The sequence below is a fragment of the Nuphar pumila genome, chromosome 10, assembly GCF_984573655.1.
Source record: "Nuphar pumila chromosome 10, dmNupPumi1.hap1.1, whole genome shotgun sequence".
Lineage (NCBI taxonomy): Eukaryota > Viridiplantae > Streptophyta > Magnoliopsida > Nymphaeales > Nymphaeaceae > Nuphar > Nuphar pumila.
Window position 1 is genome coordinate 101,307,661 of NC_143258.1, and position 60,948 is coordinate 101,368,608.

Here is a 60,948-nt window from a genome sequence, read left to right on the forward strand (position 1 = left end):
GTCGGGTAGCGGTTGTTCATTCGAAATGCAGGCTCCCACGTTGGTTCCGCTGTTTCCTCCCACTGCACCAAGTATTTCTTTGCCTCCCCCAAGTAGTTGACTTTGTGACGAAGGATCTGACAAAGGTGCTTTTCGTCCCGTTGTGCTGCCAGGACCCTCTGCATGATGGGAGCGCGTTGTGGCACACTGTGTTCTGAGCCTCTATCATCCGGATGGAACTGCTTGAGGTTACACACGTGAAACACCGGGTGCACCTTGAAGTATAAGGGCAACTCCAACTTGTATGCCAGTTTGCCCACCTTCTTTGTGATGGTGAAGGGTCCTTCATACTTTCTGAGCAGTTCGTGGTGTCGCCCGTGAAAGATGCCTGTACGATCAGGATATAGCTTCACCAACACTTGGTCCACAACTTGGAACCCCATGGGCCGACGATGTTTGTCCGCCCACTTCTTTATTCTCTTTGCCGCCTTGTGTAAAAATGCCTTCGTCAACTCATTCTGCTCGTGCCAGTCACGAACAAACTGATAGGCGAAGGTTGGCCTTCCCTTTTCTTGTGCGGCAAGAGTGTGTGGGGTCAGTGGCTGTTGCCCCGTGGCTATCTCAAACGGGTTGTGGCCTGAAGACTCGCTCTTCTGCAGATTGTAACAAAATTGTGCCACATCAAGGAGCTTCACCAAATTTTTCTGATTGGCACTAACAAAGTGCCTAAGGTATTGCTCAAGTATTCCGTTGATACGCTCTGTTTGCTCATCAGTCTGCAGATGAAAGATTGTTGAAAACAACAAATCAGAGCCAAGTAGCCAAAATGCTTTACGCCAGAACTTGCCCGTGAAGCGAGCATCGCGATCACTCATAATACTTTTTGGTATGCCCCAGTGCTTCACTGCATGCTTTACGAACAACTCTGCAGTCTTCTTTACAGGGCACTCCTTGGAAGTTGGGATGAAGGTGACATACTTTGAGAAATGATCCACCACAACCAAAATAGAACTGAGGCCCTTTACCTTTGACAGACTAACAATAAAGTCCATAGAGATGCTATCCCAAGGACGTTCTAAAATTGGTAGAGGCTCAAGGAGATCGGCAACCTTCTGGTTTGTCCCTTTATCTTGCTGGCAGATCAGGCATGTCCGCACATACCCCTCAACATTGTCTCTCATCTGCGACCAATAGTAGCCGCGCTCAAGGAGTGCTAAGGTCCACTCCTGACTAGGATGGCCGATCCATAGTGTATCATGACACTCCTTAAGTAGTTCTCGGCGAAGGCTTCCCCACCGCGATATAAAGATGCGTCCCCTTTTTGTTACGAGGAGGCCATCCTGTAGCCAAAATCGCCGAGTCTTCCTTGTCTGCGCCAGAGAAACAAGGTGTTGTGCGGTCGGATCCTGCTGCATACATTCGCGGATGTGGCTCAACAATGCACCCTCCAAGTACACTTCAGAAGGTTCCACACGCGCAGCTGCCAGTTCAGCCCTACGGCTCAGAGCATCCGCCACAACATTGGTCTTTTCAACCTTGTACTGCAAGGCAAAGTCGAACTCAGCCAAAAACATCTGCCATCGAGCTTGTTTTGGTGTCAACTTCTTCTACGTCTGAAAATAGCTTGTGGCCACATTATCCGTCTTGACGACGAACTCAACACCCAAAAGGTAGTGCCGTCAGGTCCTGAGGCAATACACAATGGCAGTCATCTCACATTCATGCACTATGTAATGCCTCTCTGCATCTTTCAGCTTGCGACTCTCATATGCGATCAGATGACCATCTTGCATAATAACTTCGCCAATGACAAAGTCTGAGGCATCCGTGTGGACTTCAAAGGGTCTCGAGTGGTCAAGCAATCGCAGCACCAACTCCCTCATTAAGGCTTTCTTCAAGCCATCGCAAGCATCTTAGCACGTTCCTGTCCAGAGCCATACCTGATTCTTCTTTAACAAATCTGTGAGGGGCACAACAATGAGAGAATAACCTTCGATGAAACGCTGATATTAGTTTGCCAAATCGAGGAATGACCGCAATTCTGGCACTTTACTTGGAAAAACCCATTCTTGGATGACCCTTATCTTTTGCCCATCCATACACAACACACCACGCCCCACAACGTGGCCAAGGAAGCTGATCTCCTCCTGCTTGAAGAGACACTTCTCTCATTTAACACAGAGGTCGTTCTCCTTCAGCACCTGAAACACTGTTCGCAAGCGCCCGACATGTTCCTCCATGTTGTTGCTGTAGATCACGATATCATCTAGGTAGACTACTACAAACTTGTCTAAGTAAGGGTAGAAGATCTGGCTCATTAAAATCGTGAACGTGGCTGGAGCATTTGTCAACCCAAATGACATTACTAGGAATTCGTCCATAGCGGGTGATGCAAGTTGTCTTCGTCTCATCACCTTGAGCAATCTTCACCTGCTAGTAACCCGATCACATATCTAGCTTGGAAAAAATACGGGCACTGCCTAGCTGGTCGAACAAGTTTGCTATCAGTGGCAATGGGTATTTGTTCTTTACCGTGACCTTATTCAAAGCACGATAATCCACACATAACCGTTTGGTGTCATCATGTTTCATCTGAAAAAGGACTGGGGCACCAAATAAGGCTTTTGATGGATGAACAATGCATGCATCCAACATCTCATATAGCTGTCTGCGCAGCTCCTTCTGCTCAGCTGACCCCATACGGTATGGAACCATTGCGGGAGGCTTCGCTCCTGGGGTCAACTCAATCTTGTGGTCGACCTCACGTCTTGGTGGAAGACGCCTCGGCAATTCTGAAGGCATCACCCCCCGAAACTCCTCCAATAGTGGGGCTAGGGTCTGCGATACTGCTGCTTCAACCTTCCCTTCTTCTACACGCATTGCAACTAAGAATGTCTGTTCCCCATGCTTGATACCCTTCTTCAGCTGCATTGCCGATAACATCGAAGACTTGCCTTTCTGCGTAAGGCACTGTATTATGTGAGACAGGTCTGACCCCATGATCGTCAACGTGTTAAACTTTGACAACATTATAACATTCTGGCTTCGCAGAAACTCCATACCCAAAATCACCTTGAAATCATCTAGGGGCACCACAGAGAAGTTGACTTTGCCAACCCAACTCCTCACTTGAGTAGCCACATCTCTTGCTTCGCCAAGGATGGGCTTGGCGTCAGAGTTTACCGTCTTGATGGTCCTTTGCTTTGGTCCAGGCTTCAAGCCCAACCGTTCTGCCTCTTCCCGCGAGACAAAGTTGTGTGTGGCTCCGGAGTCTATCATTGCTGAAGTAGACTTTCTATTCATGATGACTTTCAAGTACATAAGTTCCTTACTGACCTGCATGTTCTTAGTTGCTCAACTTCTAGCCGCGTTAATCGATTGCATGACCTCCATCCTTGGTTGCATCGCTTCAGTGTCACTGCATTCAGTATCGTTGCATTCTTCCTGTGCAACATTGGCTTGCCCGTCATCCTTTATGAGGCGCTTTGGGCACTGCCTGATGACATTTCTATCACCACAGAACCAACATGTTACAACCGCACCCTTGTTGTTGTTGTTATGCTTTGTGAAGTTCTGTTTCTTTTCGAATTGATGGCGTGTCGACGCTTCACCTTTACCATTACGCTGCTCATCTTTCTTGCCTCCATGGTCAGGCTTCTTCCCAACTTTGGTTGATGGGGTGAAAGGCTTACGCTGAGTGTTAACTAAGCGCTCGGCCTCCACATATGCATCTTCCAAAATACGGGGGTTGCTTTTTTCCACTTCAGACTGGGCCCATGATTGAAGTCTCACAATGAACCAGTTGAGCATATCGTCTTTTGGCATGTTAGTTATCTTCAGCATAAGCTTCTGGAACGTTCTAACATAGTCTTGCAACAAACCAGAGTGTTTGAGCTCACGAATCATCCGGTACGCCTGCCTCTGCGCATTTCTTGACATGAAATAGTTACGCAACTCCATTTTGAAGTCGTCAAAGGTGTCTATCACACATTGACCCCTCTCTTTATCGATGCGCTTCCGCTTCCACCAAGCGATAACATCTCCATCAAGTAAGGCCGCTGCAGCCTTAATCCTCAGATCTTTAAGAGTCACATTCTGGATATCCAAGTAGTCTTCTACTTGGAACAAGAAGTTCTCAATGGCCTTGTTGTCACGAGAACCATTGAATTTCGCGGGTCTTGGCACATCAATCCTTGATGGCCTCTCATCATTCTCGCCATTTAGGGTCACCGTCCGCTGCAATGTACGGTTCTTCAACTGAAGCTCCCCTACTTCAGTCTGCAAGTCGGTCACTGTAGTTGTCAACGAAGTGATATGTCCTATTAGTAAGTTTACCTGCTCTTGCAGGTTTGCCACCACATCATTCAGTCAATTGAATGATTCACATGCGCGTGAAATCACTTCCTCATGCGAAGTCACATCTTTCACCAGCTTGTTAACAGTTGCAGCCAACTCTTCTTGGCTCCGAGGTGAACCCATCTTCTCAGCTTCGACAATTGTTTTGCCTTTGGTGTTGTGCAAGTTTTGATAAGGCGCCACGATGTCTTGCTCACAAATCGCAACCTGTCGGCGTGTCTGTCGACACCGACTCCGGAGTCCCTTCCCCCAGCACGAGAATGGGCTCTGGTACCACTTGTCACGGGCCTATTTCCTTCAATGGGTCAGCGCGGCGCGACAGTCCTTCCCCACTGCTGCAAGCCTACTTGTCAGCTCGCTTGCCGATCGCGAAAACTTATAGTCAGAGTGCAAGAGAGCAAGAGAGAATAGAGGGAGAGAAATTGCAATCACAAGAAGCAATCACAACGAGGGTGAACAAAAGAAAGTTCAACGCATTTACTTCATTCACAATTTTGCATGCATGCTATTACAGTTCAAGTGTACGGGTTGCCCCTTCGGGGTATTGATTCACCTGAATCAAGCAGCTTACATCAAACTCAACAAAAGCAAAACAGACTCTGAGCGAACTGTACAATGTAAATCGCAAGGGAACAATTTTAGTCATTTTCTTTATTCGTCAACTAACATAAGTTTTAAAGCAGGCCGTTAAATGTAATAATTTAAACGTTAGGATGTTTGCAAATAGTTGATAAGTTAGACATCTTTTTGTAAATTATTTTTATTCATTTTTGCATACCGCTATATTTATTTCTTAGAACATTTATTTTTTGCATTTATTTGGCTGATTAAAACATGAAAAGATAACAAATTCAATTGCTTAGGAGATTTTCACTACTTTATTTTTCTCATTTTGATTTGTCAGTATATATATATAAAGTTCTCATCGGAAGAGTTTCTTTTATAATAGACCCGAACCCGATACCATACCAAAAAAATGGGCCCAAGGCTGATTCTACCTGGGTCCAAACCAAACCCGATAAGTCGACACCCCCATACATGTGAGGCCAATGTAGTCAGAATAGGTCAGAATTAGCCAATTCAGATCGAACAGGTCCTTAGCTTATTCCTGATTCACCTGTCATTTCAACCCAAGTTTTTAAATATTTTTAATATGAAATTTTTTTTTAAGTTTTTAAAAAACATTTTTATTTTTTAATGACACGTCATTAAATGGTGAAAAAGTGCCGATTCGATTAGATCCGATTTAGTTTTTTTTAAACGGATTCACCTACTGAACCGATTTTAACAACATTGTGGGGGACGTGCCAGGTGAGTCCAAGAAAAATACCTCAATTCCTGTCTGCAGGGCGTTTGTTTGTCCTGCAATGCAAACACATCCTACGGGTATATAATTTGTTGAATAACTAACCGGTAAGGATTTGCCTAATATGTTGGGAGTTGCAGAAACTATCTTCACAATTCACAGGCTCACAGCTCAACTGATGTTTATATATAAGAGGAACCGATTCTCAACTCCCAACCTTAATGAAAAACATTTAAAACGGCAAAATACGGGTGTCAAATTCCTCTAAGAAATTGAAAGTTCTCATTTTTTTTATTTTAACCAATAAAAATAAATAATGCAGATATACATTTTCGGAAGAAATTTAATAAATATATAAAAATCGCTTGTTTTTCATTAAAAATAGCTGATAAAAATATAAATAATGTGATAAAAATGCATTATCAAATTTCAATGAAAAGGTCATGGTATTTCAAAAAAATCACTATATTTTACCATTTAAAACAGTGACCTATAATGTTGCGCTTTTTTCATGATATTTTAGAAAACTTTAACCTAACCGTTGCATCAAACAAAGATTCGTCTGGTGTTTAGCTTGTTGAGATGGATTCCCAAATACCATATGGATATCTATGTTGAGGTATGTCACATGGACACAACATTGGCACGACACGCGACACGACATATTTCGTTGTTTAGCATAGATTTTCATTAAGAGTAGCATAGGGGGGACCGAAGACACATGTGAATAAATTGGAGCATCCTTGTGACAGATGTCAAGATGTAGACAATCGCCCTATCATTGAAAAAAAAAAACTTAGAAAGAAAACACATCCAAGTTGGTGAGTTCCTAGGGGCAAGAGGTAAGCTCATAGAGGTGCGCGATTAGGTTAGGTCTATGATCTTTGGGGGCAGTTTCTTAGTAAAAATATATAATTTTTTTTTTTGGCAATAGTGCTGACCCATCATGGTCAAGGTGGGTTGGTCACCACCATTTGCCCAATAATAGTAAACTGACGTGGATCCAAGGTGGAGGCCACATTGATGTCCACAGACATGAAGCACCAGCCTATCCAAACAATGCACTAGGTGTGTTGCAAACTTGCAACACTGGTGTTTGGAATTCCAACACCAGGAATCCAAACACACACTGAATGAAAACAAGAGGGAGGGTTAGGGTTTAAGACGGTATAATTTGTGTCAGTTGGGATGATCCAAATCCTAGCAGGGTCCAATATAGGAAATGCAAATCTATGACTATCCAAAAGTTTGGTTGGTTTGATGTGACGTTGGTCATGTCAAAGGCCATCTGACTAAAATAGTATGAAGAGCCTCACTACTTTTAAAATTTACATCACACTACTTGGCCCTACAGAAACCACTAAATGGTGATAAATTTTTTCACTTTGCACCCTCGCGACAACAGAATTTTAGATGTAGACCTCATAATTCTTTATATGGGAAATCATGACCATTTTTTTTTACATTTTTTTTAAATAATAAAACTTTTTAAATACATTCATTTGATGACAAATGCTGCTTACACCTGAGCATAACACAAATTCTTGAGTATGAGCATAAAAAGTGCTGACCCTAATAATATCTGAGTTGACCCAACCCGAGCACTATGTGAGCCAGGTTTGGATCATGATTTTGTCGGGTACCTGACTCGACTAAGCTTTTTTACTTGGTATTAGACCTGACCTGAATATTAAATATATATATTTTTAAAATTATGCGGTTTGGTTTGAAATTCTATTTTCGTGATCTGACAAAACCCAAAACCGGTTATCAGTTATATGGGGTTTTCTCCTTCAAATAAATAAATAAATAAATAAATAAATAAATTATATATATATATATATATATATATATATATATATAATTTATAAGTCCATTGACAGCCTTATTTGCAACAAGAAGTGGTGCGCACACTAAATTGAATTCTTGCATATTTTTCAATTTTAAGTTTTTTTTCATTATGCACACTCGCTCCTCGTTATAAGATATTAGTATAATCATGCGAACTTCAATTTAATCTTTTTATCTACATGGTTTCATTGATAATACTAATAAAGCCTAGTCATATGAATATATATTTGCTACAAATTATATTTTGTATTTTTGATGAATTTAATCTTACTGTGGTGTACATGATTTGTTTAGTAAGAATTAGCTTTCAAATCAGAAAATTCTAAAATGTGCATCCAAGTTTTTCCAATGATTTGAAAAATCATGGCAGTAAACATACAAAAATTTATGATTTAAAAAATATATAATTTTATTGAAAAATATATGGATTTTTTTTTTCAAGTAAGCTCAACCATGGGATAAAGGACACCACTTGTGGCTTGTGAAATCCTCTCTGGGTTATAAAAAAAGAAACCCTTCTAGTATGAGGTCTCATGTCGATTGTATGCGTAACAATCCATGTTCCAGACATGTGGACAGACAAATAAGAGACTGTGAATTTGAAAAAGCAAACAGGGCAAGATGAAAAACTCTGCAGAAAAGGCACTTTTATGGAAAAGTCTTCATAATTTGGACCTTCTAGAAAAATGTAGGTTTCACAGGGGCACTTTTGCAAAATTCATTGTTATCTTTCTGCGATGTGTCAAATTGCTACCATTTTTTCCTTACCCTTTCAATGCCCTTAAATTGCAGACGGACCCCATCCCTCCTCGCCTTTTGCGCGAAGGAGCAAGAGAGAAAAAGAAGATTCTGACGGAAGCAAACGTGAGCGATCGTCAGAATTTTCCGACGACTCTCCCCCGGAAAACCCCCCAAGCTCTCCTCCGAAGGTTCTGATTCCGTGATTCCGTTTCCCCCAGGAAAATTCCCTTTCCTCGGAACCCTATAATAGGGTTTTCGCTAGCACCGAAAACCCTAATTTCCCGCTTCTGTTTCTTCCATTTCTTGCCGAAAATCCGTTTTCCGGGGAAATCGGTGTCATCTCAAACCTGTGCCGTGATAGGGTTTTCGAACGATGCTCGACGTTGCTTTTGGGAGGCTTTAATTCCTTGTTCCGCCTGATCGATTGGTTTCTTGGAGGAAGAATGCCGGACGGCCTCGCGCTCTCGCCGACGAGCTCGCGCTCGGTGACGGAGACGGTCAACGGGTCGCACAGGTTCGTCATCAAGGGGTACTCGTTGGCGAAGGGGATGGGCGTAGGGCGACACATCGCGAGCGACAATTTCACCGTCGGGGGGTTCCAGTGGGCGATCTACTTCTACCCTGACGGGAAGAACGCCGAGGACAACTCCCTCTACGTCTCCGTCTTCATCGCGCTCGCGAGCGAGGGTACCGACGTGCGGGCGCTCTTCGAGCTGACGCTCATAGACCAGAGCGGGAAGGGGAAGCACAAGGTCCACAGCCACTTCGACCGGTCGCTCGAGAGCGGGCCGTATACGCTGAAGTACCGCGGTAGCATGTGGTAGGTGTCACGGGTTTCCGTTTTTAGCTTCCGGGTTTCGGCTTCTTGCGTGGCGTAGGAATTTAGGGTTTAATTGGTGCAATTTTGTTCATTTCTTGATTTTCTTTAGGGAATCTTGATGGAATTTGGTTAAGGTTTTCTTTCCATTCTTAAAAGAATTCCTATGGTATTGCACTCTGATTGCTTCTCTGGTAAAAATCGTGTTTATCATGTTAGGTCGACTTTTTTTATTATCCTTAAAAGTGTTTTGAGTTGCACCATGACGACTTTATAGATTATTATTCGATGAAAATACTGGATTTCTCGATTTATCTTTTTGTTTTCGCTAATTCTTCAAATTCTTTTGTTTGTTGCTAATATTCCGATTCATTCTTGTATAAGTATTTGTTCTTTCGCTTGTTTTTGGGATTCGTTGGGGGTTCTGATAGGGCATTCCTATCATTTGTGGGATTTTTTTTGAATATTTTCGAGTTTTTGATTTCTTATCTTATTAGTCCTTGGATTGGCTGTTTTCTGTTTGGGGGAAGATTTCATAGTCGTCTGCCTGCTGTAGGATGTCATTATGAGTATATTGGCGTTTTATTGTCCTTGAAGAATTGTGTTGTCTGTACAGATTGGAATTTTATTTCTGTCTCTTGGTTGTTGCTAAAATTCTCTTGAAGTATTTGTTCTCTCGATTGATTTCAGAGATTCGTTGGGGGTTCTGATAGTGTTTTCCTACAAATTGTGAGAATTTGTTTGAATATTTTTTGGATTTTGATTTCTTATTTCATTAATCCTTGAGTCGTCTTTGTTTCTGTTTGGGGAAGATTTCATTTTCGTCTGCCTTCTACAGGATGACATTATGTGTACGTTGGTGTTTTATTGTCCTTGAAAAATTATATGTGGTTTGTACAGATTTGAATTTGTTACACCAGAACCTTTTTTCATTTTGGGCTTCAGGGTCATACCATATTTTGAGAAGTGGTTAGATAAAAGTTTCTGTGTTTTTGTTACTCTTATAGATCTTCAGTTTTACTATATTCGGTGCATATATTTTTGAAGTTTCATACACCGAGTGATTACTATAAATGGTAATGTCCACAACTTTTTCTTGTCTGTCATCATTGCACAATTAGAAAGATGTTTTTATTTTTATTTTTTTCATATTTATTCTTGAATTTTGTCAGAAATTGAGCTATTATTACTCAAAATGATTGATGTTGTTGTGAACTGTTTATTAGAAGGTCTGGATTCTGACTCATGCTGGTTATATAATTGCTAATTTTGGAGAACAATTTTTTCTGTGCAGATTTTGCTTTTGTTTTGAAATTAGGATTTCTAGTCAAACAAGTTGGAGTTGTATGTCAAAGCTAATTTCTTTGGTTCGGTTCTTAGTGTCAGATCCTCATTATTAGCACAAATGTGTTTCAACTTTCTATGCATTTGACCTTACAACGGTGTTGACACCTTTAAAAGCTAGTTAGGTGAATTATGCTTAATCACGTCTTCATTGAGTTGTCGTGCTATTTGTCTGAACTGTTGTCAAGCTCATTTCAGCATTTTTGAGATTGAAAGTATTTGATTAATCTGAATGTAATCATTTTCTACAATCATGGTCAGGATTTTGTGTCCCATTGAAGGCTACCATGAAACTTGGGGATCTCAGAGATGGAGAAGGTTTCTTATTTGCTAACTGATCAACGACATTTCTCCGTCTCATACTCTTTGCCAATGAATCAGCTTTCAAGCTGGTGAGCAGATCCCTAGTTGACAAAAATTTTGAAGGTCTCAAGTTTTCTTTTGTTCTTGGGCCATAATGGAAGGCAGGATATTTTCTTCCCAGGGTGCATATACTTTGGTGGGAGTTGTTTCTCACCATGGTTTCAGCTAGTTCAAGTGGTGAAATAACTTCTAGGATGATAAAAGGTTTTTTTGGATAAATACTGCTTTAAGCAAGTGAAGGCATCAATAGGTTATTTTATCACTCTGAGTTGAAATTAATTCTGTCAGAATGGAATGACAGTATGGGAATGACGACATCTTTTCTTTTCAAATAGTGAGAACTGAGAACCTGTGAGTTATTTTGCATGTGATAAATGTCTGAAATGTGGGCAGATTGGAGGTGATAATGTTGGGAGACACTTTTTGAGAAAATGTAATTTATTACATTTGAAGGCCAGAGTGGAGTAGGGATTGACAAGGCATCACCAATTTAATGATTACCAACAGGGAAATACAAAATTATGCTTTTTTCTGAAGTTACTCCACAGCCAAATCATAAGATCTAGGTTCTGTGAGCATGTCATCTATGAGTCAATTGATCTGAAAAAACTTCACAGGAGACTAGCATAGATCTTTCACTGTGAAACATGTGAAATTGTAGAACTGCAATGAGATTATTAAGTGGGTCTACAAAGAGGTTAAATCAATTTGTTGTATATACATTTGCTTTGGGAATTGCCCTTTAATACAGTGAGCTGTTGACAATGAGGTGTCATACAGAATCTTAATCTGTGATGCATGAGATCCTGACCATAGTGGCTGAGTACCTAGTGTTAGTGCTGCCCTTGCTAGACACAGCTGGACAACAAGAGGCTTGAAAAATAGATGCTACCCTATTTTCCATGTATTGGGTTTTCGATAGAGGAAGCAACAGTGTGGTTGAGCAGTACCATCCAACATGGTGGCCTAACATGTGCTGCAATCCCAGAGGAGAAAACATGTATTGAAATCCCATGCTTTCAGTCAGTCTCTTTTGCTGCAGCATTTCAGACATGATGGCTGGAATCCCTGGAGGTAGCATTGGATAGGAAGGGCACATTATGAAAAGATACCACAAGGATTAACCTGTAATTCATCCTTTCTGTATTGTTTATTGTCTATGTAACTAAGCAAAGTCATATTGTACTTTTGCATTTGCAGATGTGATAAGATGTCAAATGCTGGTTTATAACATTTTCCCGGGAAACAAAACCAAAACATGGGATGGAATAATATTCTTTTCTGATATTTGTGCAATGAAATACTAACATATTAAGGTGAATTACTTGTAAGTTGATGTAAAAATAGTTCAAACTGTAACCTGGAGTCTAAGTTGGCACCAAGTTGCACAAAATGCGTCAGTTAAAGCATCAACATGTACTCCCAATCACCAGATAGTGAGCTTTTCATGGTTGTGGCATTTTTGAGTTTGAACCTTAAATAAGATGATCATTGTGGTTGGTACATAGATTGAGAACTTGTGATTTACGTGTTCCTTAAATAAGATGATCATTGTGATTTGTACATAGATTGACGACTTGTGAATTACATGTCAACAAACAATGAGGTTATGTAAGTTGGTTCCTTATGATCATAGAAAAACATATATGGATGCATGTGTAATTTCGATCTTATTTGAACTGATTGAAGTCGCAAGTTTTTTCTTTTAAAGCAGTGTTGAAGACAAATTTGTATTAATTTTTTGATGAATATAACTCACTTAAGAAATATTCTTTTTAGGGGTTACAAGCGCTTCTACAGACGTGCAATGCTTGAAACTTCAGATTACCTGAAGGATGATTGTTTAAAAATCAATTGCACTGTTGGTGTGGTTGTGTCTGCTATGGATTGCTTTCGGTTACACTCAATACAAGTCCCAGAGTCTGATATAGGCCAGCATTTTGGTGCGCTGCTGGATAATCAGGAAGGCTCAGATGTTGTTTTCAATGTTGCCGGAGAAAAATTTCATGCCCATAAGCTGCTATTGGCTGCTCGATCCCCTGTATTCTGTGCTCAGTTCTTTGAGGAGCTGCAGGAGGACACACATGAAATTGTTGTCGATGATCTAGAACCAAAGGTTTTTAAGGTGAGATTCTTCCTTCTATTATGTGTTCAACCTCCATTCGACTTCCATTTTATCATGTAATTGTAACTCTGGTTTACTGGCTTTACCCAGTTATTGGTGTTTGATTATTGTTTCGGGAGTTTGAGTTCTATTACCTTGACTTCTTTTCTCTTTATGTTGGCTAGGCTTTGCTGCACTTCATATACAGAGATACTCTGATGGAAGAAGAGATGACTTCATCAGGTCCATCTGGTTCATCTTCGGTGTCCGAAACCCTTGCTTCCAAACTTTTGGCTGCTTCAGATAAGTACGGGTTGGCACGACTAAGGTTGATGTGTGAATCCTATCTGTGCAAGGACATATGCGTTAGTACTGTTGCCTGCACCCTTGCGTTGGCAGTTCGTTATAATGCAACAGAGCTAAAGGCTGTTTGCTTGAAATTTGCTGCAGAAAATCTCGCAGGTTTGGCTTTGTGTTTCCTATGCTTTCATCTTTGGTTGGTTACGAGAGTTATTCTTGCATTTGAAATGTATAGACAAGAAAATTGACTCAGAAGCTATTCTGAATGCACGCAAATGATACACTCCTTCCAGAACATGCACACACACACACACACACATGCATTTTTTTGGAGTGCTGTCTACAATTACGGATGGCCTGTTTGTTGCGTGGGATGTGCCTTTTGTAAGAAAAGGCACCCCCCTCAAAATAATCATAGTGCGTCTTTTACATATGGAGTGTGCGAGAAACCTGCCCCCCCCTGCACCTTATCATGGATTTGCTGTTGAAGCGTTAGGGTTACTAGGCTTCAAAACTTTTTACAGTTGGGTTGGTTTTGACTGCAAACAGATACTGTGAAAGTAGGAAAGCGAGCATTGAGGGACAGATGAGTGCAAATCCAACAGTTTTGAATTGGAAATAGGTTGAATGCTCCAGTGTTTTTTCTGCCTGTTACTGATCTTTTTCCAGTGATTGCTTTGCACTTGGGCTGTCCATGTTCTAAATCTGTTGTGCTTGAATTTGTATAAACTTCCGATGCAGCGGTGATGCTAACGAAGGGGTTCGAGTATCTCAAGGAGAATTGCCCGTCGCTGCAGTCTGAGCTTCTGAAGACAGTGGCTGGATGCGACGAGGAGTGCAGCAGCCAAGGGAAGAGTCGCAGTGTTTGGGCTCAGCTATCTGACGGGACGGACACAAATGGAAGGAGAGTGAGACCACGAACTTGACTGATACCTGATGTTTTTGCTGCTTGTAAAATGTTAATTGTGTCAAAGGATGCTGATGATGGTAAAAAAAAACTCTATCTGATTCATTAATTGGTTCTTGCAGTTTGTTAATTTGTTCTCTTTCCTTGTGTTCTTTATTCAGCTGGGCATTTTGATGTTCCAAGAAGCACACGTTACTGTTATCATCGTATCTGTTCACTGCGTGTGTATGGGTGCAAAACGCACAGACAATCTAGAGCAGATCCGATCATCGCGTGGCACTAAACATCGCCGCATGAAACAGCATTGCTGCCCGCAATGGTGCATCGTGCACAGCTATTTTCGCCATTTTCACTCCGCAATTTTCTGTGTTGCGGTCATGCAGTGACCTACCTGACCAGCAATTCATCTTTGCATTTTTTGTGATGGGTGGGTTGTCCATTTCGAGAAATGTTTAGATGGATGGTCAGCACTGCAGTAGTGGAGCTGCATGCTAACCATGCACCTGTGCTGCATAAAAAAACTAAAATTACCTCTTACACAAATGACGGCTGGTTAAAAACTGCCAAAATGGAGATGGTGGTAAAATTCAGCCATTTTTTTCTTCTGATTGTCAACTTTTTTTTTTCCGAGAAGAAAATCCCTGGTATTTATTGTTTTAGGAAAAGATTTGGAGTTTTGGTGAGTTTATAAATATATAATATTAACAAACTGGAGATTTTAAGAACTTCACACGTGAATTTGAACCGATCACCAGAAAAAGGATCGTATCCTATGACATATGTCGATCCTATTCGTCCAACTAAATGCCTTCGGACATGCGCCAATGGGTGATAATGTGGATGGCTAAAATGTATTCACTTGGCCGGCTAGGATTGTCATATGCTGTGCTGCATCATATGTCATAGGATATGATCCTTTTGGGGTGGTCGCCAATGGTACCGTTGGATGGCCCCTATCTTATTTTACCGTCATAGTTTATGAAGCAAAGTGTTTACCGCATCCGAAACGCGCTTCTCCATATTGCAAGATCTTCTTGTAACTATGGTTTGGAATGAGTGATGAGGTGGGTGGCACACACATAAGGATGGGAGAGTGGCAGGCCCGACATATACCTTAACCCAGTTCAATGTGTAGGCAAATTATCGACCTAACCTAGCCCAGCTTAGATCTGTTTCTTGGGTGGACCTAGACGACCTATAACCACAAGTCAATATATTGGCAAATTTATCATCGGTCGTCCATATCTCATATTGGCTATATATCATTAATTTAGCGGCAATTTAGTGATTGGTGACACATGTAAATGAACGATTAGAATTTATGTTTTTAAATCAATTCATTAGCGGCAAACTTAAATTAATCTTAAGAAAAATGAAACGTATTATAAACAATGTACGTAATTCCAAGAGAAAACAAAATGAACCTAAGTTTCAAAAGTGTTCACGTATAAAAACCTTGCTTAATCTTATTTTCTAGGCCAATTAGGAGTTGAGCCACCCAATAATTCAAGCAATTCAATTCATGGGCCTCTATAATTAACAAACAAAAACGTGTCCATGTCATGTGACAGCATTAAAGGGTAAGGCAGGTCAAATTTTATATATCTAGGTGTGTCAACAGATAAGGTATGATGCATGGATAGGTCTAGGATTAGGTTTAGTGGGTTTATGTGGGCTCGGTTAGGTCAAGGGTTTAGGTAGGGATGGCAGTGGACCGGGGCGGGGGACAAGGTCTCCACCCCACCCCGTCTCAAAACTTTAACCTTCATCCCCGGTCCATCCCCGTGGCCGGGAAGACGTTGGACCTCCACCCCCGCCCTGTCTCAAAATATTAATCCCCACCCCCGCCTCGTCCCTGCCCCGCCCCTGCCACATCCCCGCCCCGTCCCCGTTTTTATAAATGATGTGCTCTTTTTTTTTTTTAAATGCGTACATGTATATCAGAAAATATAACCAAATTTGTGCTCTTTTTTCTAAACCCTCGCAAAGAAATGCGAGAGCAAGAGAAGGGAAGAGGAGGGAGGGCGAAACACTCACGACGAGGAGAGGGATGAGGTTGAGGAAGGACTTGTTGCCGGTGCGTGGAGGCAGATGGAGCGCTTCATCATGGTGTTCTTGCCCATGAGGATGACAGAGTCAGGCCTGAGGCCCTGGCGGATGTTCTGCAGCTGGTTCAACCCCACGTTGTCAGCAGCGACGATCAACACCTGGCTGTACTGGTCCAGCATCTGACACAACTTCTTGTCATATATCACTTTCTTCTCCGCCTTCGAGTACTTCACCGCCATCGCTTTAACCCTTACCCTAAAACCCTAAAACAGAGAACCAAAAAGAGAAAAACTTACAGAGCTCAGAGAGAGAGAGAGTGTGAGAGAACGTTCATTTAGTATATAACCCTAACTCCGGATCATAAAATTATGTATAAGCCATTGATTAGTTGTGAAAATAATGAACATGTCCCCAAGCATGTAGAGATTAATGATGTTTGGAAATGGTGAAATGGCGGGGCGGGGGCGGGGACAAGGCGGGGGGAAAGTGTCAGTCCATCCCCGCACGGGGATGAATTTTAACCTTCATCCCCGCCTCCATCCCCGTTTCATGCTCTCCATCCCCAGTCCAAACGAGGCGAGGCGGGGCCCCGCTTTCCCCCAGTCCACTGCCATCCCTAGGTTTAGGTCAAAGTCAAACTCAGGTAACAGGGTAAACCAGTTCCCATAGGTTTCAGTGGAAAATTCACTATGCCAAAACAACGTTACAAAAAAATCTTAAATTTTAGGAAAATATTCTAGACACGTTGGACTCCATTGAGTTCAAATTTCATGGTCAGAGGGTTTATTTTCTAAAAGAAAAAATTAAGACAATTTCATAGTTTTTCTATAGGCAGGACTGGATTTGGTTCAAGGTTTGAAATATTAATATCTCATAACTGAGATACGATAAAATCATGATTTTTTGGAAGGGTTAAACTAGAGATTCTAAAAAAGGTCGTGTCCAAATTTCAGATGCAGAGGCTCAGCGGTTTGGGTTGGGTGATTTTTCTAAGTTTGACAAATAACAAAGTTTGTCAAAATTTCTATTTTAGGCAGATTTGGGTTTGGCTTCTAAACTAGATTTGGACCCATCCTATATCTATGCATTGTGTGATTGTTGGGTTAGTAAAGCATTGGAGGAAGCACCAAGGAGATTGTTCATTGGTGGATTCCACAAAACCCACATCAAAGAAGTGGGTGTTGTTTTTCTACGTTGAAGAGGGTGTTGGGAAAGAGTACGAATCCAGTCCTTTGACATAGGATGGGTTTCAACCTACATTCAAACCTAGACGTTCAATTAACTTTTAGAATTAGCTACATTTTCACCTGGATGTGGACTAATCTTAGCTGTCAAGACGTTTCAGCTGGACGGATAGGATCAACGTAGGACAAAACAACTGCTAGAATTAGCGACATTTTCACCTGGATGTGGACTAATCTTAGCTGTCGAGATGCTTCAGCTGGACGGATAGGATCAACATAGGATGAAACCTATCCTTATGTCAAAGGACTGGATCATTTTTGTGTTGGAAGGGCAACACCCTTCCCTATTGCTATTTTTTGGTAAAAAATTAAAAATGATGCTCCCAAACACAGGTGTGCATCATGGATTGGACAACCCAGTTCCAATGGGTAGCTTCCAAACACAAACGGGAGTGGTATAGGCATTATCTTAAGATTAAACGAGGGGTCAGTCTCAGCATTTTAGCCAAGAGGGCTTGAATCTCGCAAAAAGAATCCTCCACCTTCACAATAATAGCCAAAGGAATCTTTTAATAGAAAAAAATAGCCATAGGAACACTTTTTCCATTGGTTTTTTATGTCTAGAGTAGGGTTTATCATGGTTTTTTATTTGTTTCTACATGGGTCGCAAGTCAAAAGGCAGCAGGAAAAGGTCAGAATCTATAGCCTCACCTATAGCCTATAGGTGCGTGTCGGCTCAAAATTCCACTATGTTTTTGAGAATAAACAATGACAAATATTTGGGGCCACTAATTCTGTATCTAACTAAAAAGGAGTACCCCATCAAATATCATGATACAGGTGATCATACGTGTAGATGAATGTAAACGGTTCGGATTCAGGTCCGATGAAGCTAATATTGTATCGGGTTCGAGCTTGGATTTGGATCAGAAAGTAGAAAGCTCATATCAAATCCAGTTTTTTACATCTAAACAGATTTGGATATCTATTAAATCTAGATATTTGTCGGGTTTGGTAGCAAAACTTTAAACAATATCTTCATCGAATATTATTTTGGCTTACCAAACTAGGTTAAACGGTGTTGAATTTGGTTGAATATCGGGTAAAATCCAATCTTTTGGCACCCCTGTGTATAGAAAAGCAATTGTATCATATCATTTTGTACTACACTTCTTGCCACATCTTGAGGGACAAGTTGGCCTGATCTTCACCCATGCATGATCTTTAGGATCCGTAGCTTGTTAGGCACTCTCTCTCTGCATGTTTTTTTCTTTTTCTTTTTTTAATTAGGGTTTGAAATGAATAATATCTGAAATCTTACTTCTACATCAAGTTTTCCTACGGAGAAATAGGCAGGTGTGTGTGACGTGTGCACCACCTTAAACCATCTAAGCAAATGATCGGACGGTCAATAAAAACCACACACATGTAACCTACATAGTTTGTTTAGTGCAAAACAGACAGAATAATATCATAATGATTTATAAGAAGATTTTTCAAGGCTGTATGAAATCAACAGCTCACAATGTACCATAATTTTACAACTTGATTTTATTTTTAAAACCATAATCTAAGATACGTTTTTAACAAACAAATTAGGTTGAATGATCCATAAAGTTAGATAGAGTGAGAGATATTCTCGACCCTTATGCACAGGGAGGCAGGGAAGGGGGGCCACACCAAAAACTATGGGCAGAGTTACCGACCTGGCTCACTTTGTCCGATGATGGTTGCTCAATTAGTGACACGGATTCAGACAAACTAGCTCATGTATGAGCCCAACACCTGCACATCAGCAACCATATGGAACAATTCCCCATTTGTTGATAAAATAATGAGTACCCATTTGTTGATAATTCTTCTAGCTAGTAGGGAAAAAGGAGAAGGAAAACATGGCATTAAGTTAATTCTGGACCTGTAATAATGTGGGTCCTGCTGCAAAATCATAGGGAATGCATGTTATTATCTTGCACGTAACGAATTAGTAGGTAAATGAAAGCAACACCACCAAGAGAGAGAGAGAGAGAGAGAGAGAGAGAGAGAGAGAGAGGGTCAATTATTCAATGCATTCAATTATTAATGGCGACCGGTTGTTTCCCTATAGCTCTAAATGCCAACCCTATGAGTATGATGGTGCCGACCCTATCTCATATGACATACGCTACCTGGTTGAGACTTGAGACCTTTTTGTTTTGTTGCAAATTATAGGATATTGGTGATGATGACATACTTGGCTAAACAAAAAGCTTCTCACTAATCACTTTTCCATTTTGATGGGGTACAATTTTCTTCTAGCTAGGAAAACTATTTAACTCACTGTGAAAGCTTATTAATGAAGAAATTCAAGTCCATTTTTTTTAAAGGCAAGCTGGGGTTAGGCAGACCCCAACCGGTTATTATTCAAACCACCACTGGGTTTTGAACCTATAACGTCCCGCAACAAGGAGACGTGTACTGACAGCTCCTATCATCCAAGCGGAGCATCCATTGGTAGATTGTCACACTTGGAACAACTTAGTTGGCATCTTACTGTTTCTGTCGAAGGACAAGACACAAAAGTTCTAGATAAAATTATTGTTGTTCCAACAAAATAAACATCAGAAAAATTTGAGTTCGAATGACTCAGATACAGCTCAAACATTGAGTCAGACTGGTACAAGCCTGAACAATCACCCGAGTGGTTTTTCTCTCTGTTTCGAAGCATTTTCGACAGAGTTAACTCTGGCATAAGAAAACAAGTAAAACATAAAATTTATAAGAATGTTCGATAGCTTTCGAACAAGCTAAGCCATACAATTTTTTGACTCTGAACGAGAGAGTTATGCTTAAAACACTGACAAAGATTCTTATTTGACAGAATTCTAAAATTTACCAAATCAATCATATAATATATCAAGCACCCAATTGCACCAAATTAGATTAATCCAGTTTTAGTTTTTAGTGTTTATAGTTCAACTTTCGCAGGAAGACACTTTAAATGGTATTTTCTACAATATGAAAATCCCGTTCTCCTTAACCCGACTTCAGTTAGCCTAATTAAGCAAAATATCAAAAAAGATAATCTTTCTAAACAAGTGATCTCTAAAATCAATTTCAGAAATCAATGTCTTCTAAATAAAGCGTAGTAATCTTTAATCTAGTAAAGCAATTTTAAGTCAAACCGATAACAAAGACAATAAAAAGATGGTTTCAACAATAGTTTGAAGGTTCACAATGACACAGAACCATGTTCAGAAATGACATAATTTTTGCTCAAATTGGTAAATGAAAGCGAACAACAACAATAACAAAGAAATGGCAGACGGTTGGGAACACTGGTGGGTCATAGTAGCAACAATTCATGGCTTTCAGGTCCTCCATGTAGCCTCTTCAACAACGTTGAAAGCTAACAACTCGAATAAGCACCAACCATGAATATGAAAGGCTCCAATGGTATCAAAATGTCACGGTTTATCTAACACGACAACTGTAATGACCCTAACTCATATCCCTTGAAAATGCATTTTTTTTTTCAAAACCATTACAGAAATTTTTCCAGAAACCCGGGGACTTTACAGTTCTACTCCCAATTAGATAAAACAACCAATCACAATAAAGCTTACAGTTATCATTCATACCAAACCAAACCTTTATTGAACTAATGAATGATAAGTTTCAAGGCAATTGCATAAATGAATTTCAGAGTGCAATAACAACTAAATGAAACAAAAATAAAATAAAAGAAGATTGAGTCATGCTGTCCATCTGTGATCTGTCTATCAAGTGCATGACATCCGTAACTTCCCCAGAAGCCAGTCGCTTCACTAATCACCCGCGACTGCGAAAAATCACAGAAAGAGGGGGTCAGAAATTTGAAGAATTCTGCATACAGATCCCTCTAATAAAATAAATGAGCATAAAGAACACATATAAGATTTTATGCAATAATTTACAAGAATGCAATTATGACAATTACATAATTCAAGTAAGCATTCATGCAACATGAAGCATTTATTAAGTATGGAAGAACATTAATCAATAACATGAATAACAATTTAAGTAAGCATGACATTTAACATGCATTAGAAATTAAACATCATGCACCCATCAACATGTAACAATTAAGGGAACAGGTAAAATATGCATGTTCTAATGCACAACAAGAATATGCATGATTTATGTGCAATGCATGAATACTTTATTATCTTTCATTAAAGCTTTCTTTTTCATATGCATGCCCAATTAAATACATACAATTTAAGTTTCTCTTTTTAATTATCATTGCCCGCGGATACACCAAATGGGTAAAATTCTTGAGGTCAAGTTAGGTTCCCAAGATAGCTTAACACATAAGTTGTATTTTATTACTGGGTTCCAAACTTAGCTTTCGATCAAATCACCTTCAGAATATTAGACCTTCACATCTAATATCGGGGACACTAGGGACCCTCCACGCCCACAAGTGTCACTTTCTTGGTATACCAAAACAACAATTGTGTCGAACACACCACCCCTAGGTAAAGTGGATGACTCTCCTTAAAATCGTGACCAGGAGAAAGAACCTCAATATCTGGCTTAGGGGTCAAAGTAAAGCACATGAAGTTTTTGTATTCTTGTGGTCCCCCAAAACTGAATCTCTAAGATTCTTATTCTTTTGATGGAAGATATCAGAACGTATATTACATTGTTCTTATTCATTATCTTTTTATTAAAAGCCAATTATTGAGTTTTATAACTCAGCATGCAAAAACAAAGGCAAAAACTCGTATTTACCCCTGCGAGAACCATCACAGGACTCTCGCCCATGGAAAAGCATAAAATAGTGCAATACCATACAATAACAATAATGTAATTATTGTGATGCATTTAAAATAATTAATAAGAGATCAAACCAAAGCTCAAGGCTCTCTAGGCCTGTGATGATTCATTTAGACCATCGTTGCATCATATGCAAAAACCATGAATAATATACCACAATGCATTACTTTTGGATGCTTCACAATGTACATTCGTGTATGCCAATTTAAAATGTGTATAAAACAATAATATACATATGCGTGCACATAAGTTTACAATTTTATATTAATTGCATGCTTCCATTCAATACACATATTCATGTCCAATGCATGATTTCATTTAGTACCTGTATTCATCTCAATGCATGCTTTCACTCACAAATCATTTTAAACAAATTTGTGATCACATCATGCGATCACTTACATATGAACCCATATCAATTTCATGTATACTCATGCTTAAGAAAACATACATGTGATTAGCACCCTTAGCCCGACATAGGATATTCAGTTTGGGCATTGGAAACAGGTTGTATGAATGCAACAAAAGCTAATTACAGGTTTAGCTAAGTCATGACAGCATCCATAACCATTTCTATAACATGCATGCACTTAGCAACAATCTTATGACATAGCGGCTAGGTTCTCAACATTGGGCTATGAGCCATGGCATACAACCCAGCATCCCAAGCTTACCAAGATTATATGGTTGAAACAATCCTACTCCAACACATTAGAGTTTCTGGGTCTTAGTAGGCTACGTATTGGCCACCATGCCATGGGACTTAAGTACATAAACAACAAATATGTAAAGTAGATTAAATGTTAACTAGGTGGTAACAATGTTCACGTTCCTTCCAAACATTCTATGAAACTGTAACAACAAACAATGTAGTAGATGTAAAGACAATTAAAACAATGATTCTATGTATCAATGTCTTCTAAATTAAGCGTAGTAATCTTTAATCTAGTAAAGCAATTTTAAGTCAAACCGATAACAAAGACAATAAAAAGATGGTTTCAACAATAGTTTGAAGGTTCACAATGACACAGAACCATGTTCAGAAATGACATAATTTTTGCTCAAATTGGTAAATGAAAGCGAACAACAACAATAACAAAGAAATGGCAGACGGTTGGGAACACTGGTGGGTCATAGTAGCAACAATTCATGGCTTTCAGGTCCTCCATGTAGCCTCTTCAACAACGTTGAAAGCTAACAACTCGAATAAGCACCAACCATGAATATGAAAGGCTCCAATGGTATCAAAATGTCACGGTTTATCTAACACGACAACTGTAATGACCCTAACTCATATCCCTTGAAAATGCAATTTTTTTTTCAAAACCATTACAGAAATTTTTCCAGAAACCCGGGGACTTTACAGTTCTACTCCCAATTAGATAAAACAACCAATCACAATAAAGCTTACAGTTATCATTCATACCAAACCAAACCTTTATTGAACTAATGAATGATAAGTTTCAAGGCAATTGCATAAATGAATTTCAGAGTGCAATAACAACTAAATGAAACAAAAATAAAATAAAAGAAGATTGAGTCATGCTGTCCATCTGTGATCTGTCTATCAAGTGCATGACATCCGTAACTTCCCCAGAAGCCAGTCGCTTCACTAATCACCCGCGACTGCGAAAAATCACAGAAAGAGGGGGTCAGAAATTTGAAGAATTCTGCATACAGATCCCTCTAATAAAATAAATGAGCATAAAGAACACATATAAGATTTTATGCAATAATTTACAAGAATGCAATTATGACAATTACATAATTCAAGTAAGCATTCATGCAACATGAAGCATTTATTAAGTATGAAAGAACATTAATCAATAACATGAATAACAATTTAAGTAAGCATGACATTTAACATGCATTAGAAATTAAACATCATGCATCCATCAACATGTAACAATTAAGGGAACAGGTAAAATATGCATGTTCTAATGCACAACAAGAATATGCATGATTTATGTGCAATGCATGAATACTTTATTATCTTTCATTAAAGCTTTCTTTTTCATATGCATGCCCAATTAAATACATACAATTTAAGTTTCTCTTTTTAATTATCATTGCCCGCGGATACACCAAATGGGTAAAATTCTTGAGGTCAAGTTAGGTTCCCAAGATAGCTTAACACATAAGTTGTATTTTATTACTGGGTTCCAAACTTAGCTTTCGATCAAATCACCTTCAGAATATTAGACCTTCACATCTAATATCGGGGACACTAGGGACCCTCCACGCCCACAAGTGTCACTTTCTTGGTATACCAAAACAACAATTGTGTCGAACACACCACCCCTAGGTAAAGTGGATGACTCTCCTTAAAATCGTGACCAGGAGAAAGAACCTCAATATCTGGCTTAGGGGTCAAAGTAAAGCACATGAAGTTTTTGTATTCTTGTGGTCCCCCAAAACTGAATCTCTAAGATTCTTATTCTTTTGATGGAAGATATCAGAACGTATATTACATTGTTCTTATTCATTATCTTTTTATTAAAAGCCAATTATTGAGTTTTATAACTCAGCATGCAAAAACAAAGGCAAAAACTCGTATTTACCCCTGCGAGAACCATCACAGGACTCTCGCCCATGGAAAAGCATAAAATAGTGCAATACCATACAATAACAATAATGTAATTATTGTGATGCATTTAAAATAATTAATAAGAGATCAAACCAAAGCTCAAGGCTCTCTAGGCCTGTGATGATTCATTTAGACCATCGTTGCATCATATGCAAAAACCATGAATAATATACCACAATGCATTACTTTTGGATGCTTCACAATGTACATTCGTGTATGCCAATTTAAAATGTGTATAAAACAATAATATACATATGCGTGCACATAAGTTTACAATTTTATATTAATTGCATGCTTCCATTCAATACACATATTCATGTCCAATGCATGATTTCATTTAGTACCTGTATTCATCTCAATGCATGCTTTCACTCACAAATCATTTTAAACAAATTTGTGATCACATCATGCGATCACTTACATATGAACCCATATCAATTTCATGTATACTCATGCTTAAGAAAACATACATGTGATTAGCACCCTTAGCCCGACATAGGATATTCAGTTTGGGCATTGGAAACAGGTTGTATGAATGCAACAAAAGCTAATTACAGGTTTAGCTAAGTCATGACAGCATCCATAACCATTTCTATAACATGCATGCACTTAGCAACAATCTTATGACATAGCGGCTAGGTTCTCAACATTGGGCTATGAGCCATGGCACACAACCCAGCATCCCAAGCTTACCAAGATTATATGGTTGAAACAATCCTACTCCAACACATTAGAGTTTCTGGGTCTTAGTAGGCTACGTATTGGCCACCATGCCATGGGACTTAAGTACATAAACAACAAATATGTAAAGTAGATTAAATGTTAACTAGGTGGTAACAATGTTCACGTTCCTTCCAAACATTCTATGAAACTGTAACAACAAACAATGTAGTAGATGTAAAGACAATTAAAACAATGATTCTATGTATCAATGTCTTCTAAATTAAGCGTAGTAATCTTTAATCTAGTAAAGCAATTTTAAGTCAAACCGATAACAAAGACAATAAAAAGATGGTTTCAACAATAGTTTGAAGGTTCACAATGACACAGAACCATGTTCAGAAATGACATAATTTTTGCTCAAATTGGTAAATGAAAGCGAACAACAACAATAACAAAGAAATGGCAGACGGTTGGGAACACTGGTGGGTCATAGTAGCAACAATTCATGGCTTTCAGGTCCTCCATGTAGCCTCTTCAACAACGTTGAAAGCTAACAACTCGAATAAGCACCAACCATGAATATGAAAGGCTCCAATGGTATCAAAATGTCACGGTTTATCTAACACGACAACTGTAATGACCCTAACTCATATCCCTTGAAAATGCAATTTTTTTTTCAAAACCATTACAGAAATTTTTCCAGAAACCCGGGGACTTTACAGTTCTACTCCCAATTAGATAAAACAACCAATCACAATAAAGCTTACAGTTATCATTCATACCAAACCAAACCTTTATTGAACTAATGAATGATAAGTTTCAAGGCAATTGCATAAATGAATTTCAGAGTGCAATAACAACTAAATGAAACAAAAATAAAATAAAAGAAGATTGAGTCATGCTGTCCATCTGTGATCTGTCTATCAAGTGCATGACATCCGTAACTTCCCCAGAAGCCAGTCGCTTCACTAATCACCCGCGACTGCGAAAAATCACAGAAAGAGGGGGTCAGAAATTTGAAGAATTCTGCATACAGATCCCTCTAATAAAATAAATGAGCATAAAGAACACATATAAGATTTTATGCAATAATTTACAAGAATGCAATTATGACAATTACATAATTCAAGTAAGCATTCATGCAACATGAAGCATTTATTAAGTATGAAAGAACATTAATCAATAACATGAATAACAATTTAAGTAAGCATGACATTTAACATGCATTAGAAATTAAACATCATGCATCCATCAACATGTAACAATTAAGGGAACAGGTAAAATATGCATGTTCTAATGCACAACAAGAATATGCATGATTTATGTGCAATGCATGAATACTTTATTATCTTTCATTAAAGCTTTCTTTTTCATATGCATGCCCAATTAAATACATACAATTTAAGTTTCTCTTTTTAATTATCATTGCCCGCGGATACACCAAATGGGTAAAATTCTTGAGGTCAAGTTAGGTTCCCAAGATAGCTTAACACATAAGTTGTATTTTATTACTGGGTTCCAAACTTAGCTTTCGATCAAATCACCTTCAGAATATTAGACCTTCACATCTAATATCGGGGACACTAGGGACCCTCCACGCCCACAAGTGTCACTTTCTTGGTATACCAAAACAACAATTGTGTCGAACACACCACCCCTAGGTAAAGTGGATGACTCTCCTTAAAATCGTGACCAGGAGAAAGAACCTCAATATCTGGCTTAGGGGTCAAAGTAAAGCACATGAAGTTTTTGTATTCTTGTGGTCCCCCAAAACTGAATCTCTAAGATTCTTATTCTTTTGATGGAAGATATCAGAACGTATATTACATTGTTCTTATTCATTATCTTTTTATTAAAAGCCAATTATTGAGTTTTATAACTCAGCATGCAAAAACAAAGGCAAAAACTCGTATTTACCCCTGCGAGAACCATCACAGGACTCTCGCCCATGGAAAAGCATAAAATAGTGCAATACCATACAATAACAATAATGTAATTATTGTGATGCATTTAAAATAATTAATAAGAGATCAAACCAAAGCTCAAGGCTCTCTAGGCCTGTGATGATTCATTTAGACCATCGTTGCATCATATGCAAAAACCATGAATAATATACCACAATGCATTACTTTTGGATGCTTCACAATGTACATTCGTGTATGCCAATTTAAAATGTGTATAAAACAATAATATACATATGCGTGCACATAAGTTTACAATTTTATATTAATTGCATGCTTCCATTCAATACACATATTCATGTCCAATGCATGATTTCATTTAGTACCTGTATTCATCTCAATGCATGCTTTCACTCACAAATCATTTTAAACAAATTTGTGATCACATCATGCGATCACTTACATATGAACCCATATCAATTTCATGTATACTCATGCTTAAGAAAACATACATGTGATTAGCACCCTTAGCCCGACATAGGATATTCAGTTTGGGCATTGGAAACAGGTTGTATGAATGCAACAAAAGCTAATTACAGGTTTAGCTAAGTCATGACAGCATCCATAACCATTTCTATAACATGCATGCACTTAGCAACAATCTTATGACATAGCGGCTAGGTTCTCAACATTGGGCTATGAGCCATGGCACACAACCCAGCATCCCAAGCTTACCAAGATTATATGGTTGAAACAATCCTACTCCAACACATTAGAGTTTCTGGGTCTTAGTAGGCTACGTATTGGCCACCATGCCATGGGACTTAAGTACATAAACAACAAATATGTAAAGTAGATTAAATGTTAACTAGGTGGTAACAATGTTCACGTTCCTTCCAAACATTCTATGAAACTGTAACAACAAACAATGTAGTAGATGTAAAGACAATTAAAACAATGATTCTATGTATCACATGATTGAGGATTATATATTGTCTAATGCCTGATATTACATCACATGTAGTACTGCAAAGGAGAATGAATGGAAGCTTTTTCTTTTGTCACATAATTACTTCTTCCCAGAAAGAACACCCAGGGCTCAATACAAAGACCATCCTATCACGAGAAAGAAGCATAAAGGGCAGCTACTGAAGTTGGTAAAATCTGTTACAGTCTTATGATGCTATAGTAGTATTAGAAAATTTTCTACGCTTTAAGAAGGTCTACTTCATAGAGAAGCAGATCCAAATATGGTTTACAGGATGAGGCATAGGAATTAGATCTCATGTTGGTTGTCAACAAAAGCTTGAAGGCGGGATGACTCGAGTGACTCTTGGAAAGCAATTAGCTGTGGTAATAATAACCAACACCATGAGGCTGAACAATTTTTTAAATTTTGTGATAGAAAGCCCCAAGAATATATTCTTTTATTCTCAGGTCAATTGGACATGCCGATGACAAAGATGACAGACATGATTAAGCACACCTATATTTTAAATACCTGAGTTAACACTGATCACGACAAAGAAACTGTCGATGAACAAGATAGTGTAGGACGTATCAATTTTATTTTATATATATATATATATATATATATATATATATATACTTTTTTTTTGAAAGACAACCAGACCAACACCCAGCCGACCCAATTGGCTGGGCCTGACAAAGTACCGTATGCTTTGGTTGGGCCTGTGCACCACCCATCACAGGCTGCCAAGAGCTAGCTGTCACCCGAGGTCCACTCGGCTGGCTGCTAGCCATCCCCAAGCAACTGTTGGTTTCCAAAGGTTTTATTTAAACATCCCTCTATATTTATTTTTTTTGTAGAGACTGCTGCCCATGGAGATCAACACTAGCATGAAGGAAACACACATCAATCCTCTATTACCGCAAAACAAATTTTGTTTAAGGATGAAAGGAACATACACACAAATTTATTTTGAAAAGATCAAAGAATCAGGGACCAATCCATAGAAATCGATCATCATCGAAACGAACACAAAATCATACTTTTATTACCAATGATTTTTTTGTTTTAAGATAGAAATAGACATGTACAAAAATTTTAGTTTAAAAACGTAGGAAAAGAACTATCAATGCACCCATGGAAGAGGATTTGTGAAGCCTCTTCCATGCATATGAGGATGTTTATCCATGTTTCCTCATATTATATGGATTTCCAGCAAAATATTACATGAAAATCTCACCCATATTCAATACCTTATTCGATTCAAGAGAAGAGACTCGTACCTTGTAAAAGATTGAAGAAAGTACGAAAAAATAATGGTGGAGAAGGCTTGAATGGGCTGTAGAAGAAGATCTGCTTCTTCTTCTTCCTCTCTCTCATTTTCCTCTTTCTTTCACTTTTTCTCTCTCCTTTTCCTCTTTCTTTCTCTTTTTAATAGGTGGGAGAGGGGGTGATGCCCCCCCCTCTCCAGCCTTCTATCTAAGAGAGTTCCCAAAAAGGGAACCCTCTTTCATATGGCTATTTCCTATTTTTTTGAAACTCCTCCTTTTGTTGACTTTTCCTCTCTTAAGAATTTCAACCTTCCTAAAACTCTCTTAACCCTTCTTAGGTAAGAATAGGGACTCTTTTAGAGAGTCTCACTCAACCCAAAATTACAAATTTGAAATTAATATTATTTATTTAGTAATGATTAATTAATTAAAATTATCTAAAAACTTTCAAAAATAACCAAATTAACCCTGAAAGCTTTTTAACTATAATAAAACTCAAATTAAGGCTTTATACTGAATTTAAAGCTGAAAAAATGTTAGGTTTGGATTTGGATTCAGATCCAAGATCCAAACTCACACCCAAAATAAAAATGATCAAGACCTAGATCCAATCCAGATTTAAGTAGGACCTAAATAGGACCCAAATCCATAAAAATTTGGATCCTAAGCCTTTAATCCAAACTGATCCAACTTTGGATTTCTGGGCCAACCAGAACCCGAAATGAGAAAAGTAAAATACCATTGCACTTAGAATTCTGAGACACATCCAACAATATATTACATGAATACCAAATTCTGAATTTCACTTGAAAATAACTCAAATTTCACTCAAAATTTTGCTTGAATTTAAAGGTCGAAATGAAAACTCTTTCCCACGTTTCGATTGGCTCACCTCGACCTTGTCGATGAGACCTGGGTCAAGCCCATACTCAAAGACATTAGTTTAAAAAACGAGCCCCAACGATTTTTCTCCAAGACTTAGCTAAATTTTCATCAAAATTCTAAAATGACTAAGTACTAAAATACACGATATTACAACAACTGTCTTTCACAACAATAAAACTGTTCACACGACCAGTGATCTGCAGCTTCACGGTAGTAGAAATCTCACCAAGATACAAAAGTTGCAGAAACAAATGAATTTATACTGCACTCTTCAAAAAATCGACCAGGTAGGGGACGACTAGGTTGTTTCCAGTGTCTTCACACATATTTTTCACCAAAAGAAAAGCCAAACTCCTACACCTTTCTCTATGAGCTTGTAGGACTCAACAAAGGTTGAGTTAATGACCGAGGAAGGTTCCAATGCCACCTCCCAAAATGTTCAATGGTTGAGCTCCTTTTGAATTAGCTTTAAACTCACTTTTTCTAACAACCAAATGGATTAAATGGGCCTATATGATTTTTTAAGAAGACATACATGACTTTTTGGAAGGAATGAAGGGCTTGAGTGTTGGGTTCACATTGGTTCAACCCACTATGGTGCCAATGCGGATCCAATACTTGAAATATTGGATCTTTTGCAAGATCCAATACTTATAAGTTGGACCACATCAAATAAATGGGTCAAGATCCAAATCCAAAGTTGCAAAAAATATAAAAACTACCCAAATACTGCATACACCCTCTAGTTCCCAAAATAAATTCTAATGGACATTAGAACTATTCAGATCCATAGAATTTGATACCTAAAAAATTAAAGCAAAATAAAACAAAAAAATACAAGAGTGATTCCAAAATTCACAAAAATGAAACCACAAAGCAAAATATATTTTCTGAGATGATAAGAACAAAAATTCTTAGAAAGTAAAATATGCATAATGATGATTTTATCCTCGAGATCAATTTGAACCTAAATGATCCTGATTTAGATTGGATCTTCTTGGGTATTTCTTTCCAGATCTAGTATGTAGAGTTGGATTCACATTCAACTCCTCTTCAATGTGATGATGATCCGAATGCTCTGCATAACTCAGCTTCAACTTCGTGATAAGAAACATGCAAGTGAATTGTGAATTTATGATGTCTCTTTAATTTGGTGAAGTTCATAAGTTTCCCTACCATATGAGCAAGGCTATGGTGGGTTGATTTCATCCTCTTTTTATGTTTTTGTTCTTAAATTCTTGAAACAAGGTATATTTCTTGTGTACATTGATGACTAAAGTTGTGAGTGGTTTGGATCTGGATGGAAAATCTATTACAAAATATATAGACTACGTGATTAGATTATATTTGCATAAAATTTCTATTTTGCCTTACTTATCCCATTTCTGGTATACCGTCACTTGGTGGTATTCTGAAATTGGTTTCAGATATGCCATGAAACTCGTTTCTAAATGCATATGAAACTTGTCCTATAGGAAAATAGTTCCGTGTAAAAGTGAAACCATTACCAAACCTGATTTCATGGCAATCATTTTGTCCCCGATAAATAAGGTAAGATATGGGATAATAAGACCTCCATAGCCCCTTCTAGTTGTTAAATTTTTTGTTTGAAAGGGAAGCTGGGGTTAAGCAGACCCCCCACCAGTTATTCAATCTTTTCACTGGGTTTTGAACCTGCAACATCCCGAGACTTCTACATTGTTTTTATATATGTAGATCTAGCATACTTTTATTGAAACCATTATGAGGCTTCTCTCACTTCCATTGAAGCTGTTATGGGAGGTTATTTTTTTTTTAATCTAAACCTGATTTTTGTATTTTCTATATGAATTTAATGGTTGAGAATTGAAAGACATACACAATATCATGTTAATAATTGCATATACCTTTCACAAATTCTTGCAAGCTGCCAACCTTTGCATCATTGACCATTGACCATGTTAGCTTGAGATTGTTTTAAATTTTTTCTTTATTTGGCTATTGTTTTAAAACATTTTGCTTTTACAAGAAACTTGAGACATTAGCTCATTGCTAGGGTGATATCTCAATTTTTACTGCTTTTATTTTTCTTAGCATTTCATTTATCACAATTATTCTTATAACATAAATGATGAGATTTAATTTCTAAAAACTCAAATCAATTTCATTAAAAACTAGTACCGTGTACTAAAACTTTATATCAATGTCTGTTGAAAACGCTTATCAAAATTTTTATTTACTCGTTTCAGTAAAAATGTACCTGAAACTTTTGAAGGCCTTGAGTTCCCGTTGGCAACTATGGATTGGATATCGCTTTCCAGTATATTCAGACTTGGATGATAGTCAAAATCCGAGACCCGTATTGATTGGGAACCAAATGCGACCCCGACCGTTAATTGGATATGGTTTCCTTGTCTCTCACAGGGACACGTGTCTCTGAAAATACGGGCAGCGGGCAGCGCGCGGTAAAACGATGGCGTGCACGAAAGGCCGGCGGTCTCCCTCGTCGACGTCTCAATCGGTAGGGTTCGGAGGGTTTCCTTTTTCCTCTTGGCCCCGCTGCCTTGGGAAAAAGCCCTTTATTTTCTCATGTTAGAGGGATTTCAGAAGCAGCGGGGCCTTCGGGGAGGAAGGGAGGAAAAAAATTCTTGACGGGGAAAGCTTCTGCCTTTCACTCTTCTTCTCTGCTTCGGTTCTTTTGGTTCTGGTTTTTCTTTTGTTTTGTTTTCCGGGTAATTGGTGTTCCGCGGGGGAATTTGTGAGTTGTGGATGGGTTTCTCTGAGAAGGAGTGGGATCGTGGTGGGGGAGCGTGGGGAAGGGGATTCCATAGATTGGTTCGGAGGAAGAGGGTGGATTCCAAGCACGGGAGGCCGGAAGGATCGCAGTTGGCCAAGGACCTCTCCGTCCTTCAGCTCATCGCCATCGGTGAGGACACAACCTCTCTCTCTCCCTCTCATTAGTTTTTTTGAAAAATTTAAAATTTCTATGTGGAAAATTATTATTTTTTCTTTACTACTAAATGATGGGCCATGACTGTTTTCTTGTTGTCTTTGAGGCATTGCTTGCGTTTTCTCAATTTTTGGTCCTGAGCTGTAATTGTTTTCTAAATTTTAATATAATTTTTTGTGTTTTATTTTCTGAATTTTCTAATGTTTTTGCTGATTATATGTTTGGTAAATGAGTGTCGTGGGTCCAAATTTCTAGTTTGTTTGTTGATAGTTTTGGTTGGTCATTATGCTAAGAATTCGATAAGTGATGGTATTTCTTCACTTTTTTTTTCTATTTTTTGTTCTTAGTCCGTAGTTGTTGATTTCCCTTTGTTTCTTTTCTGGGTGCTGATTTTTGCGCTCTATAAGAGAGGAAACTAATTGCAAGTATTTTGATGGTAAGTAATATATGGGACATTTGATGACTCAATTATTTGATTTTTATTCTGTTTAGGAGTTGGATCGACGATTGGAGCAGGTGTCTACGTTCTTGTTGGCACGGTTGCAAGAGAGCACTCGGGGCCGGCGCTCACCATTTCTTTCTTGATAGCTGGAATTGCAGCTGCCCTTTCTGCGTTTTGCTATGCGGAGCTCGCAAGCCGCTGCCCATCTGCTGGAAGTGCTTATCATTATTCATACATATGTGTGGGAGAAGGGTAACATTCCTCTCTAGTACTACTTCATCTTAATAGTTCCATTTTTGTCAATACGATGAGCTCATCTGTTTTTGGCTACTTGATATTGCATAGTTGGGAGCCGGCTTCTAGCTCAGCTTGGGTTGGCTCGGCTAGGTTCGAAAAGAAAATCTAGCTGTTCATGCTCGGCTCGAGCCGAGCAGAGCTTGAACAACCTTTGCCCAGGATTGAGCCGAGCTCGAGCTGAATACCTTTAATTTAAAAAGGTTTTCAAAGTTTTTGAAATTTGTGTCAAAAGTCTTTTTGAAAGAGAGGAAGACGGTGAACTCACGCCACTTAAAAAAAGGTCCCAACAATTTACCCATTAAGGTGGGACCTCTTTTTTTATGACCATATTATGAACAAGTAATACATATATAAAATCTTAATTTCTTTATATAACTTTGTGAGCCTAGCTTAATTGGTTTTACAGAGCTTATCCGAGCCGAACTGCCGGTTCAAGCTCGGCTCGTTTATGTGTAGCGAGCCTGAACCCTTGTTCAAGCTCAACTCATTTATTTTTTCGAACGAGTTCGAGCTGAGCTTAAACAGGTCGAGTCTGAGCTAGCTCGGCTCATTGTGCATCCCTAGTTGGCAAACCCTGTGGCTTGACTCATGAATCGCTAGTGTCAACACGAATCGGAGTCACTGATTTAGGACCACCAACCCACATGCCTAGTGTGTGTGTTTTTGTCATGCATTTTGTAAATTTAATGATAACGCTCATAAAAAGATACTAGTTATAAATAATCATATATTTTTAAATCATAAGTATTAACAATTATGTATAGTTGTGCACTTGTATAGCTTAGCCATTATTGTCATATGTTAAATTTAGTGATTATGCAGCTTGGAGTTTAATTTTTTCCTTCTCTTAGTAGCACTAAATAATGCATAGTCCTGACCCGTCTGAGTTACAGAGCCAACCTGCTGACTCGCGAGTCAAGAGTCAGCCAATCCGAATCTTAGTCACGAGTTTGCCAACTATGATTCGGTGAAATATGTGTCTATTTGTTGATTCAATAAGAACATTTTGATATGCTTGTTAGATGTTCCAAAAGAATTCTTAAATTAATTTTGTCTAGAATATACTTTTTTTACCCTTTCACATGGAATAAAATGGCTTATTTAAAGATCATGTTGATCTTTGTGATTGGTTTAGTGGGCTGTGTCCTACCTTTGCATTGAAATATGTTTCCCTTGCAACTAGCTTATATTATTAAGTGATTGCGGTTTGTAGTGTTGCTTGGCTGATTGGCTGGGCTCTAATACTGGAATACACCATTGGTGGTGCCGCTGTTGCACGTGGGATATCTCCAAATCTGGTTCGTCAGTCATGATATTGTTCAGTTGTAGGACTTTTCCATCTTTAAAATTTTATGATTGTTGTAAGTTTGTTTGATGGCACAGGATCCTATAAAGCATTGTTATTTATTATTATTTTACTGGATTCTTCTGCCGACTGTACTTTAATGAGTTTGGGAAACTTGATTTTTGTGGAGGTGTGGAAAGAAACCATAGTGTTGTGATGATCAACTCTAAATTATCACACTGTTTGTATCATGGGATCCTAATGATGTTTGGAGTTAAAAAAGGTTATAGTTATTTTTCTTGGCTCATACAGAAAGATCAGGCCATAATTTTGAGTGTACTTTCTTGTTCTAGACTTTACTTTTAGCTTATGGGGTTTCCCCCTGTTAGTATGCCAGGTTGTTTTGTGCGGTGTCTAACATAACACTTTGCAAATCATAACACAACATGTAGGTTTTTTAACATGATATTAACCTTAAATTAACTGAAAGCATGTAAGGTAATTGGGGTTACTGTAGCTTTGGGTCATGTTACCTTTACAGAGCATGCATAATGACTGTCATTCACAACAACAACAACAACAACAACTACGCCTTCATCCCAAAACAATTGGGGTCAGCGATATGAACCAAAAAAGAAATTCATTTTGGGTCTTCCACATGAATCCTTTTCCTCCAATCATTTCTATCCAACGCCATGTCCTCGGTGAGGTTCAAAGCATTCATATCCTTTCCTATCATCTCCATCCAAGTCTTCCTAGGCCTACCCCGACCTCTTTTAACTAATATATTTTCCCATTTCTCCAACCTTCTAACTGGAGCATCATTAGGCCTTCGCCGAATATGTCCAAACCACCGTAAACGATTCTCTCGCATCTTATTTTCAATGGGTGCAACACCTACCTTCTTACGTATCTCTTCGTTCCGAATCTTATCTTTTATTGTATTTCCACACATCCATCTAAGCATCCGCATCTCAGCTACACTCATTTTTTGAATATGATGTCTCTTGGCAGCCCAACATTCCGTACCATATAGTAAAGCGGGTCTAATAGTCATCCTATAAAACTTTCCCTTCAACCGCAATGGCATTCTACGATCGCACAGCACTCCAGTAGCACTTTTCCATTTCATCCACCCAACCTATATCCTATGATTTACATCTCCATCAATTTCTCCATGCATAATGACTGTCATTGCTTTATGTAAATGATTTAGTGATATACCAAATGACATAATAACTGTAATACCTTGCATGTAACTTATGATCCTGAACTCTCGTCCAAGCTTTGACATTAGCTGATGTCTTCATGATTTCCTCCACATCTACATTTTTCCCTTATCAAAGTTTTATAAACAAGGAATACTATACCTATTAACAACAATGGCTGTACTTTGATTTGTAGAAACCTTTTTCCTTAGTTTCCGATGGGGTTCATGTCCTTCTCTTGGTTTGGGTATTGTACTTACTTCATTATGCTTGTTGTGGATCATTCAAAGAAGTATCCATCCCTTTCTTTTGCAATGTAATATTGATAATTTCTGCAAGTGCATTTTCTTGGGATGAGTGTACAGAAAACCTGCTTTCTATGTAAGCCACATACAGATGTAAGATGTTGAGCATATATATTGTGACTGCAGAAGAAATGAGTTTCTGAATGATCCCATATTTTTCTTTGATTCTAGGCCTTGCTTTTTGGAGAAGATAGTTTGCCTGTGTTTCTAGCTCGTCAACACATGCCGGGACTTGATGTAGTTGTTGACCCTTGCGCTTCTATTCTTGTTTTTATTGTCACTGGACTCCTGTGTCTGGGAATCAAGGAGGTAGGATGTTAATATTTCTGTATCTTTCAAGTTTCAATTGACTTGTGTGTTGGGCTTGGACCTGATTTTCTTCGTCTGCTTATGTTCATTTCTGCAGAGTTCTTTTGCACAAGCCATTGTGACCACTGCAAATGTTTGTGTTTTGATTTTTGTTGTTATAGTTGGTAGTATCCTTGCCTTTCAGAATGGATGGCCTGGATATGCACTTCGTAGTGGGTAAGTGCAACTTGTGGTCTGAATGATAACAGCCTTCTTATATACAGTTTTTGCTTAATGCCTTTAGAAGTTCTTTGTGTTGATTTTTGCAATGCGATCCTTTGACCAGAAGGAAACTCATTGAGGAAGGTTCCTGGATGCCGGAAGTTTAATAAATCTCCTTGTTTGCTTTCCAGGTATTTCCCTTTTGGAGTTAATGGGATGCTTACTGGATCTGCCACTATTTTCTTTGCATATACAGGCTTTGATGCAGTTGCAAGCACTGCTGAGGAGGTATTGCATAATCAGTATCATTGTTGATGCTGCCGGTTCTATTTTTGCTTGATAACATGTGATATGAATCATCATAATTGGATAGAGGAAATGATTATAACTATTGTGCATGCATAGTCATGTGTAACTGTAAATGCTGTTTATCCCTACAATCACCTCATATTCAACGGTTGCTCAGGTGAAGAATCCACAACGTGATTTGCCGTTGGGAATTGGAATAGCTTTATCTGTATGTTGCGTCTTGTATATGCTGGTATCCTCAGTTATAGTTGGCCTAGTGCCCTTCTATGCAATGGACCCAGACACCCCAATGTCATCTGCTTTTGCTAGTCATGGAATTCAGTGGGCAATGTAAGTGATAATCGCCTGTGAAGGAAATCATGTTGATTGTTATAGACCTTTTTTCATGTGATTCTGGTTATCTTAACACCTTTGGGCATTTCGTTTAGGTATGTCATCACTGCTGGTGCAATTACTGCTCTTTGCTCAACATTGATGGGTTCAATCCTTCCTCAGGTAGATTTCCAGATTGGACAAAAAGTTGGTGCATAAGATGGCATATTATTGCAGCTATTTGATGATCATGACTCATGAGTTTTGGTGTTTGAAATATCTCCATTCTGTGTGATTCAGAGTTTCTTTGCATGTACATGTACATATATCAGTGATGTCTGATTACCTTTACTGCTTACTGTTTTATGGTAAGTAAATTAAACAATCTAGATCTCTCTTGGGTATCTATACTTGCATTAATCATTTCTTTACATATATTTTGTCAATCACGGTTTTCCAAAGGTTTTAGTCCTTTTAATGCTGGTGGTAGTTTATTTTCTGCCATCTGTTTATTGTCGTATGAAAGTAGAATGAGGGTCATTTTGTGTATGTAAATGGGTTGGATTTGGCCATTACCAAATTTGAGTAATCGGATCTATCATAGTCAGAGTTGGATTTGGATTCTGACTCGAATATAAAAAAGCTCAAACTGAATCCAAGTCCGGATATATGATTCATAACTGAATCTGCAGTTTGATTGGATCCTCTTTTTTCATTTATCAAAAAAAGGTTTCATAACATATGACACACGCGTAAAGGTGGGTTTGGGCTGGTTATGTTGGCAATAATGGCAAGTTAAAGGGCTGTTGGTTTTTCTGGTGGTGTGAGTTCAAATCTCACGGGCATCTTTATTTGTTGAATAATGGCAAGCATCCGATTGGATTACAGATCCTACCTGAATCTGACTTCAAATTCAATCGCATTTAGCCATTCAAGACTGAATTCAACCCGATTGCTTAAATGGATTCAGCATTTTTTACCAAACCCAGATAAACAGTTAGGGTCTGTTGAATATCTGACCTAAATCTGCACTGTTTTCATCCCTACTTCTCTGAGTTTTGTTGGATTTGTATCATATGTTGGATTAGTCTGTCATTTTTCTTTCTTTGTTCTCCTTTCCTGCTGAATGCTGATATATATACATAGACTGTGTATAAACTAGCAATGCATGTGAATGAGAGGGAGGGAGGGAAGGATCTTCTTTGATGTATGACTTAGTACATTGTGCATTCTCTTCTTTGGTAAATGATCAAGTATTTTAGGTTAATTAACTTAATATCTTTTGTGAGCGAGTTATTTCATGTGTCATGGAATTGCAGCTTGTCTGTAACCAGCAACTACATTTTTGAAATTTCTCTTTTATAACTTCTCCTATTGCTTGCAATTTCTTTTGGTTTGTTTGATTTCAGTGCTTGATGTTTATTATTTGAGGCTCTGTGGATGTTCTCAGCCTAGAATACTATTGGCAATGGCTAGAGATGGACTGCTACCATCATTCTTCTCAGATGTCAATAAGCATACCCAAGTTCCTGTCAACAGCACCATTGTGACAGGGATTGTTGCTGCAGCTCTGGCTTTTTGCATGGATGTTTCTCAGCTGGCAGGAATGGTAAGTTTCATTGATTAGAGAAACTTTCAATTTCAGTGGATTTGTCAAACTGTGCCTTCTATTGGTACAAGCAATCTGAGGTGAAAGCAGCAGTTATATATTACTATTAGTGAGTTGTTGAAGGGTGTATTAAACTCTTTTGCGTACTAAAAGCATTACATTTATCAATTTATTTAGCAAACAAAAGTGTAATTCCGTTTCTTCCTCTGTGCAGGTCAGTGTGGGAACACTGTTTGCGTTCACTACTGTTGCAGTTTCAATTTTAATTCTCAGGTATGTTCCACCTGATGAAGTGCCTCTGCCTGCATCACTTCAAGGAACAATAGACTCGGTATCACTAAAGTACGCTTCCCATGAAATTAATGGGGAAGATCCTGAAGATCCTGGGAATATGCATAAAGATGCTCAAAAAGATTCTGAAAGCCATGCATCACTTGTGTATCCTCTAATTAAGAAGGAAAAGAATCAACCTGATGGTAATTTGCTTCATATTCACTTACAATAACTGTTTCTTATTGTTGATTGAGATGCCAATTATTTCCTGGTCCTTTTTGTGGAAGAAAAAGAAGACTCTTTTTTAATACCTTTTGGATTTCTTTTACAAGAATTAGCTCTTTTTTCTATTATTGTGTATTCATATTTCAATGTGGTCACTGTTTTCTTGAATGTTCTATGTAAATTTGAAGGCCAAAAGAGGCGCAAAATTGCAGCTGTCAACATTGCTTTCGTGTGTATTGGGGTGCTTTTGCTTACTTCTGCAGCTTCTTTTGAATCTCTTCCTAGGTAACTCATTTATAGAGTGTTTGTCTTATGATGAAGACTAGAGGCTAGAGATTAATTTTTTTTTGTCTCTTTCCAAAATATAATGTTTTTCTTTCAGTCTCCTACGATTATCTGTTGGTATTGTTGGGGTTTTGCTTTTATGTTGTGGTTTGATCATCCTCTCCTGGATTGACCAAGATGATGGGAGGCACACCTTTGGATACACTGGAGGTTAGAATTAGTTTGTTGACACCAAATTTTTTAACATTAACAACAATTCTTGTGTCTAATTAAGTCATTGACTTATGTTCAGGTTTCATCTGCCCTTTTGTTCCTCTCCTGCCCGTTTGCTGTATTCTAATAAATGTCTATCTATTGATAAATCTTGGGTGAGTTTTGACATTGTTCACGTGTATTTCTTGGTTTTGAGTATAAGTTTTAAACTCTGCTGACAGTCTGGTCTCTTCAGTGGTGGCACATGGCTTCGGGTTTCAGTGTGGCTGTTAATTGGAGTTATTATATACTTGTTCTATGGAAATGGCCATAGTTCATTGTCAGATGCAGTTTATGTGCCAGCAGCCCATGTAGATGAGATATACAGGAGCTCTCCTGGAATTCTGGCATAAGAAGAATTGCTTTGGCTCATTTGATATGGTCTGCATTGAACCCTTGTATTACACATTCATTCTGCTTTTACATATTCATGCTTTCAGATGTGTATATGCAAGTTTGTAATTTCCTGTTTAGAGGATGCCTCTTGATTGTGTATTTGAAAGCATCATGCCTAGTGCTACAGCCTCTAAAGGATGTAAATATCCTGTCTTAACTCTCAAGTCATGGGAGGCATTGTAAATTGTCTGAATGATGCCAGTATTAAATGTAGGCCACTGTATTATTTGATTTTTTTTTTGTTCAATGAGAAAATAACTGTGGTTAGGTTAGTCGAAATTGTCAATGCCAGCAATGTCTTGGTTTGCTTTCTTCTAGGGAAAAAACCATGCTAGTTGTGAAATAACAAATTGCCATAAAAGTATCATGGTTTAGTTATCATAACCTTGAACTAAAGGACATCCTATAGCTTGAAAATAAAAGACCACTGTTGGGACATGTATGGTTTCTTTACTTTCTCAGTTGACTCACTTAAGCCAAGTTGGCTGGTTAAGGCTGCATCTCCCTTTTGGTTACAAGCAATGTTGTGAAAAGCGTTGAGGCATAGCGAGGCGCTCTACCAAAATCTGAGGTGAGGCGTAAGCCTCGAGGCGCAAAGCGTAAGCCTCAAATTTTTTTTTAAAACTTAAAAAAACTAAAAAAAATTATCTAAAATTATAAATAAATAAAAAATGCTTTATTGATGAAGCAACAACCAAACAACAACAACAACTACTACGCCTTCATCCCAAAACAATTGAGGTCAGCGATATGAACCAAAAAAGAAATTCATTTTGGGTCTTCCACATGAATCCTTTTCCTCCAATCATTTCTATTCAATGCCATGTCCTCGGTGAGGTTCAAAGCATTCATATCCTTTCCTATCATCTCCATCTAAGTCTTCCTAGGCCTACCCCAACCTCTTTTAACTAATATATTTTCCCATTTCTCCAACCTTCTAACTGGAGCATCATTAGGCCTTCGCTGAATATGTCCAAACCACCGTAAACGATTCTCTCGCATCTTATTTTCAATGGGTGCAACACCTACCTTACGTATCTCCTCGTTCCGAATCTTATCTTTTATTGTATTTCCACACATCCATCTAAGCATCCGCATCTCAGCTACACTCATTTTTTGAATATGATGTCTCTTGGCAGTCCAACATTCCGTACCATATAGTAAAGCGGGTCTAATAGTCATCCTATAAAACTTTCCCTTCAACCGCAATGGCATTCTACGATCGCACAGCACTCCAGTTGCACTTTTCCATTTCATCCACCCAACCTTTATCCTATGATTTACATCTCCATCAATTTCTCCATACTTTTGAATGATGGATCCCAAATATTTGAAATAATCATTCACCGGTATTTCTTGCTCACCAAGCTTCACTACACTCCCATCACTACTTTGTTGCTTACTAAACCGACATTCCATATATTCAGTTTTACTCTTACTCAACTTAAAACCTCTAGCTTCCAATGTCTGTCTCCATAATTCTAACTTAGCATTAACCTCAGCTCTAGACTCATCAATCAAAACAATATCATCAACAAACAACATACACCACAATATATTTTCTTGAATTGATCTTGTAAGCTCATCCATCACTATCGCAAATAGGAAAGGGCTTAAAGCAGATCCTTGATGTAACCCAACCGTTATCGCAAAATTGGTTGTCACCCCTCCACAAGTTCGGACATTGGTTACTACTCCTTCATACATATCTTTAATTATACTAATGTACTTGAGAGAAACACCTTTCTTCATCATTGTCCACCAGAGAACGTCCCTAAGTACTCTATCGTATGCCTTCTCTAAATCAATAAAAACCATATGCAAATCTTTGTTCCTCTCTCTATATCTTTCAATAAGTTGTCTAAGAAGATGTATAGCTTTCATAGTCGATCTTTCAGGCATAAAACCAAATTGATTCTCCGATATCATGACAACCTTCCTCAACCTAGACTCAATCACCCTCTCCCAAAGTTTCATAGTATGACTCATGAGTTTTATACCACGATAGTTTGTGCAATCTTGTATATCACCCTTATTCTTATATAAAGGCACCAAAGTACTCTTCCTCCACTCATTAGGCATCTTATTTGTTCGCCAAATCAAGTTAAAAAGATTTGCATAAAAATTCTCAAATAAATACGGAAAAAATATCCAAAATGGTAAAATGGCCACAACCATCTAAAATGGTTTTCATGTTGTGCTGGATATAAAAGAATAGTCTTTGAGGCGCCCACAAGAAGCACCAGCCTTTTTTAGGTGGGGATTTGGGATTTCATTAGCACTTCCTTTTTACTTCACTTTTGGAAAAGAAGAATCTAATTCTCATGAAGATACAATTCAGGAAACTAACTATCCATATCACTCTTGCCAAACATTCCCCATTTGCAGTTATTTGGGACGTTGCAAGTTCGAATCTAAATGGTATGGTTGTTTTAACTGGTAGGGGTCTCCCTAACCCCAGCTTTCTCTGTCGGAAAAAAGTAAGCAGGGTTTATCACCTTGTAAGATGATCGCTTCATTAAGAAGCAATTGACAATCCTGTTTACTCAAATAGAACACACAAGATCTTATGTCACATGGATAAACCCAAAAGGACACAAACATGTCATTATTGTGCAGTTTTCCATATAAGAGGCAGATATGGTTTGTTCTTTTTTTTTTTTGAAAGAATGTGTATAGTTCAGTAACTCGTTATATTGAGAAAGAAAATTCAGATAGACAAAAGGCAATTTGAATTATAAGTGATTTATACAGCTACTGAGTTTTGTAAACATTGAACCCATAATAACAGTGCCCTTAATAACTTTGAAGAAAGGGGTGTCTACTTGCTCCCCAGGAGAAAATACTTAAGGATCTGATTTTATCACTCCATTTAGTTTTATTCAGTTTGCTAAAACCATATCTGATTATAATCTGCAATTATACTTTTTGACTTTTGTTACTGAATCTCAATACATGTAAAAAAACACACACATTTGGTATGAGCTTTTCACCATAAGAATCCAAATCCACTTAGCCAATATCTAATCAGATGTCTTCCACCTGAACCGGTGGTTTCTTCCTTAAATATCAACAACAACAACGAAAACTTTCGATGATTAAGGGAACCGAACAGTGAAATCATGGAGAACTAAGTTCAAGATCCAATCGGAACTGGATCCATTTCCAACCACAGGTCCATCCCGAGTCTTTGTAGTAGTACCTTACCGTCTTATCTTTTATTTTTGAGAAGGATCACTTGGTAACTTCAAAACGCTGAGGGACATGGGTACCAATGATTAAGGACAAGCATGAGAGTAACAAAACAACCTTTGCCCCTTCCCTCCTACCGAACCCCGTTTCGTTAAAAACAAACAAACATCACAAATCCTGGAGGAAGTGTAACACAGGAAAGGCTTGTCCGTGTCAGAATCGTCGAAGCCACGTAACCCTTTCTCCCTCCTCATGCACTCCCTGCACCTATCGTTCGTCTCATTCCACCCCACCTTGATCTCGTTCTTGATGAGGTCATTGAGGTCCACAAAGATATCTCCCAACTCCAGGAACTGCGCGATCAGAAAGCAGGGACAACAAGGGAGCCAACTGAGAGAGAGGGAATGATTGTGAGAGAGAGGGAGAGAGGGGCTGCGAGAGAGAGGGAGATTGTGAGAGGCGAGAGAGAGGGGCTGGGAGAGACGAGAGATTAATTAGGTCCCCTGACCCTCATTAGGGTTTGGGGTAACATTTTTAGTTTGGTCAAATGAGGGCTTTGACCCTCATTTGACCAACAACATGAGGCGTGCGCGACTCACTGTGAGGCGTGCCTCACCTCGAAGCATACACCTCAAAGCGTATGAGGCGTACGCCTCATATTTTTACGTTTCATGCCTGCGCCTCAAGGCACAAAGACCCTCGCCTTGAGGTGAGGCACGCTTTTTGCGCCTTGAGGCGATGCTTTTTGCACCTTGAGGTAAGTTTTTAATAACACTGGTTACAAGTTCTCTGACTTTTGTTTGCTAAATTCAGTATTTATGCTACTCTCTGTGCCAGAAATGATCAAGGCTAGTTATTAATGGATATGAAATGGAGAAAATGTAAGATTGTTCATACCTTGGATAGCAAGAAATACAAAATCTCATGTATTGTTTTTACTTTGCAATTTTAGTGTGATTTTTTTTTTTGCAATATTTGTGATTTACCGCGACCTTGAATTTTTTCTATTTTTATGTACTAAAATTTCCTAATAATTCTCCCAAAAAACAAACTTGGTAATTTATCGCAAGTTTCTCTTGTTGAGAAAATCTCCAAAAGAATGTGTGTAACTATGATGCTACAACAGGAAGAGTAAATTCTCAAGAATTCTTGTGGATAACAAAAATGTTGGGATTATGTCTCAAAACTACCTATGATTCCTACCCTATTTTCTTTATTTGCCTAAGTTATGGGTTTTGAGTTTTCTGTAGAAGTTTAGTCTCATATTAAAAGTTGCAGTAACTTTCATTGTCCTTATATATAGATACATTACATTTTGGGCTTGATAGACATATAAATACATAATTGGATCTTGAATCATAAACATTACATTTATATTTGGATTTGGGTTTATGGATTCAGACCTTGGTTTGGTCTTTTTAGCACTTTGACGGTTTTGATCTCAAGTCCATATATGTCTATTGACCAAGCCATAAAACTTTTCATTTATCCTATTTTTGCAACGAGTTCTAGAGACCTATCTTCCACGCGTATGGTATAAATAAAGGCCATGGCAGGATATTGTAGCCTTAACCTTGGAACTTAACCCGATCAATGTTGCCTCAATTATAGTGGAATTATTGCATGCAAGCCACCAATAACAGCATGACTAGGGGTGGCAATCGGGTCGGGTTGGCGGGTCAGAATACCTCAACCCGAACATGATCCATTTATTAAATGGGTCGGATGTGGCAAACACGAACACGACCCGTTTATTAAACGGGTAACCCGACACAACACGATTAACCCGTTTAATAAACGGATCGGGTCGACACCCGATTACACGACGTCAATAGGGGTTTTCAAGTTTTTTTTCTGGTAGCTGCCGACACAGAACCCCTTTTGTTGGAAAGGGGTTTTCTAATAGGATGCTCGTCGAGGCTCACTACCTCGCCGACGATGTCCTATGTCTCACTGGGGTTCATCATCGTGCTGACGAAGTTTGTTGTCGTCAGAGACGCAAAAGGAGCTTTTCCTCTCTTCGGTCTCAACGATGACCGACCATCAGGTTGTCGTCGACGGAAGGATCCAAGGACCTCTTTCGAAGGTCGCCATCGTAGGGTTGTCGGTAAACGACGTGGGTCACCAAGCATTGGGCAACATTTTCTTCCTTTGAGCTCGATCACGATTCTAATGGGGGACGGTTGCCATCGTCAGTGGCCTTTCGGTTGGTTGTCGGTGCCGGTGACCTCTAGCTGCCGCTCAGGCAACGTGGGTTGGCTATTGCTCTCTTGCGGGTTGACGGGTTCGTGTAAACAGGTTGACCTGCCCACCTAACTCGTTTATTAAACGGGTCAAACGGGTTGGCAGGTTGGCATACCCCTAACACGAACCCGACCCGTTTAATAAAGGGGTTAGGCAAGTCAACCCGTTTACAACACGGACCTGTTTAAGCCAAACCCTAACCCGACTAAGAAGCGGGTTGGCGAGTCGGGTCAGATTTTGCCACCCCTAAGCATGACACAACAAGAAATTACTTTTTTATTGGCACGCCTCATGTTCGCACCAGTAATAAGGCACCTTTACTTGTGCAAAATATGCTTGTGCCAGTAAAGAGTTATGTTATACTGGCATTGCATACATTGCCCCTGGACCTATTGACCATTTTTTTTGTTCAAGATTTTTGACCTTACCTGTTTTACCATTTATGGTAGACCGTTTGGTCCACTTAATGACCTTTTACTAGGAGTTGGGGCTTATATAAACCCAACACCCTCTCATTTCTCATCTCTTTCTCTAGTTGTGTTATATCTCTCTCCTGGGTTGGACCTAAATTCAGGTAGAGATATGATCCTCTTAGAGAGATCCAGATCTTGTTCTGCCCAGATCTAGAACTAGTTAGTTTGACCCAGACCCGTATTGCCTAGGTCCAGTCATACTTACATCAGGTTAACCAAAGTTATCTAGACTCAGGATTCATGCCTAATTCAGAGGTTGTTCAGGGTGTTTTGTGTCAAGGTTATCGGGCTCACCCAGTGTAGGGTGTAGTCCTATATTTCCTGAGTAGGTGAAACTCGGTTGTATCCTGAGAGCATAGTTGCAATAGACTTATTGCACTAAGGACTTGATTCAAAGTGGGGCAACTCATTTGAAAGAGCATCCAACGTGTGCCTCTGAGCTCACTGGTTCTTGCTCAGTTGCTATACCCATTGAATTCAGGTACTATTTTCATCAAATTTCAAGTGATATTCCAACATATGGCGACTGTAAAGGTTAGAAATCAAGAGCTGCCCAAGTTGTCCCCGTTTGAGACACCAATTTCAAACGATGGCAGCACAAGATGCTTATCTTTCTCACAATTGCAAAAGTGGGATATGTGCTCATGACAGACTATCTAGAAGAATGGGAGGATGGAATCATTGCTGAAAATCGTAGGAGACTAAAGTGGAAGCAAGATGACTTTGTATGCCGCAGACACATACTGAATGCACTATTCAACACCTTGTTCGATATCTACTCAGAAGTTAGCATTGCAAAGAAGCTGTGGGAAGCACTTGAAAGCAAGTATAAAATAGAAGATATAAGAAATCATAAGTTTTAAGTTAACAAGTATATGAATTTTAAATTCTTCTATGATAAGCTACTATTACCTCAAGTCTATGAGATATAGATCTTGACTAATTAGATCAAGTATGAGGGTATGAATCTTGATAAATAATTTTGTGTGGCTGCAATCATTGATAGATTACTCCTATCTTGGAAAGATTGTCAAAATGAATTGAATCATAAAAATAAAGAATTTATCTTAGAATAACTTCTTCAACATCTTAGAATCGAGAAGGAAGCTCGATCTTGAGATAAGAAAAATGATATAAAAGAAGTTCATGTTAAGGTAAATATGGTTGAACGTAAACCAATGTTCAAACTTGAACTTAAGAACAAGAATAAGAAATCCAAATTCAATGCTAAACAAATAAATAGTGTTTCATGCTATACTTGTGGAAAACCAGGTCACTATGCAAGAGAATGCCATCACAAGAAAAAATTTCAAGGCAATAAAGCTAGTAAACTTTATGGCTGTAGTTAGTGAGATATTCATGATTAATTCAAATAAAGGGTGATACGTGAATTCTTGATCAACGATCCACTCATGCAATAATAAAAGTATGTTCAAAACATACAAAACCATGACGAAAGAGCATATGATTTATATGAGAGATAAACATGAAGCTAAGGTTCATGAAAAATGAAGTGTGAAACTTCACTTCACCTCTTAAAAATGTTTAACCCTCCAAATTGTGTATCAGACTTATCATAAAAAAAATCTTGTATATGCCTATTTGCTTACAACTTATGGTTTCAAAGTTATATTGGAATATGAAAATATTATACTATCGAAGAATCATAAGTTTGTAGGCAAAGATTACACCACCAATAGGTTGTTCAAGCTTAATCTGATGAATAAAGTTGATTTTGCTTTTGTTTATATGCTTGACTCATATGATTTATGACATGTTAGATTAGAACATGTAAATTAGAAGTCTTTGAGAATCATGGGTAACTTAGGACTTATTCCTAAATGTAAAACTAAATATTTTAGAAAATATGCTGTTTGTATTCAATCAAAGTTTGTAAAAAAGTTATTTCAGAGTGTTGAAAGAACTTTTAAATTATTAGATTTAATACATAGTGATGTATGTGATTTAAAAAATACTTCAATTTGTGGAAGTAACGATTATTTTACAACCTTTATTGATGATTTTACAAAATATACTTATGTCTATCTCATGAAAACAAAAGATGAATTACTTAAAAAATTTAAGATTTTCAAATCTAAGGTTGAAAACTTTCATAATTGCAAAATAGTCTTTTAGATATAATAGAGGTGGTGAATATCTTTCAAATGAGATAATTGAATTTTGTAAAATTCATGGAATACATAAACAAAATACCGGTTCATATACTCCTCAATATAATGGTGTAGTTGAACATAAAAATAAAACTCTTATTGATATATGATTAATTCAATGCTTATTAGTTCTGGTATAGATTATAATTTGTGGGGTAATGTATTTCTTAGTTTATGCCGTATCTTAAATAAAGTTTCATATTATAAGTTTCAAAATTCATACTACACTTTATGAATTTTGAAAAAGTAGAAAATTAATTTTAAATTATTTAAAAGTTTAATGTTGTATTGCTTATGTAAATCTTACACCAAAATTAATCAAACTTGGTCAAAAAACCAAAACATGTGTCTTCATTAGATATTTTCAAAATGGTAAGACATGGATTTATGGATATTGAAACCAAAGTGATGTTAGAATCTATCCAAGCCAAATTTAGAGAAAATTTAACTTTAAAATCACTTGAAACTCTAAAATTTATTGAAAATAATCAAAGAAAAAAATTTGTTAGCTTGAAAATTTTGAAATTCAAAAAAGTAAAAGATCAAGAAAACCAAAAGATTTTGGTCATGATTTTCATCTCTACATGATAGATAGAGACCCTGTTTCTATTTCTAAAGCTATGACCTCTCTTTATGCTCCTTCTTGAAAAGAGGCTATAGAGAGTGAATTAGGTTCTATCATAAAAAATAAAACTTGGATTTTTGTTGATTTATCTCATGATTTTAAACCCTTGAGATGCAAATAGATTTTGAAAGTGAAACTTCAAATTGATAGCTCTATTAAAAAATTTAAAGCTAGACTTGTAGCTAAAGGTTTAAAACAAAAACCCAGATTATTTTGACACCAATACTCTTGCAAGTAGGATTGCATCTATTATAACTATGGTTGTTTTGACATTAATTTATAAATTTAAAATTTATCAAATAGATGTCAAAATTGTTTTTTTAAATAGTGTCTTAGAAGAAGAAATTTATATGGAACAACTGGCAGGTTATATAATACCAGGTCAAGAAAAGAAAGTTTGCAAACTATTAAGGTCATTGTATTCTTTCAAACAATTACCTAAATAATAACATGAGAAATGTGATGAAGTAATCATTTCATATGACTTTAGAATTCATGAATTTGATAAATGCATATATAGCAAATTAGAAAATAGTCGTGTTATAATTATTTGTTTCTATATAGATGATATGTTAATCATGAGTAATAATGTAGAATGCATAAATAATACCAAAAACTTTTTTTCATCTAAATTCGATATGAAAGACATGAGTTTAACTAATGTTATACTTGGTATTAAATTGATTCGACATGAGAATGATTATGCATTGACTCAATCCTACTATATTGAAAAATATTAAGAAAATATATTCATTATGATTATAAGCCAGTTGCTACTCTGATTTATCATAGTGTTAAGATGTAGATATACACTGAATGAAATATATTTAAATTAGAGTATGCAAGTATTATTGGTAGTCAAACTAGACCATCCATAACTTTTAGCATAAGCAAGTTGAGTCGATATACTAGTATATCATGACAAGAGAATTGGGATAAGATATCTAGCCTTAAAGTACTTGAGATAAACTCTAGAATATGAAATATTCTATGAAAGAAAACCCATTATACTTGAATGGTACAATGATGCAAATTGAAATTCTGATTCCAATGAATCATTATCTACAAGTGGTTGGATATTTACCCTTAGATCTAGAGCAATTGCTTGGGATTATAAACACCTTAATTTAGACTAGGTTATTATAAATTATTGTTAGTTTAAAATTTTGGACCCCAAAATGGTATATTCTAAACTTTTGATTAAAATATCAATTAAACTAGATGATCTTAGCTTCCCAACAAGCTAAAAATCATGTCAATACAATATTAGATTAGAAAGTTATGACAGAAACAATATAACTTGTTTAATGAAAATCTTGTTTTTAGGTAGGGCCTACTTTGAATCATTTTTTTTACCATGAAAATGATTGAATTTGGTTTTGCACTTCAAATTTGAATTAAATTTGAGAATGTTAGCTTTTGAAAGCATTAAACGATGCTTCAATCAGACATCTGGATAGAAAGTTATGGCCAAAATAAGTTACCCATAACAGATTTGAAGTATGACCCGTTTTAAGCATGGAGATTCAAAATTCCATTATCCAATGCATAAGAAACCTTTAAAAACCCCATCCACACGTGCTATTTGGATAGAAACCACCCAAAAGTCTATCATTGTTTCTCTAGAGCGAAAAAAATAGAATCATATCTTACCCATAGTCCTATTACAAGCAGAACTCTTCTTGGATGAGTTTTATTCATCTATAAGGATAAGAACAAATCTATTTGGGTTGGATTTAAACAAAAAAATTCTAAGATCTATGTTTTATACAAAATTTTATAAATAAGAGCTCACTCCTATAGTCTGGTCATCTGAAAATCTCATACCTAAGTGCTGGCCCTGGAGAAGAAACATATCCAAGTCCTACCTGTACTCTTTCTTGGCACCATTTAAGAACACTCATATTTACATGGAGCTGCTAACAGACAAAAATGATCTTGAATGATAGAAAAGATCCTCGAGTCCAAAAACTATAATTTTCAAATCCTTAATCAGTTGATTGTAATTTTATTTATTCTTTTAATTGGGTGTTTATACATGTTTTTACCTTTGTTTACATACTAAATCAGTGGTAGTGTGATTCGAGCTACGAAAATTAAAAAACTTGTTTTGACTTTACCTTTCCTTCGGGCAAAAGATGGTCAAAGATTGCATACGATGTCCCCATAATTTCAAAAAGGTTTTTGCAAATTCAGGTAAGTGTTATCTTTCCCAAAATTTTAAATTTTTATCAACAATTTTGATGATCATGATGGGACACCGTATTTTTTTTTATTTTTATAGTTAGAAGTGCATTATTGGTAAGATTTGCATTCTAATGAACCCAAAACCTTTACATTTTAAATTTTTTTGGGTTCAAATGGCAAAAAGCCCCCTTTTACCATATAGGACCAAAACGACAAAACAGTTCGACCGTCTAGGGACTAAAACAGTAAAACCCTTTTACCGTTTGGTCCTTGTGTTTTTTTTCTAAATAGCCCATCTTTTAAAGGCCGTATCTCAACACTCCAATATCGAAACCAAGTGGTTTTTCTTCCGTTGGAAAGAAAAGATTTCCAACTTTATTTCATATTTTAGGTATTTTTTTTAATTGCATATTTCTACCCCAAAGGTTTTTGGAAAGGTTCTGTTCCTATTTTGAGACAAATTTTTTTGGACAGTTTATATTCTGGGAAGGTTATCTCCGCGCTTTGATGTCGTAATTGTATGATTTTTATTTTGTCTGAAATATAACTCATTTTTCAAAATTTTATCTTTTGTGAGTTTTTCCTAAAAATGAGAATTTCTTGGTGTAAATCACTCAGGAAATTTTTGTTTCCCGTTTGGTAGCCGGTGAGGCGACATATCAATTTTTATTTCAGGAGGTGTTTCTCTATGCTCGGGTGTTAGATCTGAACAAAATCAGTGCCTTATGAAAGTTGACATCTCAAGCTTTCTTTGATCTTCTGAGAGAAAAATCTATAAAGACAAATTTCTTGGTTTAAAATGTCTAGGAAAATTCTATTATGTCATTTGTGTTTTGGCATTTTGAACAACGTATCTTCGCGCTCCAAAATCTAAATCTCATGATTTTTATTTTCTTTTAGAGATAATATCATCCTCTTTAAGGTTGCTTCTTAGTGTCTTGTCTGTTGGTTTTTTTTTTAATATCAAATATAGGATTTGCATTAGGTCTATGTGTACATATCATGTTTAGGTTTTATCACATTTTAGAAACATTTGCTAGAGAAAATACATGTCACATAAAAAATAGAAAAATACAACATCAAGCAATTTAGAGTTTGTTTAAGACATTACTTGATCTCATTGTATGTTGCTCCTTATTTTGTATCTTCCTCTCTTAGAAAAAGTGTTGTTTTTTTATTGCAAAAAATTTCAAAAATCTCTTGTCCTATCATTTGGATCTTCGGATTCTGCCACTAATATCCTTAAATTGTTAGCTTGGGTATATCGGTGGTGGTACTACTAAAGTCGAATTTTCACACTAGTACCCTTAAGCTATTAGCTTGGGTATATCGATGTGAACCCAGAAGAAAATCCTAAACCCTATAACCCAAAGAAACCTCGCAAATTAGTAGATACAACTTTCTAGGGTATCCATTATTTTGAAAATCTTTCGTTACTTGTTGTGGGCATGTATGGACCAATTTTTTGGGGTATAATGCATACTTGGTCCAAATCCCACAAACTGCAAATCTAATCCATCCTAGAGGAACCACCTCTGGAGAATCCCACATATGGAATGTCACCCCATGTGATGCAAACATCATATTCAATGATGATCCTTAAGAAAGGACTCACATAGATAGTCCTGATGAATCTATGGATACGAAAAAGGAAAAATGATGAGATGTTTCCTCAGTCCAACTCACGTCGGTACTCTCATCGATCTCGTAAAGTCCCCCAAACGGGTTACCGGATGAGTAATTCTAGCACGGATGAGTCTACCAAAAGATGAATCTTTGGGACCTCGCATTTCAAAGCTTGGTCCGAAGAACGACACCCTCACCAGTCTCGTAAAATCCTCCATGCATGTTACAAAACAGATAGCTCTAGCATACGTGAGTCCACTAGGAGACGAACTCTCATAACCTCGTATTTTAAAGCCTGGTCCGAAAAAAGGGATGTGCTAGCATAAGCTAGACAAAACATGAAAATGATGAAGAAAAAAATGAAAGAGATACAAGATCAGTTGGGGCAAGAACAAGCATGAGCTGAAAGAAGAGTCAGAAGAGCCCACAAATCAAAATATGAAAAGGCACAGACAGATAGAGAAACCAGAAGAAGGACCAGACAAACTCTGGAGCCACAAGAGGACATAGAGTACAATCAATGGGAAGAGTCACAGGTGTTTGATGTGGAGAGGAGAGTCCACAAATCTAGGCTTATCCGTCCAGTCTAAATCATGTCGTCTGAGTAGGACATAAAAATCAAATCATTGAAAGACATGATTCAAAGCCTAATCTCGAGGATACGATATATATATATATATATATATATATATATATATATATATATATATATATATATATATATATATATATATATATATGGATAAGAGAGAATACTCCATGAGTGACTTCCTACCAGAAGAATACGATGATGAAGATGATGAGACCCCTTCAAAATTTTTAAAGTTTAGCAGAAAGGGGGACCCAAGGACTCACTTATTCTTATTTATGGGAAGTATGGCTAAATATCATAACAATAATAGAAGACTAATTAATTGGTTCTTCAGAAGCCCGAAGGGAGATGTATTGAAATAGTTTGCCACCCTAAACCTCCAAAATATTAGAGAATTTAAGCAGAACCTCTTCATGGAACAATTTTGTTTTAATGTTGAGGCCCTCTCATAAGCCAACTGTATGACCTAAAACAAAAAGAAGAAGAATGGGCTCATGAGTTCATAAACATATGACAGTCCATGGCCAGCAGAATAAAAGAGCTGATCTTTGACTCTCATGCCCTAGTCATAGTTATGGATAACTTCTCCCAGCTTCTACGGAGCTTCATCAACATGGCTCAGGTTGAAACATACACTGAACTTATCAAGAAGGTTATTGCCTTTGGGGTAGGCATCCAAAGAGAAGTATATGACGGGTTCTTGAAGCACAATAGAGACAACAATATCTATCAAAAGTCTGACATGTCAAAGTGTCAGGTCAACATTGTCCAAGGCCACCAAAAGCAGGGCAATAAGGATCAGAAGGCGAGTAACCAAAAGACCATCCCAAAAAAAGCAAACTCAAGTAAAAATGGGTATAGTGAAAACCCAAAATGGACTAAGGACAAAGTGATCTCCAAGTTCCAACAAGCCCAACCAGACGTTTTGAATCTCCTATTGAAGGAAGGGTTGGTAAAGTTGCCTGAGGTGTCAAACTCACCATAGATGAAAGAAAATGATCTGACTAAGTACTGCCAGTATCATAGAGCTATGGGTCATGACACCGAAAAATGTTTTATCTTTTGATACATTATACATGACAACATCAAAAGTAGTGACCTCGTAAATCAAGAGCAAGAATAGTCTCAAGAAAATGAGGACATAAACCACAATGAAGATGAAGAAGTCCAAGCCTGTGAGCCCAAAAAAGAATGGTTTTCAAAATGGGTTAGCGAGCACAAAGCATCAACCAACACAGTGGTTTGTATCCATCGAGTCATCTCATGTAGTGACAGTCCCTATCAGCCATCAACAGTTCTCCAAGTATGCTATCAAGGGGGCATGAAAGTACATAAAAGATACATCCCACAAGAAAAAGATAAAATTTCAGGAACGTCATTTCAGATAACTGTGATTTGCCTAGACCCATAAGACGACCATACCAGGGTCTCTTCTCCTATATCCTACAAGAAAGATCATGCCCTATAAAAGGACAGACTCCCTCTGCTCTCACTTAAAAAAAAATATACAAGAGGTGGAGCAAACCAAGTAAAAAATGGTACTCTTATTTCTTCACAGAATCGTCTCTCAGCTCAAAAGTTTCAAGCATAAAAACATGATAGAGGATTCTTAGTTTAGAGTTCACCTTTAGTGCAAACAAGTTTCTAAATGCCTCAACGTGTGAAAAATCGCCTTGTATATGGGGTACCAACCTTTCAAAGGATTGGGTAGAAACCAGCAGGGCATCACAAAGCCTCTCCTAACAGTGTCCAAAGTGAGAAGCCAAGGTCTAGGTTACGAAAGACTTGAATAAAAAATGAGCAAAAGGAAAAATCTCACATGGGTCTTGAAGGATTACTTCAGAAAGGAGTCAATCATCGTCAACTCAGTGGAGAGGCCCGTCATAGGAGATAACACAGGGTTGACACTTCCATTGCACCAACTCATCCTGAGTTCACAAAGGACATGCAACAATTCAGGCTCTTCCATCTATCATTCTATAAAAGACCAGCGTGCTCAGAACAAGGCAACCATAGGTCATGACAGAATCATAATGGTATGGAAGAGGAAAGACCTTCTGCATGAGTCATCATCCAACGACCCAGGTAAGCCTTTAAAATCTGGATTTTATAAAATAGTCTTTAAAAAAAAACTAAAAAACCAAAAATCCCCAAAAAATAAAAAAGTTTTAAAAAATATTTTTTTAAAAATATTCAAAAAATCCAAAAAAATGAAAAAAGCCAAGAAAATTCAAAAATATATTTTTTAGGGTCCAAGCTATCCTCTTCGTGACATGATCATACTATTCTTGTTGACAAGACTAATGAAGCCTTTGTCAAATCCCTTTCTTTTGTTTTCTCTGACCATTCTCAATGATGTTTTTTTGTCCAAATCATGTAGGGGCATGTCAAAGGAGTCTTAACCTATGAAAAACCCATGGATAAGTGATCATAAACACATCCAAAGTCCAAATCTCTTAGACAAGAAGAGACCTCTAGCAACCAAACATACAAATCTTCAAACCGACTCGACCTTGTTCGATAAGACCTAAGTGTTCTTGAAAGCCTGGTTTATCCCTTGACATTGGCCTGATCTTGTTCGACGGGACCCATAATGGTCTCCATATTCCAGTTGTTCTGAACGCTGGCCTGACCTCGTTCGGTGAGACCCATAATGGTGTCTACATCCCAATTATCCTTGAACTGGTCTGACATCATTCGGCAAGGCTCAGAACGGTCTTGACAGTCCAGTTCACCTTAGCTTTGATAGTCATAGGAAGATGATAGAGTTTCATCATGATGCTAAGCATATCATTGAAAGATCATTAAAAGTCAGAAATCTTGTCCCAAGACAGATTTAGTTATCATCAAAATGATCATTTTCCCAAGTAGGTCCTTGCACCTGAGAGTCTACCACATAAGACATCCAAGTCTTAAGGAAAGATAAGAAAGGAGAGAATGAAGCTAAAGTATTTTAATCTAATAATTCTAGCCCATGAGCATATAATGATGAATTATAGAGGCATGAGATAATTATCAATGCATAAATATAAAGCCTATGAAACTCACCTAGGCAACTAACTCTCCAAGAAAAGGGTTAAGTATTGAATACCTTCAATACTAATTTGCTTCATAGGTTGGCTCCCTGAGGAGTCTTTTTTTTTATCTTGATAGGGTAAAACATTAAAAAATTATAAAAAAGGAAAATTAAAAAAAAAGCAAAACACAAAAAAAAATAGTGCATTTAGGCTAACACCTATTTCTAGTCCATGGTGAGGTGGCAGACTCCGATCATGAGATTACCTTAGAGTTAGACGTTAGAATAGAAAAACATGTGCTAAGAGAAGGCTAATACTTACCTCTAAATCTATGGCGTGGTGGCAGGCTCTGGACATACAATTATTTCAGAGGCAGAGGCTGGAATGAAATAAAAAAAAATGAGAGCCAAGAGAAAGCCAATTCTTACCTTTAAACCTATGACAAGGTGATAGACTCTAGTGATATGACTTTTAGAGGCAAAGGTTTGATAGCTAGGGTCATCCTTTCTGAACAAAAAGTCATAAGACCTATGGTGTGAGGTATAAAGCCCTCTCAAGTTAAAATCAAGACTCTAAAGAGCTTACCAAAAACAGATGATCCAATTGAATATGTTCTTGTCAAGCCCTGATTCTTTTAAAGTTCAAGCCTTATTGGGAACCATTAGACCTAACATGGATGCCTTGAGACCTAATCTGATGTCCCTATAACTAGTTATTTTAAAAAAATAAGATGGAATTAGAGAAAAAAATACTAGTGAAACCAAGTGTCATTATCTTAGACCAACTTGAGAGGAAGAAAGTTTAAAGTATAGGAATCTCAAGTGCATGAATCAATTTGTTAGGAAGGTTCTATTTTTTAAAAAAAAAGAGAAAAAAATTTATGACCTTATAATCAATCATTCATAGCTGCCTTAGGCTACCACTCTACTATAAATGCATGAGCCATATTGCATATCATAAAAGTTCATTGCATGCATCAAAGAGTCTAGCTATAAAGATCCTGAGTTTGAGGAGTACACATAAAGATCTGCCCTCTCTTTGGTGCTACTTGACCGAAGTATGCCTGATTTCTCTTACTAGGGCAAAAAGTCTTACGTCTAAATTGATCATCTTAGGAAGAGCATTTCTACCCTAAGCCTTATTGGGGCAACTTTACCCTATTTATGAACCCACAAGAGGTGTAAGACTCCTGATGCTCATCCTTCACAAATTCTCAAAAAAAAAAATCATAAAAAACATCAAAAATCAAAACGAGCCTAAAATATATGAAAGAGAGTTACATTTCTCTTGTGTTACCTTTGCCTTAAGCCCAATATTTTCTCTATCTACTACAAATAAAGTATTTTTTGAACTGGACTGACCTCGTTCAGTGAGACCCATAATGGTCTCCACATCCAATTCCTTACTCTTTTGACACTCGCACCGATCTCGTTCGACAGGACCACCAAATGGTCTTGACAATCCATTTGTTCCTACACTGGCACCGACCTCGTTCGATAAGACCATAAAATGGTCTTGACAATCCAATTATCCTCAAACTGATTCGACCTCGCTTGACAAGACCACCAAAATGGTCTTGGCAATCCAGTCATCCAGAAACTGGCTCGATGAGACCATAGATGGTCTTGAAAACCTAGTTCACCTCCCGACACTGGCATGATCTTGCTTGGCGAGATCACAAACGGTCTTGAAAACTCAGTTGTCCTAGCACTGAATCGACCTTGTTTGACAAGACCACCAAAAAGTTCTCGACAATCCAATGACACCAAAAATTGACTAATCTCCATAGGTGTCTACTTCTTTGCCATAAATAGAACCGTATTCGATTAATGCCAAAGAGAGGCATATGTAAATACCTTAATTTGGATTAGGTTATTATAAAGTTCTGTTGGTTTAAACTTTTGGACTCTAAAATGGTACCTTTTAAACTTTTGTTTAAAATATCAATTAAACTAGAGGATCTTAGTTTTCCAACAAGCTAAAATTTAGGTCAATACGATATCGAATTAAGAAGTTATGATGAAAACAATATAGCTTGTTCAATAAAAATCTTGTTTTCAGATAGGGCCCACTTTGAGTGCATTTTTTACTATAAAAATCATTTAATTTGGTTTTTTCCTTAAAATATAAATTAAATTTGGGATGTTAACTTTCCAACGCATCAAACAATGTCTCAATCAGACATCTGAATACAAAGTTATGGCCAAAATAAGTTACCATGTCATAACAGATCTAAAGTATGACCCAATTTAAATGTGGAGATCCAAAATTCTATTATCTAATCAGTAGAAAACCTCTAGAAACCTCATCCACACATGCTATTTAGATAAAAACTACCAAAAAGTCTATTATTGTCTCACTAGAGCCTCCCCAAAATAGAATCCTATCATATCCAAAGTCCTATTTTAAGCACAACTCTTCTTAGATGAATCTTATCCTTCCATAAGGATAAAAACATATCCATTTGGGTTGGATTCAAACAAAAAAAAAGATTTATATCCCATGTAGGATTCTATAAATAGGGGCTCACCCCTATAGTCTGGTCATCTGAAAATCTCATACCTAAGTGCTGACTTTGGAGAAGAAGCTTACACAAGTCCTACCTGCACTCTGTCACGACATCATTGAAGAACACTTATACCTATGTGGATGTGCTAACAGAAAAAAATAAGCTTGAATGTTAAAACAGACCCTCGAGTCTGAAAAGGTATTTTTCAGATCTCTAATCAACTTATTTTAATTTTATTTATTCTTTTGATTGGGTGTTTATATACATTTTTACCTTTGTTTACATACCTGAATTCATGGTGGTGTGATTCGAGCGGCGAAAATTGAAAAACCTGTTTTGACTTTACCTTTCCTTCAGACGAAGGACGGTCAGAGCTTACAAACAACATCCTCATAATTTCAAAAAAGATTTTGTGAATCCAAGTCTTATCTTTCTTAAATTTCTAAATTTTTATCAACAGAAAGAAAAGAAACAAACTGTGATAACCCATTTTATAATAGAAGCATAATTGATAACACTAGCATTAGCTAGTATGGAAGTCGAGTGGCTAAAAAACCTTTTAATGGAGATACCATTAGGAAATAAGCCAGTACCCCTGATAGGCATGTGTTGTGATAGTAAAGCAGCTATATACAAAGTGAGAAATAATATTTATGGTAAAAAATATGGACATATCAGTCTAAAGCATAATTATGTGAATAATTTACTCAAGCAAGGAGTAATATCAATTGAATATGTAAAATCTTGTCAAAGCTTAGCGGATCCATTGACAAAGAGACTTTCTCGAGATATCATGTTTAAGACATCAAGATGAATGTGATTAAAGTCTATAAAAGCAATCATTGTTGATGAAAACCCAACCACATGATAATAGTCAAACCATATTGAGTGGTTCAATGAGAAGAACAAGTTTCTGAGTGATTGGATTGAACACTTAATAAATATTTTAATTCCTGATGTCTAGTGCTCAAAACTTGTGTAGCGAGGTTGAGTTCAAATTGAACACTTAATAAGATTCACAGGCCTTATAGCAAGGTGTTTCAAACAGGTTTATACTCTTGATGAACTTACTTATGTGCGTGTGAAAGTGAGGGTTGCCTTTTATGAGACTACGACTTTGTCTTTACAACACTCATAAAACTAGGATACAACACAAACTCTTAATGTGCAACTTTTATATATTAGTAGACACACTATGACCACCTGAAGTGAAAGTATGTTTTACGGTGTCTGAAAGGTCAATTAGGATTCTCAATTCAAAGCTAGCGCTATTGAGGTTACAGACTGACTAAAACTAACA

At 37.5% G+C, this 60,948-nt stretch overlaps 2 protein-coding genes across 3 annotated transcripts; both read left to right on the forward strand.

Moving 5' to 3' along the window:
• Nucleotides 1-8,303: 8,303 nt before the first annotated feature.
• LOC149827616 (BTB/POZ and MATH domain-containing protein 4-like) lies at nucleotides 8,304-14,198 on the forward strand. The gene is made up of 4 exons (XM_090019532.1): nucleotides 8,304-9,053; nucleotides 12,537-12,882; nucleotides 13,047-13,323; nucleotides 13,903-14,198. The coding sequence occupies exons 1-4, from the start codon at nucleotides 8,677-8,679 to the stop codon at nucleotides 14,085-14,087; spliced, it is 1,185 nt and encodes a 394-aa protein (XP_089875658.1). The 5' UTR covers nucleotides 8,304-8,676; the 3' UTR covers nucleotides 14,088-14,198.
• An 18,742-nt stretch (nucleotides 14,199-32,940) lies between these two features.
• On the forward strand, nucleotides 32,941-41,264 carry LOC149827617 (cationic amino acid transporter 2, vacuolar-like). 2 transcript variants are annotated; one of them, XM_090018186.1, is made up of 14 exons: nucleotides 32,948-33,280; nucleotides 33,797-33,998; nucleotides 35,257-35,341; nucleotides 37,013-37,150; nucleotides 37,248-37,366; nucleotides 37,543-37,639; nucleotides 37,818-37,990; nucleotides 38,089-38,155; nucleotides 39,423-39,581; nucleotides 39,796-40,057; nucleotides 40,268-40,364; nucleotides 40,462-40,574; nucleotides 40,657-40,732; nucleotides 40,813-41,264. In XM_090018186.1, exons 1-14 carry the CDS (start codon nucleotides 33,124-33,126, stop codon nucleotides 40,967-40,969), a joined length of 1,902 nt encoding a protein of 633 aa, XP_089874312.1. In that variant the 5' UTR covers nucleotides 32,948-33,123; the 3' UTR covers nucleotides 40,970-41,264. The 2 variants fall into 2 exon arrangements, with proteins under 2 accessions (XP_089874313.1, XP_089874312.1); XM_090018187.1 differs by lacking the exons at nucleotides 40,268-40,364; nucleotides 40,462-40,574; nucleotides 40,657-40,732 and having other exon boundaries at nucleotides 32,941-33,280; nucleotides 40,799-41,264.
• The last annotated feature ends 19,684 nt before the right edge of the window (nucleotides 41,265-60,948 follow it).

Bases quoted from the DNA above. Each gene is read 5' to 3' on its own strand.
- LOC149827617 (XM_090018186.1), top strand. From the start codon at position 33,124: ATGGGTTTCTCTGAGAAGGAGTGGGATCGTGGTGGGGGAGCGTGGGGA. The intron at 35,342-37,012 runs GTTCGTCAGTCA...CTTTGATTCTAG, and splicing joins GTGGGATATCTCCAAATCTG to GCCTTGCTTTTTGGAGAAGA. The intron at 40,575-40,656 runs GTTAGAATTAGT...ACTTATGTTCAG, and splicing joins CACCTTTGGATACACTGGAG to GTTTCATCTGCCCTTTTGTT.
- LOC149827616 (XM_090019532.1), top strand. From the start codon at position 8,677: ATGCCGGACGGCCTCGCGCTCTCGCCGACGAGCTCGCGCTCGGTGACG. The intron at 12,883-13,046 runs GTGAGATTCTTC...TATGTTGGCTAG, and splicing joins TAGAACCAAAGGTTTTTAAG to GCTTTGCTGCACTTCATATA. The intron at 13,324-13,902 runs GTTTGGCTTTGT...CTTCCGATGCAG, and splicing joins TGCTGCAGAAAATCTCGCAG to CGGTGATGCTAACGAAGGGG.